The sequence below is a fragment of the Rhinolophus sinicus genome, linkage group LG12 (genome assembly GCF_036562045.2).
Source record: "Rhinolophus sinicus isolate RSC01 linkage group LG12, ASM3656204v1, whole genome shotgun sequence".
Classification (NCBI taxonomy): domain Eukaryota; kingdom Metazoa; phylum Chordata; class Mammalia; order Chiroptera; family Rhinolophidae; genus Rhinolophus; species Rhinolophus sinicus.
The window spans coordinates 24,322,037-24,394,125 of NC_133761.1; the positions used below are offsets into that span (position 1 = coordinate 24,322,037).

Consider the following 72,089-nt stretch of genomic DNA (forward strand, 5'->3'; position numbering starts at 1 on the left):
GTCCTGTTCCTGGCTTGTAGCCGGCCACCTTCTTACTATGTCCTCATTGCAGAGAGTGTGAGGGAGAGGGAGAGGGAGACTCTGTTCTCTTCTTTTAGGGATACTACTCCCCTCATGGAAGCCCCACACTCATGACCTCATTTAAACCTAATTACTTCCCACAGCCCCCCCTCACTAAATACTGTCACATTGGGGTAATGCTAGGGCTTCGACATATGAATTTTGGGAGAATACAGACTGTAATACCTTCCCAGCAGGTCTAATATACACATCCTGGAAGACTTTCAAGCACTTATCTCTAAAAACCATTAAAGTATAGATGATCGTTCTCATTTTCCCCTACCAGTGAAATCACTATATTCATTTCCCCTACATTACAATTATTGACTCAACAGACATTTATTATGATTATTTTGTACAAAAATACTCTTGCCTTTTTAGTCTTTGCTGCTGCAAGCACCATGATGGCACATACATGCAAAGCAGTTCATACAAGTTTATGGAATGAATGTTAGAAAATGGCTTCCTAGATAGTAGCAAAAAGGAGTGAAGCAGCTCGTGAAGCAGAATGTGGGTCCATCATCTGTTTATCAACCATAGTAACTCATGAGAATAGGATTGCGAGAAAAATCCCAGGAATTTTTCTTGAAGATCTGTAGCCTTAGAAATCTACCAGGAGAAAGTTCTTGGGAAATAATGTCAGAACAGTATTTGGATCCACAACACCTTAGCAATGAGAGGCCTAAGTGTATTTAGCCCGATTTTGAACAGGAATGCAGATTGCCTTTCAGTACTAGGTGCTCTTGCTAAACGATGTTTTATTTCAAATTCCAATATGGGCTAAATTAGGAGGTATTTTGATTCACTGGGTGTTCAATTTAAAATACCTCTAGAAACAGCTTGTTGAATTTGCCCAAAGCTGCTTGTTTTGTTTCTCCACCTGCAATTTGTATCACTGAAATAAATACTACCAACAGTTTGAGCTCCATTTGGTGTGGTCCTCTTTTAACAGGGCCCTGTTGGCCGGTCTATAGTTCAACACTTTTTATTGGCAGCTAAAGGAAAGAATGTAATGGTCTAAGTACCTCATGCCCACACCCAACTCTTTCACCCTTTCCAACAATCAGCCTGCTGTAACAGTTCAGTCCTGGAACAGGAAAAAATATTGCAATGTATCCAGGCCATCTGACCAAGAAGTAAGTAACATTATGTAAGATGTGAAATGGACAACATCTCAAAACCTGAGATGAGAAATATCAGGCCAAGAGGAGATCTTGGCAATGGGGAAGTTGCTCTCTTAGAACACGTTAGAATTTCCAAGAATCAAATTAAATGTGATTTAAGGAAAATGGGTGTGTTCCTCTAATCTAGACATAAAGAGAAAATTGCAACCAGGGTTAAATGCTGTGGATGGGCCTCATGGTGGGCTCCACACATGTCATCACTTTTCCCATCAAAAATTACAGGATGTCATCCCCCTGTTTTTGATTATTGTTCAGTTGGTTGTGTTTGTTTGTTTATTTGTTTTGCTTCACAGCTTGAGACTTTCAGGACATTCATTGGATTCTAGTTCCCAATGTCCAATGATTGTGCAGAAGACACGCAAAATGAATGGATTTTATCTTTTTCTAAATTTTTAAATTGTTGTCAGCAGCAGGCAGACACTGGCCCCCACTTGTGGCTTGCTGTAAATGGCCCTGAACTGGCCCTCATCCCCAACTCTGGTTGACATCATGTATTGACTAAGCTGCCTTTAAAATTTCTGCTCTCTCACAATTTGGCCCACTTGACCTATAGACTCAGTCTCACTGCAGGCAGGGGACCCCATCCTTTCTCAGTTGGAAGGATTGAAAGGAGCCTGTGTCTGGCCCATGAGGCGAGTCAGCATGAGTCAGCCCAATTGTTAGTGCTTCTCTGAGCTCATGCTCTACTTCTGATAACCGACCCCTCATCCCAGTTTTTTCTTAATAATCAGCCAAGATGGTACCTCCTCTGGGTCCAGAGCCCTATTTTTTTTTGCCTCTATATCTCATGGCTGCAGCTAGCGTCCACTGCCAATCTTCCATGACCCTGACTTCCTGGCACCTGGAACCATTCACCCTACTTTATTCAGTCAGGTCCCAAACTGTCCACTGTCGCTAGAGCCTCTTGATAACCTGTTCTGTTTGCTTACTCCTATCTACAGTCCCTGCTCTCATGCTACTGGGGTCAGTCCCCAAGCTGGCGCCTCTCCCTGATGTCTGAGACGAGGCACCTGGTTTCAGATGGTCTGGCTCATTAGTCCCTGAGGCGCCTGGTTTCAGATGGTCCCTGAGTGATCTTTATGGCGAGAAGAAGAAAAGGCCCCTGCTTTCTCACACCCTAAATGGACTCGTGGATCAGGAGTGGGGCTTTGATAGAGACTGACTTGCAAGGTGCACTGTTATGGCACAGAGAGAGGAAAAACTGCCCAAACCAGCTGGAGAAGAGGTGGTATGGAAGCACCACCAGTGCAGGTGAATGCTGCATCCCAGAATTTGAAGGGGAAAGAAGGGTTGGGTTTATGTAAATGCACAGTAGATCAAGGAGACACAGAGGCTGGCATTTATCAACAAGGGGCTACTTTGAGAGTTGATGTAACTACTGATCTAGAGAAAAAAAAACAAAGCTAAAAGTCCTTTAGTCTATATCTAACCTCACTATGATATCTCACTAGTCCCCCACCAATTTTTATTATTATTATTATTATTATTATTATTGTTAATTCTTTTAAAAAATGCATGCTTGTGGTACAAATTCAAGGAAACCAAAACTGAATAAAGTGAAAAGTAAAATTTTCCCTCCCATCCATGGCCATCCAAGAAGTGTGATTTTTTGAGTTTTTCCATGAACGATCACTATTTTTATAATTAAGTGTATATTTTGAATACAAATTGGATAAAAGTATAATATAAGCCACTTCTTTATTTCTGCAACTTCCTTTTATTTTTTAACTTCATTTATCTCAGGCATCTTTCTATATTGGTACCCATACTGTTGACCAAACACACGCTTTTTAACAACTGCATAGTATCCCATCATCTGGATAATCCAGTTTACCCACATAAGTTAGAGTCTAAATTCAGAAACCTACAGAAGAAAACAGAAACCGTAACTTATCTGGAGATGTGCTGAGCCAAAGCCTAGAGTGGCTGGTTCAACCTGCACCCTTGGCCTGAAATTTAGAAGAGCAAATGAATCCAGAAAGGGCCAACACCTTTTAATAAAGCCAAGGAAGGAGAGGAGAATTCATTTGAATTAAAGACCAGAGAGAGTGGTGTGAGAGATTCAAATGGTGGTTTGTTCTTGAAGAAAGGATCAGGTTCTTTTCCAGTGGTTTGGAGATCAGGAACCGTCTGGCCTCCCAGGGGACAGATTTCAGTTCAGAACCAAGAAAGGATGATGGCGAAGAGGTTAAGTACCATGGTATTTTCCTTCAATTCATGATCAACATGATGCCATCTTTAGAACAGGGGTGTCCAAACTGCGGCCCGCGGGCCAACTGCGGCCCACAATCCATTTTCTATTGGCCTGCAGCAAATTCCAAAAATACATTTAGTTTACTTAAATAAACCAGGTGAGGCAATACGTACTTCACCTCGAGTGAGTGGGCCGGCTGTTTGTGTATTTTACCGCATATGGCCCTTGGTGAAAAACGTTGAATAAAGTTTGAACACTCCTGCTTTAGAAGAAAAAAATCAAGACTAAGTTTTAGATGCATCAGCAAAGCAGTATCACTTCTCCAGACACCAAAACCCTGACTTTTTCTATCAGGAGTGTGGGGACAGAGCCAGGAGTGCAGTTTCCAGGCTCTCACCCTCACATGGAAAGGTGCTGGCTAAGGTAGTAAATGGCCATCAACTGTGATTGGATGGCCATCAGCTGTGGCTAGTTGGCCGTCAGCTGTAACCAGTGAGCTATTGGCCACTAATATAACTGTCGTGGCTACGTTAGCAGAAAATGGGGGCTAGCAAGAAGATGGTGGCTGAGCTGGCAAGCGTGGATTGCAGTTAGGACAGCGGGTTGCGGACAGTGTGGCTCCTGCTTCCTGTGTCTCCAACCCAGCCTCCAGCAAGAATATAGTGGTATGACTCCCCTATCTATGGCTCCGTGGGTGTTCCTTTTTGACCTCACCCTATCCTGCGTTCTTATGTGGGGAGTGGTACAGGAGACCCCGCGTGACTCCCTGCATAATAAGGAGAGATCGTTTAAGAGTTAAGCCATAGTATTTTTTGTTTGTTTGTTTAGGAACTTCAGAAAGAAAAGTATTGTATTGAAAGGAACAGAGAGTATACGGTACTTTTTGTTTTTACAGCAATCCTGTGTTAATGGGAGTGTGAGGGGTGCTGTGTGGCAGTGGACAACCCGAGCTTGGCTTTAGGCAGTGTGCTCTGGAGAGCTCCCCGTTAGCTATCAGCATAGATGTGGATGGTATGGAGGGAACAGCTGGCTCTGGCAGGGAGGCAGCCAACAACGTCATGTGTCATCACTCCTCCGTGCCTTCAAATCTGAGTTTTGTTTGCTGCTTATTGTCACGGGTGACCTTCTGGCTGGAACAGAGTGTCTAAATGTGTCTTCTAAAGTAAGAGAGAAAGGCTGCCAGGAGAGCACTTGCAGGGAAGTAGTTTCAGCTGGAAATATGAGGAAGCAGGGAAACAGTTTCAGGAGAGTTGAAGTCTGGGGTGAGCAGCTTGCCAAAAGATAGACGTTGTGGATGAAGTCAGCTTTGCTCCCATGAGTGGTGGGAGAACGGATGCCCCATCGAGAAAGGAGAAGTTGCTGATAGGGAGAGTTGCTGTCAAATGCAAGTAGTTTCCTTCATATGACCCTGTGTCTAATGGTAACAATTCTGAGGAAGAGCACGGAAATAACTTGCACCTTGCCACTGTCTGCCAGTCCTGGTTCTACGGGCAGATTGACCACTGCTAAGGCGAAACTGTGCTCAATTATGTGCAAATGCAGGGAAACCTTCAGTGAGAATCCTGAGAAACCAGCAAAAATGGTTATTTCCTCAAATAGAATTTTCCTCCACGTCAATTTCATGGTTCTAGGCTGATGGTTCGAGGCTATCATGTGACACGCGTGGGTAGCCCAGGTGTAAAGCTCCTCCAACTTGACTGATTTGGGACCAGTTGTTGAATTCTAGGTAAAAATCGCCACACAGATCTGGCTTGATTTATTTCGTAAAAGGGACGACAGCTCATGTTTTGTATCACTGCAGGGAAAAATAAATTCCTTAGTTGCTGGGAGATTCAAAATCATCCACTGCTGAGCACTATCCAGCGTTTTGGCTTGTTTCTTGGTGAGCCTGTTTAAGTAATGTGACTTTATTTAATTTGGCATAACTTTCTGTTATTACTGAACAAGAGGGAAGTCAGGTTTTTGATAAAGAAATATCATATTATAGTCTGGGAATATTAAAATGTCAGTGAACAAGAAGAAATGGAGATGGTGTTAACAGCAAAAATCTTCACATTTTACTCTTAAGAATACTGCTACCACTCACGGAGACAGTGATGCTACGGAAAATTCATGGGCTTTGGATTTATACAGAACAACATTCATACAGTACCATTACCAAGGGGTGTGTGTTTCTTAACTCTCCGAGCCAGCCTGTCTTCATCTACACAGCTGTGCTTGTCACAAACGTTTGTCACAAACAGCATAGGTGTTCGTCATTATAATACTTAACAAGAGGCCTCACAAATGGCAGGGGCTCAAACTATCTCAGTTCATTTTCTTTCCTCTTCTCCCTGCCTTCCTTGACAGGTTCTCCTGAAAAAAAAAAAAAGTTCTATGACAACCCAGAATATTTAGGTCCTCTTCTCTTTAGACCCAGAATAAGACACGGAAACCAAATAGCTCTCTTTTGTACCAACTTATCCAGTCAATTATTACGGGAAGCAGAGTGGGGTGGAACCGTTCAGTTTTTTATACAGAATAGAAGTATTAAAACTTCATACAGGGCAGCCTAAGTGTGAAAAGCACGGGTTTTGGACTTGAGAAGTCGTGAGCTCAACTTGGGGCTAAGCGACTTGTTAAAAAATCAAACACATCATCTGTGTGACCATGGATACATTACTCAGCATAACCATGATTTGGGAGAAGACCAATAGCACTGTCATCACTAAGTGTTCATTTAATTTAAAAAAAATGACTGTTGTAGGGGCAGAGGACAGACCTATGCAGAGGACAGATACGAATCCTGCCTTCACGGGGACTAACATTTGAGTGAGGGCAGACATATAGAAGCATGTACTCAAATGAATATGAAAGAGAAATTCAGATAATGCTATGTGATGGGATACAGAGTGAGTGATAGAGGGAGACAACATGATACTTTAGTTAGGATGGTCCAAAAAGGCCTTTCTAGAGAGATTACACTTGAGCTAAAAACCTAAATGATGCAACGGAGGCAGTCTTCTGAGAAAGTCTGGGGAAGAGAGTTGCAGGATGATGGAAAGCCAGATGCAAAGGCAGTTGGGAGTTGAAGGGAAAGAAAACTAGTGTTGAGAAAGGGAGGATAAACTTGGGGCAATTGGGAAAGGGGAGATTCTGGAGGACTTTGTAGGGCATGGTACAGGACTTAGATTTTACTTTAAAACATTTTATAAGCAGGTTGAATGATTAGATTTACACTTTTAAAAGATGACTCTAGATAGTGAGTGAAGGATAGACTTTAGGTTTGGTGTATAAATATTTAATTTATATTTAAATTTAGCTCTTAACAGACTCTCAATAAATGTTTGCTATTATTAATTCTTGACTTTTATTGATGGTGTATATGAATGTGGCTATTATAACTAGAATGAACATAAAATGGTTAAAAAACCATCATCTGGGGTGTCTGGATGGCTCAGTTGGTTAGAGTGCTAGCTCTTAACAACAAGATTGCTGGTTCAATTCCTGCAAAGGGTGGTGGGCTGTGCCCCCTACAACTAAAGATTGAAAATGGTGACTGGACTTGGAGCTGAGCTGGGCCCTCCACAACTAGATTGAAGGACAACTTGGAGCTTATGAGCCCTGGAGAAATGCACTGTCCCCCAATATTCCCCAATAAAAATTAAAAAAGAAAACAACAAAAAACCACTATCATCTAACACTCGTATTCATATTTTAAACCTGAAACCATCGCTGCCTGGGGAGAGATTAGGGGTATGTTTTAGAGTTCCACTAAGGAAATAACTATGAAGAAACTGATTTATAAATATTATGTAGGGGAAAATGAGGTGAGAGGAATTTTTGAAGTCAGCACCCACAATGGAATTCTTTTTTTTGGGGGGTGTTTGCAGCCTACGTGTAGAAAGGCCTATAACCCCCTCTTGTTCAAGTGCTGCATCTTGTAGCAGGCCAGTTCAGAGCAGTTGGTCAGACACAACAGGTGTAACTGGGGGATCAATGGGGCTTGAACGTGTACCTGTATAATAGCAATAAACGTAGGAATAGAAATGGGGAGTGCTGAAAAAAAGTTGATATAGATTCTATTTGTTCGAAGAGTTGTATACAAAGCAACCAAGAATTCCTTCAAGTATTCTTGCCTACGTACAACTCTCATATAAGAAAGTGCAGGATTTTTTTTATGGCACGGTATGGGTAATCATGAGAGACAGAATTACCACTGATAGATGCCAACCAGGACAAATGAAAGACACAAGAATAAAGCAATCAAGTAAATTACTTTGGAGAGGGCTAGGACTAGTTCTTAAAGCCATTGATATCCTAATAAAGGGTGATTGGAATTTGTAATGGAATTATACTGTAGTTACAACTGTTTATTATGATGTGTGTTATGTGAGCTTATGTTAACTGTTCACTTAACTGTGTACAGTTCATTCTATAGGGAGAGTTCAGTGATTCTTACCTTTCTTTCTTTTTTCTTTTTTTCTTTTTTTTCTCTTGTATGAGGTCTGGAATTAAAAGAGAGTCTTATCTATCCTTAAAATATACCTGAATCAATTGGATCCAACTGACATTTGAATCCATGTATCTGATGTCTAAAGGGGAAAAAGCATACAGGCAGCATCTCTTACAAAATGAAGCTTGATCAAGGCTTCTTATTGCTTGAATCCCTTTGAAAATGACCCAAGTCCATGGATCTTCCCAGACCACATGGTCAATAAATTTTTGTGGAATGTCTTGGGTGCCTGGGTACCAGAGGGCAGGTGCACCTTTGTTTTGTATCTGTCTTAATTCTTTTAGAAACTATTAGTGTAACTTGCTTCCCACTTTCAATAACAGGACTTCCTTCTGATCCACCAACAACACTGTCCGGAGATTCAGTCAAATTCAGTCATAAACTTTGTGTCCCAAATCTTCCAAAGATAGGCCACCGCCCACCAGCTTGGGTCAAATGCTTCATTTTAATATGTTAAGCCCTTTCTCATACTATTTCCACTTCTTAGTCCTATAAGAAGTGGGGGTGGGGAGAAGAGATAGGAAGCGAGGAAAGGAGAAAACAAGACAGGAGAGGAGAGGAAAGAAAAGGAAGGGAGGGGAAGGAGAGAATTTTCCTATGGTCAAATAAACCAGGAGCTCACTATCCCTATAGTAACTTTTTGGACATTCATAATACCCACCTCTAAGTCATCTCTGACTTGGCGTCAGAGTGTCCCTTCAGAGCTAAGTACTCCTGGCTCAGCACCCCATTTTATGACTAATAGAAAGTTAAGTGCTCCCTCCAAGCCTTTGATGACCTCACAAGTGACATTCTCATGGTCACTCTTGGCTCAGAGGTGCTTATTCTACTGAGTTGGTTCACCTTTCTGAGCACGCTGTTTTTATTCTACAGAGTATTAAACAAAGTCCATTCAGATTTCTGTGAGAAAATTATTCAAGCAAGATATTGTAAATTGTATAAATGGTCACAGTTATTTTCCTCCTTTTGTCTTCACTCCCTTGCAATGTGATTTTGCAGCCCCTCCTATCAAAAATGGGGACAATTTGCCCCCCACTTGAATTTTTGCTACACTGTGACTTGCTTTGGACAAGAGAAAGCTGGGAAATGATGCCAGTTCAAGGGTAGGATTCACAGTGTGCTGAGTGTTTCTGGTGTCGCTATCATGTTTCCCAAAAAATAAGACCTAACTGGAAAATAAGCCCTAGCATGATTTTTCAGGATGACGTCCTCTGAACATAAGCCCTAATGTGTCTTTTGGAGCAAAAATTAATATAAGACCCGGTCTTATTTTTGGGGAAACATGGTAGGAGCCTTGCCAGTACCAGGGGAATGCACAAGCCTGGCCTAGTCTGCTGGTGAATGAGCAGCCACAGGCAGTAGAGATGAGCCATCCCAGCTGAAGCTACCCTAGACCAGCCAGCACGCAGCTAACCTAGCAGCTGATTGATACATAAGTTAACTGATGAAACTGACATGCATAAGGCCTTTGTGTAGTGCAGATTGTATTCAACTTTTAGGGGAGATGAATATCGTATATCACATTAACTCAAACACCTTAAAAGGAAGTACTGAATATCCTTTTCTTGCTATGCTGCTTGTTCATCACCCCAACCCCACCAGCTCCTCACTCTCAGGAGGCAATTCCCCAACCTTCCTTTTCCTCAGAGCCCTTGCATCTTTGAATTCAGACTAATTCAGCCTCCAAGCTTTGCCACCAAATTCAAATCTGGACTTCCCTCTGCATACTTTAAGAGTCACTTCTGCACTCCAATAACTTCTGTTCTTCCGTTCTGAGTCTCACCTTTCCCTCCCTCACTACAAGCTCCTTCAAGAGGAAGAGAGAAGCATGTACCATGCATTCCATCACTGATGGGGATCAGGACACTTAGAGCATGATTACATGCTATGTACTTCAACCCTATTGTGAACTACATTTCTATTATACAGGATAGCATTTTAAAATCTCTGAGCAATCCTGTAAGGAAGATAGGTGTTTCCCTTTGTTTGCCCCAAATTTCACAATCATCTGACCAAGAAATAAACTATTTTCTGTGAGAGAGAGAGAGAGAGAGAGAGAGAGAGAGAGAGAGAGAGAGAGAGAGAAGACACTGTTGGTTATCCTGCTAAACTATCCTTTTTTAGAACACATTTTGGAAAATGTTTCCCCTGGCAACGTGAACCTCCCTTACTCCCAGCACAAACACTGCTTTGGAGAAACTACTTTTTCCTCAAAGAGGCCATGTTCGTTTCTATCACCTTTCAATCACTCCGTGTGTGGAAAGCCCCCTTTTCAAGGTCCATCATAATTCTGACACATCCCGTGCAGGGTTTCTCCACTCTTCCAACTCACACTGGCTTCTCCTTCTCTGATCCCTTGAAGTTCTTATTTTTACCTCCCACTCATTTAGCCAGAGAGCAACACATTACTCTTTCCAGGCACTACAGCTTATTTATATTATTAAAACTAAAAACGACATTATAAACCTCTTCAGCATAGAAACACTGTTTCATACTTCTTTTGTCTATCCCACAGAGCAGGCCTAACAATCTATGTACTGAAATGAGCTATTCATAAAATAATAAGCATAACTGTTTTACCGAGTGCCTTCTATGTGCATTCCTTTATGGAAGCATATTATATACATTATCACATTTCATTTCAAAACAGCCCTATGAAATATTATTACCCTTATATTACAAATGAGAAAATTAAAATGCAAAGAAATAAACTAATTTGCTATTGAATGGCCAAATTGCAAATCAGACCCAAATGTGACTCTACAGCCAGTATTCTTTAACCACTATGCCACAGTGCCCCCAATTACATCTATAACCAAGTTTTAAGGCATCCCACATAGCCACAGATGTCTGCACTTACTTTCATAGACATGATAGATGTCTGTACTATTGATTGAATTATCAAAAGTTCCAGGCTTGACATTTCGCTTACTTTCCGCCCCCAATCCCAGTCTCAGTGTTCTCTCACAGCAAACTGGCATAGAAGCAAAGTCAGTGTGAGCTAACAAGAGAAGCAAAAAAATACTAGGACAGAATTAGAGTAATCATTAAAATCACTAAAAGAAGCATTACGAGTTTGTGAGGAGCTATAGCAAGGAGATTCAGTGTCCACAAGCCTAGCGGCCTGAGTTATATTTGCTTTAATTATATGAGAGATGGTTATGGTTTGCACATTTATTGTGTTATATTTGAGATCATGTACATCATTTCAGCAAGGAAAGTAATTTTTTCTTTTTTTAGGAATGATATTACTTTCAGTCTAAATTTAATTTTTGAAAAGTAAACAATGCACAGTACATCTAAACCACAGTTCAAGTGAAAGTCTATGCTCTGTACCTAACAATGTATCTTCTTTGGAAGCTTAAAAACCCAACCTCCCCCCCAACTCCTTAAAAACTGATCTTGATTCAACTGTGGTTCTGACACTCAGCTCTTTAATTTGGTCTTTGCTGACAGCTGACTTCAATTTTTGCCTGTTTATGAAAGTAAATTAAAAGAACACACTGTCTGTGATCCAGTGGCTGTTTGTGGTGGAGTCCTATTCAGTTCCTAAATCAAAATCCAGATAGTTGTCAGGAGAACTAATCTTTATGTCAACAATTTGTAAGGTAGAGACTCAGAGTGACCAGTAGGGAGCGTGCCACTTTCCCAGGTACTTTAAGGGTCAATGTTTTTGTTGTTTCAGTTTCTACATAATGGATTTAGAACAACTCACATCAGGTTTGGAAGCTTCTGACGGTGTTTTGGGGCGGTGGCCTCTGTTTGCACACAAGTGAGCGTCTCCACTATTTAGTGATTCAAAGTGCTTTCCGAACACAGGGCACAAATACCTGAAAAGAAGCTTCCAATAGCCTTTAACTAACACGGCTTCCCTCAAATTCAAGAATGCTTCGGTAAAAGATAGCATTAAGTCTCATGAAAGAAGACTTGGTTTTAAGTATAAATAAACTGACAGTGTTGCATATGCTATTTCTAGGTTTTCTAAGTAAGTGGGGGAATAAAAAGATTGTACTGATCGTGGAAAGGCACTTATTGAAGCTGTATGACGTTAGATGTTCTTGAAATCTTTAAATCTAGAAAGCACAAGGTTATAGTGGTTTTATCCTTTTCCTTGAGACATTATCTTCTCAGAAATATTTGAAATCATCACTGCAAAATTTCCCCATGAGTGTCATGCTGTCTTTCGGGGTGTGAACTCTCTGTATAGAACAAGACAGTTCTATATGGTTTGCTATATAGTTTGCAAATGTATAATATGATTTTGTGAACTGAATAAATGGCAAGAAGGATATTTTATGATTTCTGCAAAGAATAGCACTAACTTAAGTGACAACCCTTGGGTGTTCCTCATTGATAATTCTAATCCTAATGCATACTATAACAAAATGTTTAAGCGGTGTGATATTTTACCCCAGAAGTGGTTGCATTTCAGAATGCAAGTGGACGATAATTTTGCTTTAGACTTGAAAGGTTTTTGATATTCCACTTAGCTAACTGCAGACAAATATACTCCTGAAGTGCAATATATTAACTTTTTATCCTCTTTAGAAAAGCAGCGATTGATAGATTAGCTTAATAAAAGGTTAATGTGCTATTTTAGATGTCCTATATGCTAAGTGCTATGCTAGGGAGGGGAGATAAAGTAATAAACCTGTATGTGTCAATTTTAGTTTTCAAGAATTCCAGTGTCTACTAGATGGATAAATAATAAAAAGAAAGTTGTACTTGATGTTGAATGCTGTAATAGAATCCAACACTGGACACTTTAGAAAGCATATGGAATAGGAAACCAACCCATAGGAAAAGTACATGTAAAAAGTGGTGGTAGCTAATTGGTTATCAACTTTTTGTTGAGAAAGCCTTATATGAATGCAGTTGCAAGATTGTATTGAAGAACCTCAGAATTACATCTATAGTCTATATCCATGCATTTATAGTTGAAGAAACTGGAGCTTAGAAAGTTTAAGTGTCTTGCCTAAGAATCTACCGTGTTTCCCTGAAAATAAGACCGAACTGGGATATAAGCCATAGCATGATTTTGCAGGATGACATCCTCTGAACATAAGCCCTAATGCGTCTTTTGGAGCAAAAGTTAATATAAGACCCGGTCTTATTTTCGGGGAAACACAGTACAGAGGGTTAGTCACAAAATCATTTAAACATGTGTCAAGAATGTCTTATTTGTTGTGGTAAAGAAGGAACATGGTTCTTCAGCTCACCAAGCTTTTCTAATTAAGATAGTGAGGTTGAAGGTGACTACAGTTTCTTGCTTGAGCACCTGGGTGGATGGCAGTGCCACTAACTGAAATAAGAAACACTGGCAGGAACAGGTGTTGAGGTCTCAGGAGTACACAGGAAGAACAGAATGGATTCCATTTGGAGGTGCATGTGAGATACTCAAGTGGAAATATTAGTAAGGGCAATCATTTGAATAAAAGGCCAGTATCCTGCCTACTAATGAAACCAGTGCAGTGCCATCATCTCACTTTAATTTCAAATTAGAGCCAGAGACAATTTGTTTCCAGATGAAATGGTTATTTTAAACAGGGGTCTCATAATAGAAACAATGTTTTCCTATTCTCAAATGTGCGAAGTCCTCCCAAATCCAACCGGCATGGTTTTCTATCTCCTGGATACATAGAGGGAATTTCATTTTATTTATTTATTTATTTTGCTTTAATTAAATTCATCTTATAAGTCTGAGCAGCAGACACTGTACATTATTTTCACCATTAGGGAGAAATATGCACAGCATAATTCACTGAGAAAAAAATGTTAATTATTCCTTCTTCCAGGATTGTTCTAGGTAGTGGAATTACTTAAAAAGACACACTGTGAATCCGCTCCGTGCTCCCCTCAGGTTAACTCATTCAACATTCATGAAGTGTATTCCTGGACAGTGACAGGGAGGAGAGAAAAGAGTGACATCATATTTCAGGAACTTCATCTCTCAATGTATAACCTTGATTAATTGGTTTGGCATAAGTTTGGTATAATATTAAATAAAACAGTCCAGGAATTGGAAACGTACAACCAGAATCTCTGCATTCGAATTTTAATTTTCCTAGAAGTGAGGTAAATCATAAGAAAAATTCATAGCAGAGATCTGTCAAGTGAACACACACATAAACCGATAGTGTCACTACCATCACAAGAATAATCTTACTATGTTTTGGAACTAGCATAATTCAAGTATCTCTTGATTTAAAACAAGAGAGGTTTATAAACGTTCCTTATATGCTGCAAATAAAGAGGAGTGGTTCCTTGGAGAGGGTGGAACATTGGCTGGGTCACTGTGCCTTATTCTGATTGGAGGAAACCCTTGAAGGAGGAAGGAGGAGGAGCTCTATTTACTAGAAGAAGCAACACGGATCATAAACCAACAAACCTTCCAGGTCCTTTTGGACAAGTGAGAGGATTCAGAGCAAAATTCAGAGCAAGTTTCTTCCTTATTGTAGAGCTTGGATAGAAGGGACTACTTTTGAAGTTGTTTCTTTATCTTCTGTTCGTTGAGATCTCCTGGTGGAGACATGCAGATGTCCAAAATGAGAAGAACTGTGATTGGGCAAAGTCAGAAGGAGGTGGGTTGGGGGGTGGGGTGGGGAGAGGGCTGGAAGTGACCCCACTTCATTAGCATTTGGCGTTTGGAATAAACTTATCAATCATATCTCACAAGGGGTTTAGGTCCAACACTCTGAAAAGCATCTGGTTATCATTCCCAAGGGAAATTAGCCCATGCTGTGTCATTATCCTGTCAAGAAATCAAAGGCCTCTTCCTGCATCAGAGACTGTGGTTTGCCTTTACTTGTCCATTTTTAGTTACCTTCACCTGTGATTGGCTTGCAGTTGCCTGAATGTACAGCTGTCCCTACACAGCCCTTCTCTGGAAGCTGAAGCTGACTTACTATAGCCACTTCTCATTTGTATTGGGGTAGCCTTCCTACCTGCACTTTGAATGAACTTTGGAATTTAATAACAAGCTATAACATTGTTTATAGGGGAGAATATGTTCCAATTTCCAAGCAATCAACTTGAAATGTCATTTCTACCACTTAGTCTATTTGTGTGGATTGGCATCCCTTGTACCTATTTCGCTTAACTTCCTGTATTTTCTTTATGGACTGAATAATACTCCTATAAGAGAAGTAGTGTAGCTATTAAACAAAATGATGTGAATTAACACAGAGATTTCTTCCATTGAGTTTTAGGATTGGAAGTTCTCTTTAAGTCACGTAGTCAAATTCTTTTGTGTTATATTTGATCAAACTTTGGCCAAGGAAATCATAACTGGAGTGATCATCTAATTGATTGTTCGATATGAATACCCTTGGAGTGCTGGAGCTACAGGTGTAAAATGAGGCAATATGGGGCACACTGACACATATACCCTACTCATTATCAAACTTGACCAATATGCCATGTAGATGACACAGATAATACCTCAAGCCTGGGAAGTCTGAAACTTTGTCCTTACATCACACTGGATGAAAAGCAATTTGGTTCATGCAATTTAGAGAGATTTACATCATTTAGTTTCTCTCTCATTCGGCATTAACACAAGATAAAACATACTTTCCATGTTAATTTAACTTTATTCCAAAGTTAATTTCCAAAACATCCTTGTTAATGTTTTGCTAAGGATAAAATTCATGTTGATGATTATAACATTTATTAAATTTTGTTTAAATTAAAATATAGACATTAAATTCCCTGCCATATTTTGAGTGGTTGTGAGAATCAACTGGACCTGAAAGTTTTTGATAAAGTGCACACCTATACAAAAAACAAATATCAATAAACTTTTATAGAATATAAAACAAAAATCAGTAAAATAAAAGGAAAACTATCCTAGAGAAACATCTAGTAAGTCACAGCCAAAGATCTTTCAAAATATATTCATTATAGGAGAAAATATGTTACAAAGTGGCGAAGAAAAAAGCCGTGAAGCAAATGTATTTTAGAGAAAAACTCTATTAATAGATTCTAGTATAAAAATGGACAACATTCTAAACTATCATATGATTGCCATCACATAAATTCTAAGGTATCACATAATTGCAATAGGTCACCTTTAAAGCAAATAAACTGGAGGAGACCTAAGTGGTAGAAACTAGAAGACTGAGAATACCATCTTGGGATCCCATTTCTTAGACTCAAACCACTGACTCTTATCAATCATTACTCAGCATTAGTTTCCCTTCTTTTTAACTACCTGGCAGATGGTGGCCAGCCAAAAAATAAATATTCCCATTTCCTTATTAAAAAGACAATGTCTTACATTAATGCTCCCTACAAGGAAGAAATCAAACTCACTGCAATGTGAGGTGCCAACTGGGGCAAGCAAGTGAATTATAAAAGAGATTGTGGGATTTATCTTACAACAACATCCAAAAAGAAAGCTAGTCCCTGGGAGATCAAAGCACCTTAGATCCCTAGTAACACAATTAAATTCTCTTTCCACAGTAATAAGGTTGCTAACCAGATCCAGGGTGTTTGCTGGGCAGGAAGCATACCTCTCACATATTTACCACCATTATTTAAATACCAACTTAAAAAAAAAGTCTCTGTATTTCGGGGTGGGGTGGAGGTGGTGGTGACTGCTCCACCAAGTGAAAAGACCAAAGCTTAATGTAAGTATCCCTTAACACTGAAATATTCATTAGAATTATCTGAGGTGTATGCCAATTTTCTAGACCCAACTCTAGAGGTCCTTATTCTGTAGGGCGGGAATGGAGACCAGGAATCAGCATTTTTGAGAAGAATTGCCCAAGTACCCTCCTGCAAGGTGATTCTGATGAAAGTGGTTCGTAGACAACAGTTTGGTTAGAAGCAGGAAAATGCTTAAACTGGAAAATTTATCTGTATGTTCCCCAAAATATTTGCCAACAGGGGTTTTGAGTTTTTATATAACAAATTCTTTGTATAGTTTATGAATTCAAGGTAAAAATCTTTTAATATTTTATTTCATTAAATATTATTATTATGGGAAAGTATTATATTTGACTATTTTTTTCATAGCATGGGGGGAGAGAGAGAGAGAGAGAGTTGTGCTGGGAGACTGAGAAATCTAGATTCAAAAATTAATCTGTTTTATTCTTTAAAAAAGCAAATTTCTGATAAAATTGGTTTGTATGTAAAAAATGTAGTTTTGATAAACTACTGTGCCATGAGCTTGAAAACATGTTCTCTCCTTAAATAATTACAAATTTCATCTGGTTTCTCTTTTAGCTATCTGAATATCTCCTTAAATGAGGATAGCATTTTAAAGGATCATGAAAAGCTATGGAATATAATCTCAAATAACTTTGACTTTTTAGAAAGAAATCAAAATTGGTATAGATAAGCATGAAAACAATTAATGAAAGCCTTGAGGGAAAGTTTTAGGAGCTGGGATTGTTTAGTTTAGAAAACAGATGATTAGGGAATATTTTTTTGTAATGACAATGTGAAGACATTAGGTTATACTGAGAAGAGAGCTGACATTTCTTCATCTCAACTGGACAAAGAAAGCATGCTTCTTGGTGATTTTGTTTACATCTTTTCAATAGACACATCTTTTCTCTCATCTCCTTTCTTCTTCCTATTTCTTCCTCCCTCCCTTCCTTCTTTGTGCAAATTGAGCATCTGTTTTATGACAGGCACAGAGGAAATGGCATTGGTTTAAGTTAGTTAGGTACATTTGATTAGGGAAGATTTCATAGAGAATGTTGCTTGGCTATTTCAACATTTTATAAGATATCTGTATATAAAATGACATATGGTATGGATCACACAGGAGGTTTTTCACAAAGAGCACTTACTTTGGGAAATTTCAGTCTCACTTTTACTTTGTTAATCTCCAACAAGAAAGTCTAGTAACATGATTCAATTTCAGGGCGTTGAGTATTATAGAAATTATTAAGTCCAGAACAGTGGAAAGGCTAGCAGAAAACTTTTTTCCTATTACTGGTTTCACTGATAGCACTTGGAAAAGATTATTAAGTCTACTTGGCAGGCTTTTCCCCCAAATTGCTACTCTGTTCTTTCATTGAATGATCAAAGAAAGATAATATTGGCCAAATGAAGTGCCAAATCAGGTGTCAGGAGTATCTGGTTCTATTTTTAGCAATTACTGATAAGAAACTTTGAATAAGCTGCTTAACTGGTCTGAGTTTCATCTCCTTTTTTCACTCCATCAGCCTTCCTATAACATATATGTGACCTTTTTTTTAATAAACATTCCTCTTGCATCTTGGGGCTCATTTTGGTTCAGGCTAGCACCTGGAATAAGCATACTGATAGGCACACTGTTGAGAAATGTACTCATTAGGCCCCCAAGAGTCAAAAAGAAAAGAGTCAAAAAGGTAAAAAAGAGTGACCACATCCAAGTAAATATGCAAGGATGAAGTGAAGGATGCTGAAACAAGGTCAGGAAGAATGATGGAGAATGTGACAGAAGATAATTGAATCAGGACTCTGGCAAACTGGTGGTTAGCTCTGAGAAATATTGTTAAGCAGTGAGTCCCTGGGAGAGAAACTGGCAGAGACAGGTTATTAGAAGTGGGGCTCTGGAACAGGCCTTGCAGTCAACTAAGTCTTAGCCTGAGGATTTCTAGACAAGAATTTAAATGAATCGGTAAGTGTTTTTAATTAGAAGTAATGTACACACCTTAAGAATGACTGTAGTACCATTACAGGTTTTCATTAGCTCAAAGTCAGACTTCACTCCGCAGCCTCCATTTCATGTCATATTTCGCCATCTAGTGGCCAATTATGGTATAAGGCAAAACCCACTCAAACCCAAACTGAAGAGTATTTCTGTATGTTTTGTTGAAAAACTTGAGGACTTTAACTTTGCAAAACGCTGGGGAGTCTATTTGTTTTATTTACATGCTGTCTTGCGCCAAAGAGAATACATGGTGGGGATGCTTTGGGGTTGAAATTCCAGGTCATGAAAGGGCTGAGCAAGTTTGAGAACATAAAATCAAACAAAATTATAAATAAATTTTCACTTACTATTTTTCTTAGCATTAAAAAGAAACACTTTTCTGGCTATTTTTCTCCCATTCAAAGTTTATATAAATTGAAATCCAATAGGCTTCTCCAACTGAGTTATTTTGGTTGGTTCATTTTATTATTGTATGCTAAAATCAATCTAACTCTCATTTAATTATGCCCAATGGCATAGATCATTTTCCTCATAATTTGTCCAGCTTTTATTTCTCTTTGTGTCCCGTGTTTGTGAAGGAGATATCACTTGACATCTTTGCATTATTAAAAACAATCTACAGTTCAACTTTTTGTTGCCTCAGGCAAGACGTGACGCTAATTATTATTAAATTAGCTTATAATGTAAACACAGTATTCTAAAAACTTGAATTCTTTGTTCTATCCAGCATGAAGTCCCCTTAGGACTGCTTAATGCAATGTTTGTTTGGCAGGGAATGTGTGAAGAGCATTCGCATTCGGCCGATGGTCAAACAAATGAAAGAAAGCCCTTGTGACAAACGGTTTATGTGGTGGTCTGAGAAGAGCACACAGCATACTTCAAAACCACGTTTGGAGGAAATGTTGAAGGCACAGGAATTTGGTTTACTGGTTAAGAGCATGCTTTGGAAGGAACTGTTCCAGTTTTGATACTAGCTGTGGTGCATGAACCTCTTTGAGTTTCAGTTCCTTTATCTGTCAAAACAGAAAACTACAAAGATTAAATAAAATATTTCACAGATAGCTCATGAGTAGTCTTCGCACTGTGTTTGGTACATAGTATGTCTTCAATAAGTAGAAGTTGTTATGATGATAAAGTTGATAACGGCTGGCAGATAATCCATGTTTTGCCATCAATTTCTAATTCTGCCTAAATAACCATTTATATTGTACACTTTTGGCTTACTCTTCTGTACCTGCAAGATCCTCTTCGGGACAGCCTCCACTGGAAGCGTTGTCGCCTGAGGAATGATTTGCATATGGTGGTCAAAGATATTTTACTTCAAACAAGAGAGGAAGAGTCCAAAGGCATAGGCCTCATTCATTCCAGCGCCACAGGCCCTGGTTATGCCAAAGGGAAGGCTCTGTCGCCAGAGTTGTGCAGGAGGAAGGGAGGAAATCCATGTCTAAATCCTTAAAAATGTGTTTTCAGTACTTGTGGAACTTTGAGCAGGAATAGGGACTCCAAAGTAATAAGGGCCACCTCGCCAATAAGAATAAAGACGCTCCCTTCCACACGGTGCAGGAGATGAGACCCGCACTGGTCGCGTTTGAGACCATGTGAACCACCAAAGGGCAGATCAGAGTGCTTGTGCTACCATGTCCCAGCTCACTGAACTTGGACCAAATCACGGGACTCTGTAGGGTCCACATCTGTAGGGAGTAATGTAGCCTTCGGAGGCAAATCATTGTACACAGTGGCTGTGCCTTGGACATGTACAAGGAATAATGCAACTAGGAATGCTCACAGAATGACACTGTCCTGCAACTGTGGAAACTCCATGACCACAGGCATCAAACTGTGTTGCCTCTCACTGCGTTCTCTGGGCATTGCATAATGCTCAACCTGTCCTAGGTGTTCACATCGTACACGATGTTGGACAATTAAGTTTGGGAACTCATACCTCACTGCTGAATATCACTACGGTCACCTTCCAAGTACTCCCCTTGGAAAGCTGTGCACTGATGCCAGCGCCTAGTCCACCCTTCAAAGCAATGTTAGAACTCATTTCCTGGAATGGCCATCAGAGCTGTCGTCATATTACACTTGATGCCCTGAATGTCATCAAAATGTCTTCCTTTCAATATTTCCTTTATCTTCAGGTAAAGAAAGAAGTCATCGGGGGCCAGATCAGGTGAGTAGGGGTGGTGTTCAATACAGTGATCTGTTTACTGGCTAAGAACTCCCTCACAGACAGTGCCGTGTGAGCTGTGCATTGTCGTGAGGCAAGAGCCATGAATTGTTGGCAAAAAGTTCAGGTCATCTAACTTTTTCAAGCAGTCTTTTCAGCACTTCCAAATAGCAAATGTGGTTAACTGTCCAGTTGGTACAAATTCATAATTAATAATCCCTTTGATATCAAAAAAGGTCAGCAACATCATTGCAACAAGTTCACAAACTTAATTGTCCGACCTCATATGCTGAAAGAGGGAGTCAATGTACTCACTGCATTTATCCAGGGACCGGATATGACCCAGCAGAGATGAGGGCTGTGGGCAATCTTCATGAAGAATGTTGTGAGTTATGGTGATGTTTCCCCAAAGGTGTTGCTGGGCCCAGGCAGCAAACTGGGATAAGGAGCTGGAGTGAGGGCCCGTCTTCATTTCTGAAAGGAAGCCAGCTTGGCTTTGGGGCGTTGATCGTAGGTAGCTTAAGTTAAACTAGCTGCACTTGGGGTAGAAAGATGTGACCAAGGAGGGCTGGATAGAGAAGAGTGAGGGATCTGATGGGGAAAGCCAGAAAAAGAGAGGATCAAGGTGGTTTCCCATTTTGGATTAGAGTGTGTGTGTGTGGATGGAGATGATAGATGCCATTTACAAAGCAGGGAAATAGAGAAGGACTTTTAGGTAAAATCTCATTAATCGAACATATTTATTGGTATGCATTTCTATGAAATTCCAGTTGGTTTTCAATGTAGCTAGTATTTATATCTAAGAATTGAGTCTGAGTATGTATATGTCTCTGTGTGAGTCTGATTGTCTGTGTGTCTGCGGGTGGGTCTGTGTGTGTAGGGCTGGGGGGGTCTGCAATGAAGAAAGGGGGAGGAAGGGCTTATACTGCAGATTCAATGAGAAGGGAACACTAGCCAAAGAAGCCTACTCCATTCCTCAGCGGGCAGTTAATATTCTCCTTTGGACAGTAATATGTTTAAGAAATCAGGATAAGAAGTAGATTATATGGGTGATACAGTAATAAAGTATTCCACTTCCTTAGATTATGTTTTAGTTGTTTGAGATTTTACTACATTGAGATTAATGCTCAGGGCCAACACCAGTGAAGTTTTTCAATTTTTCCAAGAATGGTTGTGGCTTTGGCTTCTTTTGTGACCACTTCATTTATGTTACATGATTTTCATAAGCTGAAAATAAAGCCTCCTCAACTGCATCTACATTATTACTAGAAAAGCTACCTTATAACTGATACAATTATTAATATAACGTTAGCTGAAAGTCACTGAATGCCCACCATGTGCCAGACATTAACCTAGGTTTTGATTCATTATTCATTTAATCCAAGTTGACTCCTTGAGATCAGTAGGTACCATTATTAGTTTCATTTTACAGAAGGGAGAACTGAGGGTCAAAGTAAGTAATTTATTGAAGCTCACATAGCTAGCAAGTAATAAGTCTAGGATTTGAACTGAAGTTATTTGACTGCAATCAATCCCATCTACATGTGTGGTAGGAAGCCTCTAAGAAGCCCCCAGTAATCCCCTCCTCCTGGTATTCACACCTTTGTATAATTCCTTCCCTTTGCTTGTGGGCTGGGCCTACAGACCCACTTCTAATGAATAGCATACAGCAAAAATAATATAATGGGATGTTAATTCCCAGGTTAGGTAATGCTATGGTCTGAGGTTTTGTGTTCCCCTAAATTTATACGTTGAAATCTTAACCGCCAAAGAGCATAGTACGACTAGGTGGGTCTTCTGGGAGGTGCTTAAGTCATGAGAGTGGAGACCCCATGAAGGGGATCAGTATTTTATAAAACAAGGCTCCAGAGAGGTCCTTTGCCTCTTTCACCACATGAGGATACAATGTGAAGTCTCCAACCCAGAGAGGGCTATCACCCGATGATGCTGACACCTTGATCTCTCAGACTTCCAGCCTCTAGAACTGTGAGCAACAAATTTCTGTTTATAAGCTCCTTAGTCTCTGGTATTTTGGTATAGCAGCCTGAATAGATTAACACAGGTTACAAAAAAGACTGCTCTCTATCTCTCCATCTCTTGCTCACTTGACAGAAGCCAGATGCCTGGTTGTGAGCTGAACGATGGACAGGCTTACAAGGCATGACGAGCAACTGAGGCCCTCAGCCCAACAATCCATGAGGAACTGAATCTGGCCAGCAAGCATGAGAGTGAACTTGGAAGCAGAAGCTTCCACCATAGTCGCAAGATGGCTGCATCCTCATGAGAGACACTGAGCAAAAAGCACCAGCTACACTATACCCAGATTTCGGACCCACAGAAGATGGGAGATCTCAATATTTGTTGTTTTAAACCACTAAATCATTTGTTACATAGGAATAGATAATGAATAAAATGTCAATAAACTAAGATTCTGGTCCTTTCCTTTCTTCTTGGCTTAAAGCATGCTCTATACTTTATTTTGGAGAAAGAAGAACGACAAAAAACAAAAGCTCTACAGCCAGTTTATCTTACCATCATCACCAGCATCTACCTGTTAATACATTACTTTCCTAAGCACCTAATTCCTTCTTTTATTAAATAACGATTATCTTCCTATGAGTCATCTTCTCAAATATTGACTTTTTTTCTGCTTCTGACAAAAGAAGTTTTAGAAGCATGGGTTCTGAATTCAGACAGACTGGGCTCCAGATGTCTCCTTTACCAGTCACACTCCATTGTCATCCAGGGAAGTTACTAAATATTTCTGAGCCTTAATTTCTTCATTTGCTAAGTAGAATAACAGTACTAATATTAACTTTTTAAAACTGAAGTGTGTATGAAGGTCTGACAAGTTTGCAAACTCATCCTAGAAAACGTACTACATCCCTCATTGCTGAATATCACTACGGTCACCTTCCAAGTACTCCCCTTTGGAAGCTATTCACTGATGCCAGTGCCTAGTCCACTCTTCAAAACAATGTTAGAACTCTTTTTCTGGAATGGTCATTAGAGATGTAGTCGTACTACCCTTGATATCCTGAAAGTCATCAAAATGTCTTCCTTTCAATAATTCTTATCTTCAGGTAAAGAAAGAAGTCATTGGGGGTCAGATCAGGTGAGTAGGGAGGGTGTTCCAGTACAGGTATTTGTTTACTGGCTAAAAACTGCCTCATAGACAGTGCCATGTGAGCTGGTACATTGTTGTAATGCAAGAGTTATGAATTTTTGGCGAAAAGTCTAGGTCGTCTAACATTTTCACTTCCTTTCCAGTGCTTCCAAATAGTAAACTTGGTTAACTGTTTGTCCAGTTGGTACAAATTCATAATGAATAATCCCTCTGATGTCAAAAAAGGTTAGCAACATCACTGCAACAAATTCGCGACTTAATTGTCAGACCTCATATGTATGAGAATGTGAAGGGGGAAGTGAGCGACAGAGGAAGGGAGGAAGACTGAGAGACACAGAAAGAGAGAGATCTCTATCTGTTTTGGGAAACATGCCATGTTTCCCCCAAAATAAGACCTAGCTGGACCATCAGCTCTAATGTGTCTTTTGGAGCAAAAATTAATATAAGACCCGGTCTTATTTTAATATAATACAAGACCGGGTCTTAAATATAATAATATAATATAATATAATATAATATAATATAATATAATATAATATAATATAATATAATATAATATAAAATACTGGGTATAATATAATATAATATAATACTGGGTATAATACAATACAATACAATACAATACAATACAATACAATACAATACAATACAATACAATACAATACAATACAATACAATACCAGGTCTTATATTAATTTTTGCTCCAAAAGATGCATTAGAGCTGATTGTCCAGCTAAGTCTTATTTTGGGGGAAACATGGTAATAGGGCCCATTGTGTTACATGTCCTTAGGGAGCCCACACTAGAAGCTTCTAAAAATCAACCTCTTTTTCCTGGAAGCCTCAGCGTGTTTAGAGTTGACTCTAACTGTCTCTGAAAGGAGAGGGGGAGCAGAGAGCAGGGGAAGCTCCAGACAGGGAAAGGTATGGGAATTGAGTGTGCACACCTGGAAGAAGCCCTCTGGGGACGTGCTGTGTGGTACTTGGAAGGCTAATGGACCCAGATACACACAGACTGCCTGCCAACTGTGTGTGCCTAGGGTGGCTCTGAAGCTGCAGAATCGGCTGACTTTTAGGAAACGGCATCTCAGCTGTAACCAGTATGTCCCTCTCTGGACTCTGCTTTGCAAAATAAACTCAGGACTTTTGCATCACTTGAAGGCAGGTAAACTAGTGAGAGAATAAATAAAGATGGTGTATTAATTCCCTGCCATTCAGGCTGCATGGAATCTAAGAGCTGGATGTCTGAATATGATTTAAAGGTGATGGAGTAATGAGATATTCCTTATAGTCCCAAGTGGTGGTCACATGCCTGTAGGAATTACAGAATGTTTTCCCTGTTTGCACCAAAGGCCTTGGATGGATCTTCACAGAGGTCTGTATTGATGGAGTATTATTGCTTAGGATGCATGTTTTCATGGATGAACTACTCTTACCTCCATGTGAAAGCCTGATTACTTTCTCCCTACAGCTTGAGAATTTTCCAGGCTTTATTCATCCCTACACTGATAGTTGAGCAAGATATCCTTGTGCAGATAAGACAAATGTGACCTTGTTCCAGGACTCCAATATGGAACATTACTCTTGCGTTACCATCTTTTAGGGTGAAGATTTTCCAAAGGGCCACGTTCTAATTTTTGTCTAATGACGACTCTCCAGAGGGTGATCACTAATTCTAAATAGAGACGTTTATTCTGCACGGGGAGCTGTTTCCAAAGCAGCTTTAATTAGGTGCTGAGCTCTGTATCAGCCCTTGCCAACCCAAATTTAGACATCGCATCCCCCTGAGAGCTCCTCAGTACTGAGCTCTCAGCCTCTGCCCTCTTCCTCAACCCCAAAGTCAGTAGGAGATTGTCCTGTCTGAGGATCAACAGGGCTGCTATCAAACTTGCCTTTTAGTTCTCTCAGTGTTTCGAAGTCATGTTGCAATCTGCAGGCTGAACTTCTGTTAATGACCAGATTTTTATAATATTTAACAGGCTTTAAGGGAGTTTAGCTGTTTGGAGTTGAATCTGGAAGCACTTCAACTCAGCTATTTTTCAAAGATGTTTATTTTCTGTATTTCTGGCAGTGTTTTGCTAAGAAATGCTGCTGACATGCTCTCTCAGTAGTGGCATTCCACACCCCTGCGGGAACCCCTAAGATGAGAGAAATAAAGGCCGCATCAGACAGAGGTCAGACTTAAACAGAATGCTGGGAATTTAAATCAATGTGAGCACATCAGAGTATAACAAAATGAGTCTCCTGTCTTTGCAGTGCCGGAAAATGCTTTGTAATTCTAGGAATAAATTATCAATGTTTCACTGTGAAAAATAGCCATGCCTTTCTTAAAGGGAAGACAGAAGGAATTCTTACAATGACATGTTCTAGTTGGGTCACAGAATTAGTCTTAAGAAAAGGTTTGGGGACTGATACCCAAAAAATTATCGAAGGAAATGGAATGATCTTAAAATAATGTTTTTAACCCTGAAGTGCAAATTAAAAAAAAAAAAAAAATGCAGGTGTTAAAGTCAGCTCTCAATATTATGCACCAAATGCTTCCTAGCTTGGGAATTATTTTCTTAGTTTCTGCCTATTCTTTTGCAAGGAGATGGACGAGGAAGTGTTTTCTTTGCTGGTATCTGCATGAATACTATATGTCTTGAGTGAAAGCTTTTTATTTTCTGTCGTATTAGGCTGAAATGAATAGCCCAGTGTCCATTCAAATTTCAGCACTCATCTTGTTTCTTCCTAGCTGTTTGAAGTTGACACGTTACTAAAATAAATGCATGTACTTGCTTTGATGAGCTAAGTTAAATCAAAGATTTCTATTAATTGCATTTGAACTGTTTTCTCTCAAAATGTTTACATTCAAGTGTGTTACTATGATCTCTATCTGCACAAAAAGAGGGGTTAGAGACCAAGACTGTTAAATATTCTTTATTTCATCATTGGTTATTTACGTGGGTCATATAACATATCATACGTATATTTTGGGGAAACGATAATTATCTAAAATAATGCTTGATGGTTTAAAATAGTTATAATTATTTTATATTTTCTCATAATTTCACATGCACAAAAACTAAACACAGAATTAGCTGGCTCTCCTAAGGCCCCTCAAAAAAATTTCATGGCAAAGTCAAGACACGAGCCAAGTATCTGGCTCCTCGATCTTTATTCTACTTCTGAACTCTGCCATTGTCCCTGTAACCCAAGCAGAAACCTGGAAGGAATGCTGATGCTAACTTTTCTGTTATCCTCCCTGTACAAGACACAGTGTCTTTGCTTGGACCCTTCCTTCCAGCTCTACCACCTCCTGACTCAATTTCTTCAGATGAAGGCACTCGTCTCCTCTAGTTTTTCTGACTAGAGGCACTCTCCATCATACCACAGCTAGAGAAACCTTTCAAAATTACAAATCCAATCAAGTTATTTTGCATCTTGATTTCCTTTAATAATCCTGAATTACCTAAATCCTGAACATCATTGCATAACAGAATGGTAAAGGAAAAGACTCACGCCCAAAATGGCATCCCTTGTGCTCTAAAGCCCATGATACCAAACCTAGACCTAATACCTGATTTAATTGCAGTTTCACCCTCTCCCAGAAATACAATCTTAATCAATCAGTCTGGAATTTCCTGTTCAACGACAATGTGGTAATCTGTTATGTGGGCCTTCTCAATACCCCTCTTCACCCCCCACCGCATAGGAAGAAGAGGCAGTCTACATGATAAAACCTTTGCTGGCCCCTTCCCCTCAAAATAGATGTCCTGTCAGAAAAATAATGCTCTCTTTTCTTTTGTTAATAGCTCCCTGGCCCTGCCTTTCTTATAAAATCCTTCCATTTGGGTACCACCCTTTGGAGCACCATTCTATTTACTAGACAGGATGCTGCCTGATTCATCAATCACTTAATAAAGCCAATTACAACCTCAAATTTACTCAGTTGAATTTTGTTGTTTAACAGGAGGAAGATTTAGGGCCGGCCCGGTGGCTCAGGCGGTTAGAGCTCCATGCTCCTAACTCCGAAGGCTGCCGGTTCGATTCCCACATGGGCCAGTGGGCTCTCAACCACAAGGTTGCCAGTTCAATTCCTCGAGTCCCGCAAGGGATGGTGGGCTCTGCCCCCTGCAACTAAGATTGAACACGGCACCTTGAGCTGAGCTGCCGCTGAGCTCCCGGATGGCTCAGTTGGTTGGAGTGCGTCCTCTCAACCACAAGGTTGCCGGTTCGACTCCCGCAAGGGATGGTGGGCTGTGCCCCCTGCAACTAGCAACGGCAACTGGACCTGGAGCTGAGCTGCGCCCTCCACAACTAAGACTGAAAGAACAACAACTTGAAGCTGAACAGAACCCTCCATAACTAAGATTAAAAGGACAACAATTTGACCATTGTTCCCCAATAAAGTCCTGTTCCCCTTCCCCAATAAAATCTTTAAAAAAAAAAAAAAAACAGGAGGAAGATTTAGATGTTAACTGATTTTTTTTTTCATTTTCTTTTCTTTTATTATGATTTTTAAAAATATTCAAGTAAATATTCAGGTAAATATGACTTTCTGAGGACGAATCTTTAAATATTTAATACTGCTTCTAATTTCTTACAGCACTTACTTTCCAAAAATGTTCATCACAGCCGGGTTGAACAAATATTTGGTCAATGTGGCAATGTTGTTAATATAAGTATACATATACCACATTATAAGTACTGGAGATCCAAAGGGATTTGCCTTTATGGAATTTCAAACAAAAGAACAAAGAGCAAAAACAATTGAGGTAGCTCCAGAACTTTTGGAAGAAAGATTTTTTTAACCTTACTAGATTATAGTTTCCAAAGAGTCATATTCCTCTCTGTTTTTGTTTGTTTGTTTGTTTTTGGCAGCACAGGGAGTGTCCTTTATTTTTACTATTTGTAGAAAACATAATAAAATTACCAGCAGTAGTTTTAAACACTTCAACAATGCTTACAAACTCCTCTTTGCTGACACAACTAAGGCTACTATTCCATGTTCCAAAAGCAGGACTTGTCCCAAGTGGACATACGATGCATCTGTAGATACTCAGGACACACAGCTCAGGACCCATTTGTGACTACATCATCTTCCATCTCGATGGGGACTGATGATCTGCATTCTCCACCAGTACCTGACTGGACTGGTGCAAGCTCTTCAGCCTCTCCCCTTTCACCAGAATTGATGCATTTGCTGTGGCACTCTTGATTGTTTCTACATTCCCTCGGAATGGCCCACCTTTTTTTTTTTTTTTTTTTTTTTGTCATTTGGCAAACCAGAACCTGGATTGAGAGTTTGGCTTCCCCTGGCAATATCCTTTGTGAGCTGTGCACCCTATTTGCCCTTGAACAGTTTCCCTGCTTCCTGATGCTCTTTTAGTTTCTCCTTCTGGAAATCCAGTACTCTGACTTGTGGAACTTTATAAATTACGTACAGTCTGTAATGATTCATATTTGTTGTAGGATTTTTTAGAATACTTAGGTAAGTCAATGATTTGGGGGATGCCTAAGGGTCCAGATAACATAGTTTCCCAACACTATGACTGGTGAGAATGAGTTCTGTCAGACAGGGCAGAGCCTGATCAAGTCCCTCACTTATAACGGCATATTCTATTGTTGTTCACTAACAATATTTTCAGGCTTCTTAACAAAGGAAAAACATCCAGTATCCTGACTTCATTGTCAGAAAAATCAATAGCATCAAACTGGTCTAAGGTAGCTCTTAGATGTTCGATGATAGGAATTTTACACTTCCGGAGGGAGGTCTAGCTCAGTGCCCTGTCCCACCTGTCCCATCAGCTTCACCATATTGCCACCTCCTCCTCCTGTGTGGCCTACCCGCCTTATTCACCTCTTGAAAGTTTCTTTTATCTTAATGTAAGGAATACTTTATAATATGAAAGTGTTCCAAAAATCAAACATACAGAAAATAGGAGTAAGATAGTGGAAAGAATAGTACGATGAACCCTCGAGGGCGATCACAGAGCTTCAACGATTATTCATGTATGGTATGGCGAATCTTGTTTCATCTATACTTCCCCACTCCTCCCATCCCAGTACCCGCTCTTGGATTAATTTAAAGCAAATCTCAGAAGATCTTTTTGTTTTGTTTTGTTTTTCTTTATCAGTGATTTTCTTCATTTCCTTGATTTCAGGGATGAATTGAGGTAGCATCTACTCACTGCCTCAGGAAACAGAACATTCAGAGACCAAGAGAGATTATTAGGTTTTAAACTTCAAAGGTAGGCTTTCTCGACTACCAACTCACCAGAGACAAGATTTTTCAGTTTCAAAAGACAAAGTTTATGTAAAGGAATAGATCTGGGAAGAATAGGTCACAATGGAAAAGTCCATTTTCCCATTCCGGGTTTCAGAAGAGAGAGGCAGAGAGGAGACAAGTGAGTATAGATGTCCATGAAATTCCAAGAATGGTGACTGGCCCTGGGTGAGTCCTAGAGTGGAGTGATGTTAGAAAATTCCACATTTGTGGGTGTGGGTAGTGAAGAAGAAAGGATACCTTTGATATTACGTCCATCTAAACCCCAGGAGGCATGCTGATACCACGGTGTGTAAATAAAGGTTGTTTGGTGGGTCAGGTCAGAAATATACAGTTTTTCTGGAGGATTTAGGGGTTGTCAAAAGACAGCTACACAATCCGGAGGGACCACATGGTGGAGACAAGGAGGATAGAGAGAGATCTGAGTAGAGAGTGAGGAGGGACCCAGTGGAGTCATGGATTTCTCAGAGGGCACCAGCCAGAGGGCAGCTGATGGAATCCTCACACTTTATGCTGTGGCCCTTTGACTCAAACTGAAGAGGACAGGCCATGTGTTGATTGACATACTGACTGACATACTGTCTCATATTCACTGTTTTGTCACCAAGTGCAATGAGAGATTAAGACAGAAATTACATTTATTTCTGGGAAGTAGAATATACTTTGCCTCTCCCTGAGTTTGTACCCCCTCCACAGAGAACAAGTCACAAGCACTCAGACTTCCTCTCACCCTCTCTTTTCCTTTACAGTCAGGCTCCACCTATGGCCCCCGTTTCCCTCCTGGTTGTCCTTGTTGTCTGGCAGGCTCTGTGCAGGCTGTGTAAGAAGCCTCAGGCATATATGTGAGGACTGGCCACTCAAGGGAAAAGAAAGAGCCTTTTTGTTAACAGCTCTCTCAGAGCCCTGGGACTGATTCTCATGTTTTGCATCATGTCCCTGAACCAATCACTGTGGCCACTGAGAAGGGATATGCTTATTTGACTGGCTTGAGTTACGTGACGACACAGAAGTTGGGGGTGGGGTCAGCTGCTCTCCATCTCCTAAGGGAAAATGAGGGTAATGTTTCCAGGAAGGCAAACAGATACTGAATCGCCTGAAGTAGGAGAGAGATCCACCCTGTAAGTATTTAATAAATATTAGCTTAAATGAGCAAAAAACCAAGGCCTTCAAAAAGGGCTCTTGCAACGACATTACATTGCCTCTATCTTTATTCCATAGTTTATATATTAGCATCCTTTACTGAACAGGATGTTGGAACTTGGCCACCCTAAGATAGTGTTAGCTCTGCATTATGATAAGGAAGCTGTCTATGACATATTTTGTACAAGACTTATGAATTTTTAATGGTACCTCTATGGTACCTAGCTTTCAAGATTTAAAATCTTTTAAACATTTAATAGTGACTTCGTAAGTAGCAAAGGAGGAGGCGAAGTGAGATGAGAGTCTGCATTTCAAAGTAAGCAATCTGACCAGTGCTAAGTGACATGTGAATTTGAGGGGGATTCGTATATCCTGAGAAACTTAGTTTTATTTACTCGTAAAGTTTCTGAGTTCTCCTCAGATTTACTACTCATAGTCAGGTGTCCACTGGGTCTGTGAGGCAGTGAATCACCTCTGGTTATGCCCCAAGATAGGCCATAAGCTCCATGGTTGCAGGGTCTGTTTTCGCCCTGTACCCCCTGTCGAGCTCAGGCCAGTCACGTGGCAGAAACTCAGTAAGGACTTATTTACTTACTTAATGAATGAATGAAATATAAGAAGTAGTTTAGATGAATAAAAGTCATTCAGACACACTCAATTTTGACTATAGAATGTCATATAGAATGTTATTTTTAATTTGGAATTTTTCATATTTTATGTGAGTTGATATTAAAATTATATTGTATCCCGTATTGCTCCTCTCATGGCAGTTACCATACTTTTAGCCAACATATATTGAATAATATACAATAATAGCCAACATGTATTGAATCTGACCATGTAGCAGGCACTCTTGTAAGTGCAGTTCCCTAAATCCCTTGGTAGCAACTCTAAGAGACACTGTTAAGACTCACACTTTTATTACAAAGCTTGTTGCTTATAGAGTGCCAGGATTTGATCCTGGCAGACGGATTTCTAAGTACATATTCTAGCTGCTAGACTTACAGGGCCTTTTGTAAATACTTGTGCGAAATCTGTTTCTTCCTTAGAAAGTAAGCTCTATGAAACTGTCTTATGTATCATACCTACCACAAGGCTTTGCTCATATTAATATGTGTCAAATGAAAGAAGGAATTAATTAGCTAATTTCCTTATCACACAGTGATTACTAGAAAAGGAGAGTTAAAAACTGTCTTAGGTAGATATCTGGAAGTTTACAAATTTGTCAGAGGATGTTCGAGCATACATTACAACAAATAAGAATAGCTGAGATTTTAATGGAGGTAGGTAGGTAGGTGGGTAGGTGGATGGATGGATGGATAGATGGATACATAGGTAGGTAGGCAGATGATAGATTATTGATTGATAGATAGATAGATAGATAGATAGATAGATAGAGAGCTATCCAGCATTTATAGTCTGCTTTTAGTTAGACTCACTTCTTTTCAGCCCGAGATATGAATAATAAAATCATCATATTTTAAGTCTGGGTTGGTAAACATGTCACAATTAATAAAAACTTTGACACTTTTCTACAGAAGAAAACTATTTTTATTTCAGTAGCTTTTCTGAATTATTTCTTGTAAGTTCACTTGTAGGCACAATGGAGTGGAAGAAATATTTTTAGACCTGAAATACTTAGGTCTATTATAATTGACATTTTATTTTGAATCCCCAGCACTCTACACATTAAAAGAATGATCTCATAAGTTTTGAGGCATATTGGTATCAAATGCTTTTAAATATTCATGTTTGTAAGCCACTGAGTGCAACAGTCTTCAGAATTTCCTTAATTATGCCAAGTATAAGTAAGATATAAATCATAGCAAGGTTTATACTAATCGTTTATCTCATAATTGCCTTACGGTTTCAGTTGATTTTTAGAGTTGCAGTCTGTCAAACAGGTGTTTTTAGCTCTCATGTGTTCCTCTAGCTACACATCTGTTTTATTTAATATTTTTTTGTCAGTACTAACAGTGAATTACTTTTGGAGGTTCAAAACATGCTCTCCATTTAATTTGGATAAATCGTCCAAACTGATGTTAGCTAGTCATAAAATTAGGTGCGTAGTTAGCAGGATAAAAAAAGAAAGGAGTCTGCAATTTCAAGGAGCCCCCTCTGAGACGGCAGAGGTTAGAACTGAAGTATTATTATGTGATTTAATTACAAGGTAGCAATCTCCCTTAACTTAATCCCAGTTGGATTCCACAACTTTTCATTCCCTTCGTCTCAGGTGAGATCTGTAGATCCAGAACTTCAGGGGTGTACATGCAAGTCTGGTCTGCCCTTTTTTCTTCCCCTCGATATTCTCCTTGTCTTTCTATGTGTTTCCTCCTGTGGTGCAATGCTGTCATTATTCACAATGCGAGGGCTTCTTGGAACTTGTTTGCACTGAAACAATATTGATCTGCACTGGGGAGGAGTCAGAAGATAAATTCTATTTCCTTGGGTGACTGCTTGGGGAAAGATGGAGACCTTCTTCATTTGTTGGTCAAAAAAATCAAACTAAGGGCTGCCTGTAATTGTGAAAGCATTGTGATCAAATATATTTTTGTGGGGTCCCTGCTGAACAAACAATCTGATTAAAAATGTACTATAAAAGTCATGGGCCTATATGAAGTGTAGCGATTTATCAATGGCGATTAGAATAATGGATAGAGAAGAGGTATTTACGTATTTGTTTGTTGTCCAATCAATGCAAGATTCTTCAGCGTGTCCATGCCCCATCTCTTTCTGTTGAGGTCCAGAAACCATCTCTGTGTTCTTCATTGTCAGATGTGCTGTTTCTAGTAATTTTGTATCTCCCGCTGTGAGATGAAGGTAGCAATGCTGTTATAATTCACATCGCCAGTGGCTCCTTGACTCTTGTTTGCATTGAAACAGTATTGATCTGCTTGCCTTTGCAATTCCCTAATACCATTTACTTAATGTTGGTGATACCATTTTTCATGAGGCTGCATTATCCTGTGGACAGTAGCTTCCAAAGAATCTTCCAAAGGTTTTTACTTTGTTGATGACCACATAATGCAAGTTTTAGCCAGAGTATGCAGGAAAATGGGAACAATGATTTGTTGTCTAGCTTTGTCACATTCAAAATTTTACAGTGTAAACGTAGAACAATTCATCTTTCTTCAATGTCTTGTCTCGCACTCAGCACCACAATCATTGCGCTGTTAGGATGTGACAGTTTCATTGTGGAAGTCATTCAGATACTGGCTTACTCGCGCGGGTACATTTGTCAATTCTCTGGAGAGTCCGACAGGCCCTACAGAATTTCATGGTACAGAAAGTCCGGCTGAGGCTTTCTCCTGGGGCCCCCTTACACTCCTGTTGTCAGGATCCTTCACCAAGCAAATAGTCCTCTATGGGCCAATTAGAATTCTTAGAGCTCAGGCCCAATTCCCAGTCTCTGCTTCTTGACCCACGGGGATTTTTTCTTGACCCATAAGGGAAAGCCAAACAGTGGGAACTGGGTGACCCCTGACACACTCTTTTGCTTGGCTCTGACATCTCTCTGTACAGCAACATCAGGCCTGTTCAAAGCTCAGACAATTTCAGAGAAGAGAAGACCACCAGTTTCTCTAACTTAGCGGAAGGACGATAGCTCCCATTCCTATAGGAAAAGGAAAACGGACTGGGGAGGGGAAATGGAGGAGAGCGGATGATTGCTTCCCCCAAAATGGTTTCTCCAAAACAGAACTTCTTACCCACCATGCCACCCAACCTCCACCACCCCATGTCCCTGTAATAGACATGGGATACAGGGTACATGGCCCAGGTCCAGCACTCTCTGCTCCAGCCGTCAGCTCAGCTCCTTCAGGGACTGCCTCAGCAACAGACAGCTGCCCGTTCCAGGATCACCCCTTCTCAGGACAACTTGTGTCTGCTCTGGTAACTAAGGGAAGGACGGATAAAGTCTGGTCCTTTCTGCCTCATGTGAGGCATTCTGCTGAGCTCTGCTCGCTCCAGGGTGCTCTGTCAGGTTGCTTGTGGCTCTGTTCATCCCGCATCACAGTTCAGCTTCTTGCTCTGCTTGATCCTGCTTCCTCCCCCATCCTTTCCCAGGTGCTTTTTTTCCTACGAAACATCTTGCTCCCCAAATTCATCTGAGTATCTGCTTCCAAAGAATCCAGCTGATGATACCCTTCAATCCACTTTTATATAGACTGGGAGGCAGTGGAAAGGAGTGGGGGTTCCAGGGACAGTTCCCTCTGGGTAAGTATCAGTCTCCATGTTTCCATAGGGGGTAGTATGGGGTTTTATTTCCTTCTCTCTCCTCTCCTCTCCTCTCCTCTCCTCTCCTCTCCTCTCTTTCTTTTTCTCTCTCTCTCTCCCACTCCCCTTCTCCCCCTCTCTCCCCAGAGTTGTGGCTGTGGTTGCAGATTCCTGGAGAAGAAGAAAGATGGTCTCACCATCACATATCACCCTAATTACACAAGCATTAGTTAGTTTGTACCCCAACAAGACTATACACATTTGGGGGGCAGGACCTTGTCTTTTTTTTTTTTTTTTTTTTTTTGTATCTTTCCCAGAACCTAATATAGTTTGGGCACCTAATTAGTGCTGATACATGTTTTCTTTCCCTCCCCCTCCTCCTTCCCCTCCCCCCCACCTCCTCCTCTACTTCTTCCTCAAGAACTTATTCGACTTATCTAGCTCTCATATTGCTCTGAAGTTACACATACCCTTCTCTCTCCATGTTCACTAATACTGCCCTAGAATAGCCACCGCCCTCTCTTGGAAGGACCACTGCTCCATAGTTGTAAGAAAACATCTTACTCCCTCTCTTGTGCCTCCAAACACTGACCTCCAGAGAACAACCTGGAGGGAGGGTCTCTCTCTAAAGGGTAAGTCAAATCATACAATTCCAGTGGCTTCCCACTAAGTCTACAGTGACACTCAGACTCCTTACTTTGGTCTGGAAAGCCCTACCTGATTTGGCCAACTGCTTCCTGTCCAATGTCATCTCCCTTCACCCTCCCTCTTGTTCACGTGCTCTGGACACACCAGCTTTCTTGTCCCTAAAACATGAGAATCCTGTTCCAGGCTTAGGGGCTTTGTCCTTGCTCTTTCTTCTGCTCGGAAGGCTCTTCCTCCAGGTAGCTGTCTGTGTGACTCTCCCTATTATTCACATCTCAATTCAAATGTCACCTCCTCAGAAAAGCTTTCACTGCCCATCCTAACTAGAGCAGCCATGGGATCCCCTCCTCACATTAGTCTATTTTATCATCTATGTGCACTTACCACTGGCTATAATTAGCTGACTATATTTTGGTTTGTCTGACTCCTCTCTCTTGAATGTAGGATCCACAAGTGCAGGGCTCAGTGATATTTTCTGCTCTATCCCTAGTGCATAAAATAGGTCTTGGCATAAAGAAGACTCTCAAAAAGCATTTGTTGATGACTGAATTGTGATTCCTAAATGTCTCATTCATATCTCTAATTATGTCTCCTTTCTTGTTCCTAATGGTCTTTTTAGAAAGATTTTTATTAAAATATAGCTAACATACAATATTATATTAGGTTCAGGGATACACCATAGCTATTCAACATTTCTATACCTAAAGAAGTGATCACCAAGATAAGTCCAGCAACCATCTGACACTGGACCATGCTGTCACAATATTATTGACTGTATTCCCTATGCAGCGTATTATGTCCCCTGACTTATTTGTTTTATACCTGGAAATTTGGACCTCTTATTCCCCTTCACCTTTCTCCCCCCTTTTAAATATTTTAATTACAGTTGAAATTCAGTATTGTTTTATATTAATTTCAGGTGTACAGCATAATGGTTAGACATTTATATAATTTAAGAAGTGATCCCCCTGACGACCCACCTGGCACTATACATAGTTATTACCACATTATTGACTATATTTCCTATGCTTTATTTTACATTCCCATGACTATTTTGTAACTGCCAATTTGTACTTCTTCATCCCTTCACCTTTTTCACCTTATCCCCCAACATCCTCCCATCTATCACCACAACAAGTCTAGTACCCATCTGACATCATACATAGTTATTATAATATTATTGACTATATTCCTTATGCTATACCCTACATCCTGTAACTACATTTTAACAACCAATCTATACTTCTTAATCCCTTCCCTTTTGTCACCCATACCCCCAAACCCCTTCAAACTGGCAACCATCAAAATGTTTTCTATATCTATGAGTTTGTTTCTGTTTTACTTGTTTGTCCTTTAGATTCCATGTAAGGGAAATTACATTGCATCTGTCTTTCTCTTTCTGACACTGCACTCAGCACAGTACCTTCCAGGTCCATCCATAGCACTGCAGATGGCAAGGACCCATTCCCTTCCATGGCCAAGCAATATTCCATTGTATATATGTACCACCTCCTCTTTATCCATTCTTCCATTGACAGACATGACACTGAATCTGCGTCCACATCTTGGCTATTGTAAACAATGCTGCAATGAACATATGGATACACAGTTCCCCTCAAAATAGTGTTTTGGGTTTCTTCAGATAAATACCCAGAAGCGGGACTACTGGGTCCTTCTTTTCCTCTGGCTGTATCCTTTGTTTTAAAGTCTAGTTTGTCTAGTATAAGTATTGCTACCCCAATGTTTTTGTTTTTTTTTACATTTTCATGAAATAACTTTTTCCACCCCTTTACTTTCAGTCTCTGTGTGTCTGTAAATCTGAAGCAAGTCTCTGGTAGGCAGCATATGTTAAGGATTTTGTTTTCTTATCCATTCAGCCCTCCTATGTTCTTTGACTGGAGTATTTAATCCATTTACATTCAAAGTAATTGTTAGATATGTAGCTATTGCCACTTTATTATTCATAATTTTGATCTTTTATTCCCCACTGTCTTAAAGAAGTCCTTCTAAAATCCCCTGTTAATACTGGTTTGGTGGTGAAGAACTTCAGATTTTTCTTGTCTAGGATGCTCTTAATCTGTCCTTTGATTTTAAATGATAGCCTTGATGGGTACAGTACCCTTGGTTGCAGGTCCTTGATTTTCATCATGTTTAATATTTTATGTCAATCCCTCCTGGCCTACAAAATCTCTGTTGAGATACCTGCTAACAATCTTACAGGGGCTCCCTTATAAGTTACTAGTTGCCTTTCTCTTGCTGCTTTTAGGATTCTCTCTCTGTCTTTAGCCTTTGCAATTTTAATTATAACGTGTCTTAGTGTGGGCCTGTTTGGGTTCATCTTGTTTGGGACTCTCTGAGCTTCCTGCACTTGTGTGTCTATTTCCTTTGCCAGGTCAGGAAAGTATTCAGTTATTATTTCTTCACATACGTTCTCAATCGCTTGCTTTCTCTCTTCTCCTTCTGGTACCCCTATGATGTGAATGTTGTTATGCTTGATGTTAGACCAGAGGTCTCTTAAACTATCATCTTTTTTAAAAAATTATTTTTTATTTTTTCTGTTCCAATTAGGTGTTTTCTGCTACCTTATCTTCCAAATCACTGATTCGACTCTCTGTTTCATCTAGGCTACTGGTGATTTCTTCTAGTGCATTCTTCATTTCAGTTATTGCATTCTTCACTTCTGACTAGTTCTTTTTTATGATTTCTATGTCCTTTTTTATGCTGGTTATCTCTCTGTCAAAGTTCTCACTGAGTTCCTTGAGCATACTTATAACCATTATTTTGAACTCTGTATCTGGTAGGTTGTTTGCCTCCATTTCATTTAGTTCTTTTTTCTGGAGTTTTCTCTTGTTTTATTTGGGACATACTGCCTTGTTTCCTCATTTTGGCTTCCTCTCTATGTTTGTTTCTATGTAACAGGTAGATCTCGTATGTCTCCCAGTCTTGGCTGGATGGCCTTATATAGTAGGTGCCCTGTGGGTCCCTGGCACATACAGATGGCCAACAGACATATGAAAAGATGCTCAGTATCGCTAATCATCAGGGAAATGCAAATAAAAACCACAATGAGATTTCATCTCACATCTGTCAGAATGGCCATCATCAAAAAATTAACAAATAAAAAGTGCTGGCAAGAATGTGGATAAAAGGGAACCCTTGTACACTGTTGGTGGGATTGTAAATTGGTATAGCCACTATGGAAATCATATGGAAGTTCCTGAAAAACAGAGCTGCCATATGATCCAGCAATTCCACTTCTGGGTATTTATTGAAAAAAAAAACAAAACAAAAACCAAAAACATTAATTTGAAAAAAAAAAATGCACCCCTATGTTCATTAGGGCATTACATACAATAGCCAAGATATGGAAGCAACTTAGGTGTCTATCAATTAATGAATGACTATAGAAGATGTGACATATATACATATATATATACACATATATATGTATACATATATATGTACATGTATATGTATATATGTGCTCATATATATGGATATTTTTAGCAATGAAAAAATGAACTTTTTCCATCTGAGACAACATGTATGGACCCAGAGGGTATTATGCTAAGTGAAATAACTTAGAGAAAAACAAATACTGCATGATTACACTTACAAGTGGAATATAAAACAAAACAAAACAAATGAATAAACAAAGCAAAGCAGAAACAAACCCATAGATATAGAGAACAAGCTGATGGTTGCCAAAGGCAAGGGTTGTGGAAGGATGGGGAAAAAAAGAAAAAGATATTGCTTGCAAAATAATAGTGACGGTGGTGACAGCACTTACCAGGTGCCAGATGGGCTAAGTGCTTTGTGTATATTGAAAAAAAAAATAAAAAAATATATATATATACATATATGTACATATATTTATATGTAACTTATTTATATATATGCTAATATATACATAAATATATCTTATATTGATATCTAACTTATTTACATATACGCTAATATTTATATACATATACATAATATATATCTCAAATGTATACAGCCAAGTTATGTGAAGTATAACCAAGTCATTAGAGCAATAATGTTGTCATTTAAAGCACAATGCTTTGAATGATTTTCTTTTTCAGAAAATTGGGAATCAATCCTTGGAGTTGAATTTTATCATGTAACTTCTATGTAATTTTAGCCTACAGTTTATTTCATAGAGAAAAGGAATAATTCTAAAGTGTTATTCTCAACCATGAGCTTATCTCATGGGAAGTGAAGAAATATTTGACCATGAACTTCCCAAAGCCATGGTAATTTATTCATATTGAATTTGGCCTGGTCACAGCCCTTGATGCTCTTCAGCCACTTTGTCATGGAATGACATTTTCTCTACTGTCTCCATCCATGCAGACCCCTTTAGTTTGATTGGTTTGTCACTGAATTCGTCAAAGTGAGGTGCTTGTAATGCAGGCAATTCATATAAAAAGGTTTGGGAGTATGTGATATCCCAATGCATACATAAACTGAGAAGACCCTTTCTCTTCTGCCCCATGCAGTTTCTGAGATACTCACATTTCTTGTAAATCTCGGCTTGGGGAGAGAAGAACACGTGGCTGTGCAGGGGCGGGAGGAAACGTTGTTTCACCCTGACAGGGGAGTGGAAAGCCAGGAGAGAAGAAATGGGGAGGATTGGGATTAAGCCTGGACAAACAACATGTAGTCAGCTCACGAAGCAAATTGAATTCTAGGTTAAGGATTTGAGACTTTACCACGTTAAATACAGTTGATCCTCATTATTCATGAACTCAGTATTTGCAAACTGCATCCTACCTAAAATTTATTTGTAACCCCAAAATCGATAGTCGGAGTGCTTCCGCTGTTCTCATGGGACATGTAAGAGGGGCGAAACATTTGAGTCACCTGACGTGCATGTTCCCAGACCAGACTGAAGAAGGCATCGCTCTGCCTTTGGTTTCAGCTCTCACCTTGCAAACGAAGAGCCTTTTCACAGTATATTGAATGCCACATTTTTCATCCTTTTGTGCTTTTTGCTGGTGATTTCACTATTTAGAATGGCCTCAAGGGTAGCGTTGAAGTGCTGTGTAGTGTTATAGGCAAAAAAGTTGTGGTGGGCCTTACGGAGAAAATACATGTGAGACAATACATGTTAGGTAATCTTTGTACTGTCATGAGGTACAGTGTTGTTGACTGTTGAGTTCAGTGTTAATGAAGCAACTATACATATGTAAGTATAATAATAATATATATGTGTGTGTATATTAAATAAGATGTTTTTAGACAAAATCAAAGACATAACAGGCTATGTACAGGCTATGTATTGATCGGTTGATGAAAACATGACCGGAGGCTCGTAGGAACCTAACCCTGCGTATTGCCCAGCAGGAATGGCTCTATACTCACTAACTCATTGTTGCCAGTGACTCTGTAGAACATAACTACCCTGACTAATCAGAACCGCCTATACTTTTGTTCCCCGTAAATGCAATGGGAAATCACTGAAAGGTTTTAAAGCAGAAGACAGGTATAGCATGCATGTACATATCTGTGACTGCTTTGATGACATGAAGCGAGAGATATCTGCCTGCATGTTTTGAACAGCATTTAGATTAGGAGCTGCTCCTTCAAGTTCTGTTATGTAGAGTATCGCAATCTTTAGACCGCCTATTACTCTTTTTAACGGTAGTGTGTTTGTGCACGGGTGCATGCACACACAAACACACCCCCACACGAAGTACAGCCTACTCTGACACCTGGGCAAAATAGAGACCCAACCATGGGCCCCATGCTAAGCAATCCCCACTCTGACCCTACTCCAGCTGTTCCCCTCTTTATAGGCTTACCAGTCTTTGGGGCAAAGGAAATGTACCCACCTGCAGCCCATGAGTTACCCCATCTACCTCTGCCAGCAGCACCTACATTTCCCAAATGGGCCCAAGCCTGCTACCCTTCTTTTGGTCTACCCACCTAGAGGTTGGCAGTGCTAACCCCAGGCCTAAGGGGTATCATGGGAGGTATAAACAGAGGTTCCATATGAGATCTGGATGTATGCTCAAGGTCTCCTGCAGTGAGAGACAGAGCTGGGCTTGGGAAGCAAAGGGAGTGGTCACAGATGGGACCAGAAACCAGAGAATGGCTCTTCTCAGCCTTCCATGTTCTGGAGAGGAAATTGGAGGAGTCTTAAAATTCCAAATCTATATCTGTATCTCTAAGTAATTACAGAGATTTACTTTTCATGGTAGGATAAAAATGTTTTATCAGCCATTTATTAGCTTGGTTTATAACAAGTATTTATAAATAAGCTGAGAGGGCCTTCATTTGTACTCTTATCCTGGCCTCAAAAATATCATGGGATTGCTTGTGTGCTCGTGTGCACACACATACACACATGCACACACACATACACCTGCCCTCATTCAACTAGATATAGCAGCTGCTATAGCTGCTTCATTAACTCATTCAAAAATATTTTTCAGCACCTTTTGTGTGCCAGGCACGGTTTTAAGCACTGAAGATTGACTAGCAGACATAAAGAATATCCTCCCACCTATGGAGTTTATAATCTAGTGCAGTACTTCCTAATTCCTGGATGCACATAGAATTTTCTGAGAAGCACATTAAAAATCCTGATGCTGGGCTATATCCAGAAGCCATTTATCTGGGGATGAGACCAAGACATCAAGTATTTTTTAAAGTTCCTATTAAAAAATACATATATTAGTGATTTTAATGTGTGGCCAAGATTGAGAACTGCTGTTCCAGTGGAATAACAACCACTTAAATGGTGCTGATTTCGTGTCAGGCATCGTTTTAAGCACTTTGCTTGTAGTGTTTCTTTCAATTCCCGCAATAAACTTCTGAACTAGGTACTATCTGTACCTGACAGGTAAAGAAACTGATACACACAGAAGTGGAATAGAATGTCCAAGGTCATAGAGCTAATAAGTATCACAATCACCGCCGAGCAGTCAGGATTCAGAGTTCCTGCTCGAAACCGTTACCCCATGTTCCTCTGGAGGCTTCAGCTGGTTGATCCAAGTGTGGGCCAGACTCAAGCCAATTAATAATCTTCCCCAAGAATTTTAAATGGCAAGAGTGGTGAGGATGGGAAGCTAGCTAGCAAACTGTCAGAGGATGTAATGCCTCCTTTTGAAGGAGGATTTTCTGCGTTAGAGACAAAGCTGTTGTGAATTGAGAAGCCCAGCTGAAGGACACTAGAAGTACCCCAACCCTTATTTTATCTATTTCTAAGACCCAGCCAGATCCCTGCTCTTCCTGTGACTTGGTTCTATGAACTTCAGTTGAATTCTGTGAACCATCAAGTTCCCATATGTCTAAGCTAGTTCAAGTTGAGCGTCATTGTGAATAAAAGTGTTGACTAATCCATGGTCAACTGGCTACATTCTCTAAAAACCACCATTAGTTCACTCAAGTAGCAACATGAAATGAGTCTATCATGAACTCTACATCCACGACTCCAACATGATCTCAGAAGTCTCTCAATTTGAGATGTTGAGTCAGTTGCCTGAACTTGTAACACAAGCAGCAGTTTCTTCAGTAGTAGCTAATTCCTCTTGTAGAATTGAAATCTCTCAAGAGCGACTGCTGGTGCTATCAGCAGTTGGCTTTCCATAATACCGCCCTGTCAGTAAATAATTTAGTCCTTGCTGAATCCAGGACCGTGAGAAGTCTTTCTAGAGGCTAAGTTTTGACGCCATAAATGGTCAAGAACATATGCAACATGTTTCTATGTGGAATCCTTTGCTTCTTTGTTTTGATTTGAATGAAAACCTCCTAGTCTATTAATTCCAGACCGTACACTGGTTGACATCAAGCCAATCCTTGAGCATTAAGGCTACTGTGTGTACATGGAGTTTGCTTAATTTTCAGACTGTAGAATTTGTTCCTTGGTGGTATTTAAGAGTGGTTTTACACTGCCTACTTTTGTCCAGCACTAAAAAAGAAAAGAAAAAAGATTACATCAACTATGGATAGCGCTTGTGACACATGGCACAGCAAGCAGGGTATGGTGCCGGCCAAAGCTCCCCGGAGGGCGGTGGAGCAGTTTGTGCCTATGAACACGCATTCTCAGGAAGACCAGGAGGAGCAGCTGCCAGAGAGCTGGACCCCTGTGGAGGGGTGGGAAGACATGGACGGTTTTCTGACCAGCATAGGCCGGAGAAAGCAATGGTCACTGCGGCCCTGTGGGCTGGGAAGTGCTTGCTGAGGCCCTCACCCCCAGGTTGGGGAGGACTTGGAGCCTTCGCCCTGTGGAGACGGCACACATTGTGATGCACCGCCCTAGCAAATGACGGTGGACTATGGGGAATTGGCTTCCATCACTAATTTAATGGACCACTTGACTGTTTGCTTGGGAACATACCACCATGTAGTGGAACCGGTGGATGTTTGCTTCCTGTGTCTTGACTGGCCGCCATTGAGAATATGTAAGCACCTTGACTGTGAGCCACTGTTGTTCCATCATGGTACCCTGAGAGGCCCAGAGAGAGTGGCAGTGCCCTGAGAGGCCTTGGCTGTGCCCGAGGAGGTTGGTGGTACCCTAAGAAGCCCAGGAAGTCTGGCTGTGCCCAGAAGGACTAGTGGTGCCCTGAGAAACCCTGGCTGTGCCCAGAGAGCCTGGCTGTGTCCAGGATATTGCATTCACCTCCAGGCTCCTCACACAGGCCCCTCGCAGAAGACGCTTGTCATGTAGATTGTGAGGCGAGAGCCTGTAGGGGTGGAGTATGGGAACAGAGCCAGGAGTGCAGTTTCCAGGCTCTCGGCCTCACGTGGAAAGGTGCTGGCTCAGGTAGTAAATGGCCATCAGCTGTGGCTAGTTGGCCGTCAGCTGTAACCAGTGAGCTATTGGCCACTAACATAACTGCCATGGCTACGCTAGCAGCAAATCGGGGCCTAGCAAGATGATGGTGGCTGAGCCTGCAAGCGGCGCAGTGAGGGTTGCGAACAGTGTGGCTCCTGCATCCTGTGTCTCCAACCCAGCCGCCAGCGAGAATATAGTGGTATGAACCCCCTATCTATGGCTCCGTGGGTGTTCCTTTTTGGCCTCACAATATCCTGCGTTCTTGTGTGGGGAGCGGGAGGTGAGACCCTGCAGGCCGCCCCGCATGGTAGGTAGTAAATGGCCATCAACTGTGATTGGATGGCCATAAGCTGTGGCTAGTTGGCCGTCAGCTGTAACCAGTGAGCCATTGGCCACTAATATAACTGCCGTGGCTACACTAGCAGCAAATGGGGGCTAGCAAGAAGATGGTGGCTAAGCTAGCAAGGTGTGGCATGGTGGTATGGCATCCTGGCGTGGCATGGCGGAGTGTAGATTGCAGATTGCTGAGAGGCAGATTGCAGCTAGCAAGTGAGGTTGGTTGGCAGAGACAAGTGGACGGCGGGTTGCGGATCATGTGGCTACTGCCTCCTGTGTCTCCAACACAGCTGCCAGCGAGAATATAGTGGTATGACTCTCCTACCTGTGGCTCCGTGGGTGTTCCTTGTTGGCCTCACCATGTCCTGCGTTCTTATGTGGGGCGTGGGACCAGAGACCCCGCATGACACCCTGCATGACAGTGCTGTTTTAGAGAAATAGTAAAATGGGCAAGAGGTGAACAAGCCTTCAGAGGAATATGTATTTAACAGCTCAAATATCCCCGGGATTACCTTTTATCTTCTGTAACCGTCTGAATAACTACAGGAGCCCAGAAGACCCTATTACAAATATTAAGAACTGCATCCACAGCGTTAACGATATTTATGTTAGCAGCACCCTAGCTCCAACCTGCTGACCTCAGGTATTGTATAGTACCTACTTCCTTATCACTTTTCTCTTTCTATAGACCTCTCCCCAGTACACTACATTTCGATTTGTATTTCAAGTATTGTCAGAATTCTACTGTTAACCTTTTATGATTCCCTGACGGGCCTTACCTTCAAACTTGACAGATTTGTACAGGCTGCAATGAATTAAAGCGCATGTTTTCTCCCTCAGTGGCTCAGCACACGAAGAATCCCTGTGCACCAGCAGGTGGCAGCAGAAATAAATAAATAGGTTAAAAAAATGAAATACAAAGATCCAGAGAAATTCTGCCCTTTATCTAAATAAATCTTCTAGTTTCCCAGACTCAAATCTTTTTCATTCTCCCTGACTTTTCAAATATGGCAGACTAATTTGATGAGTTTTAATTAGATTGCTGTGGAAAAATCAGAATGAATGGAAACCAAGTTTTATTTATTCTCTGCACTGTTTTTTGTTTTTGTTTTTGTTGTTTTTTCCTGCCTTGGTGCTTGTCTGCCTCCAGGGAGGTCCTTTGGCAAGGCTTCCAGCAGAAGTTGTTTGGCAATCCTTTATCCTGGCTGTAATGAAAGGCTACACTCATTAAGGAGATCACGGTGGGTGACCCAGAAAGGGTAGGAGAAAGGTGATTAGAAGGTGTAGAAAGTGCTGATTCCCCAGGACTCAGGGGGAGGAGTGGGGTCCTGCAGTCTCCTCCCCAAAGTGTGCCTTGGCGAAGGCCGAACCTGTGGACTTGGGGGTTGGATAGGTGTCAGGGCAATCAGGGAGGATGGATAACTTGAGGTGCCATTCCCAATAGTTTGTTCTGCGCAAAATTGCTGGGATCTTCTTCATCTGAACCTAGAGTAGAGGAAGCCCCAGGATAATAAGGACTAAAGCTGGATGTCTTGATAACTCAATATGATGTGAGCTCAGTCTCAAGATTTATTTAGAGTCTGAGAAAATAAAGTGAAATGACATTATTTTAAACCCTTAGGTTTATAGGGCAAACTTTATCCTTTGTACAACCTTGGGTTTTTTTTTCTGCAGAAAGACCTTGCCCCACAATGGGTAGGATTGCATCTGTCCTGGCAACTTCCTCTCTTGATGAAAACTAGAAATATCTTTCATCCCTCCTTCCCATGACAGGTGCTCACTTCCTTGGGGTGGCCATTGAAGGAATAGGTACCCACTACTAGCCATCACATGCCCTTGGGGCATCGGCCCTTATACTTTAATTTGTGTGACAAGTGAACAGGGTCAATAAATTAGCCTGACTTGCAAGACATTATACCTAAACTGTACCCCTCCACAATCTCAGTTCACAGGCTGAGAAACTCAGAATACCAGGATTACAGTTTTCCACTTAAAATATTTAAAAATTAAACTTATATTAACCATGTAAACTTAACTCCCACAGCTGCTCCCCAAATATTTAAGACTTGTCATCTCACTGATATTCCTTGAAACCTTAAAAAAAGCAACTTCATCAGTTTCCAATACAAAATTTCCATAAGTCTGTATTTGGTTGCTACCACTAAGTGCAGAAAAATGAAGGTATAAAATGAATAATGACATGCAAAGCATTAGTTACAAAACTCAACTCTACAGCTCCCATGATAGCCGCTGCATTCAGCAAACCACATCTTTCACTAAACTATAAGAAGAGAAGTCCCTCTCACTGAAAATGCAGTACACTAAGTTCCTTGTTTGTGGTCACTCCTGAGTGCAATGCTTTTATTACCATTATCAAAAACTCTTTAGAGAAAGTGACTAGTACAAATGAAAAATCAAGATATATATCAGCAAGGATTAAAGATAAATGAAATAAATCACTTTTGCATTGTATAGAGACATAGAAAATAAAAATCACACAAGTCTTCTATAAAATCCGAACACCTATAAAAATCTCATAGCAAGTGTTTTTGGTAAAATCTTAAGATCAAGTACTATGCCCTGATCGGCACTCTGTAATTTAGCCAGTAGGGGGCAGTCAAAGAGTGAGTAATATAGAATTCAACTTGTCCAGGCTTTTCACATACTAGTTCTTGAAAAATTCCTTCAAGTAAACTTCCGTAACTCAATAATATCTTGTGCATTTATTATATCATTTCTGGGTTCTGAATTAATGTTACAGTTATAACAATTTTCTCCTTATAAAGTGCTTATTTCCTTTAAGTTATTCAGGATCTGGAATTTATGAATTATTGTTAACCAGACCATCTTTAATTTAATGTAGCCTAAATTGCTTTTTAAAAAGACTCACTGCAAAACAGAGAATAAAATTTGTATCTGTGAAAAGTCTGAATATAATTTAGAAATGTTGAATGAGGAATTTAGCTAGTGTATGAGGGAGCGAACTAGAAGGGGCTGCCAGATAAGGAAAGATAAGCAAACTTTCTAATGCTTACAGCCCTATCAGAAAAGTCAAACTCTTGGTTTTAATTTCCCATTACTCAAACTGCCAAATTCCCCTGAGAAACAGTGGGATGAAAACGCCTTTTGGGGGAGAATTCTGGTACTTTCCGAAGAAAACTGTGCAGAAATAGGCCTGTTTGCAGTGCTGTAGCCTCATCACTCCTAATTCATATCCCCTCTCCCCTGGTGAAGTAGTAAATAAGTATCAAAATCAAGAACTTCAAATGAAGATGAAATGAAGTATAGTTTTAAAAATGGGTGAAAGTTCAAGACTGACATTTTAAATTAAAAAACAATGTTTTCACATGCTGAAACAGAAATCAAGCAACATTCATATTTGATTCAATCCAGCAAACAACTTATTGCTTCTGTGCCCATCACTGATGGCCAAAGGGAACAGAATATGACCAGGATAAGCAATAGCCATTGTAGAAGCTGTTGTAGGGAACCCTTCTTGCCCATCTCGGTGGAATGGGATGCTGCTGACCACTTTCCGTGCCAGTGGTTCTCAAAATGTGGTGTGATCTCCTTCTCCCAAACCAGCAGTATATCATAAATTGATAACCCAGATTCACCTGGGCATTCATCAAATGCAAATCAATAATGCTGTTTGTGGCACCGAGCAACTGTTTTAACAAGCCCTCCATGTGATTCTGTTGGGAGCACATGTTTGACACCGAAGTCACTGTCCCTGGGCAAGTAGATTAATTTACCTGCTATACTGAAAGAAAAAACTGGGAAGGAAAGAACTCCACAGCTGCTGCCTTCATCCTATTGAAATTCCCGCCCCACTTCTCTTTGCTAATCTCAGTAATACCCATCCCTCACTGCCTGGTATGAATTTCTTTTCCTGGCTTGTCTGAGTCACCAGGGACCCCCTTCTTCTTCTGGTGCCCATAGAATTAATGGCCAAGAGTTTTTACCTAACACTCCCCTGTTCTCCTTCATTATTCATATCCTATTTTCTCAAATTCATTGTGACTAGATAGCATGTTAGTTTCCTTCATAGTCTCAGCATTGCAGTAGGTGTTAGCATATATGTGTTGATCATAACTTACTGCTCATGCATCTTTAACACTTTTATTTCTGAGTATTCAAGAAATGAATCAAATTTTGGTTATGTAATTTTAATACATTCGTTGATTTAACTTTTGAATCCATCATTTTTTAAAAGTCTCATGGAGACAAAGCAAATTGGTGATTGCCTAGGATTGGGGAGTTGGGGAAACATAGAGACTGACTACTCATGTATATTAGAGTTTCTTTGGGGGGGGTGATGAAAAGATTCTAAAATTGATTGTGGTAGTGGTGGTTGCACAATTATGTGACTATATTAAAAACTATTATTTTAAATGAGTGAATTGTAGTGCATGTGAAATATATCTTAACAAAGCAGTTATTAAAAACAATCTTACATGATAAAGAGTAGTGATACAGATGCAAGAAATTTCAACTACAGGTAAAGCCTGTGCTTTTTTTCACAATGCAAAAATTCCAAAAGAAGTCACCCAAAATATTCTGAGTCATCAATTTATGATATATTTAAATAAGCATTAAATGGTCCCACTCTCTAAGTTTTCTTAAACTAGTCCAGGAAATGGATTTGTTTAAGTAAAAGAAGATGTGTGAACAGCTTGTTTTTTCTCATAAAATGTCTAACTTTTCTATAAGGATCAAGTTACTATTTCTGAGATCAAGAAAAGTAAATATGGAAAAAATACAGAAAGAAACATAAAGACAACTTCTTATATTGCAAAGAGACAGACAGGTTCTTTAGAAACGGTAATTGTGTTAAGACTGTGAGATTTACACTGTTTTAAACTTCTATGTAGCTCCATCTTCTCTGCTAGATCCTGAACTTCACTGCGATCTTCAAGAGGGACTGCTAAACACATTCCTTCTTCCCTGTCTGGATTCTGGATTAACCGAAAAGCAAGGCAGGGAATAGAGTTGATAAAAAAAAAAAAAAAAAAAAATAGTATTTTCACTTAGATACTGGTAGATTTGTCTCTATGACTTAGAGAACATAAAGGGAAGTTTGAAGTCATGAAACTCTTTTTGAAAAACTCATCCTTTTCCTCCTTGATTTCCTTTTTTCATAGGTGTATATGAAGTATGCTAAATGCTGCACTATTTCTGGGGAGATTTTATTTCTAAATTCCAAACCACTTTCGTATCCAGGAAAGGGATTTTTCAAAAACTGATGGAAGTCTTGGTGACATGTTTTAAAGAAATGGAGATAGCTGCTAGGTGGTCCTGCAGCTCTGTCTCTTGCTTCAAGAATGAATAATAATGAATGTCAACTGTAATTTTATATATATATATATATATATATATATATATATATATATATATATGGTCACAGGATGTGGAGTACAGCATAAGGAATAGAGTCAGTGGAAATGTAACAGCTATGTACGATGTTAGGGGGATGGGGCGTTATCACTTTTTGACAGGTATAAATGTCTATTACATTGTTTTATATACCTGAAACTAATTAAAAAGAAAAGAATGACTGAACATAACAGACCCATGGATCCCCCTTCTTTCAGCCTCCCACCATCCTCTGATGTCCTTTCCGGTCACAAACTCCGGAATCATCTCAGCCATTCTCTGCCTCAGAGACCAGCCAACACCGTATTTTGAGTTTGGCTCCTTATTGTAGACCAACTACGAGTTCACAGATTCATCAGAATTATTCCACCCAGGTGGAGGTCGCCATCAATAGCCTGGTCAATCTACATCCACGGGCCTCTTACTCCTACGTCTCTCTGGCTGTCTTTTTCCGCAGCACCAAGGTGACTCTGCAGAGCGCGGGCCATTTTTCCCCTGAGTTGGCAGAGGAGAAGCACGACAACACCCAGCGTCTCTTGAAGATGCAAAGTCAGTGTGGCTTCCATGCCCTCTTGCAGACCTGCAGAAGCCAACCAGCGATGAGTGAGGTAAAGCCTGGATGCCACGGAAGCCACCATAGTCCCAGACAAGAACTTGAACCAGGTCGTTTGGGATCTGCATGCCCTGGGTTCAGCCCATACAGGCCTGCATCTGTGTGACTTCCGGGAGAGCCACTTCCTAGATGAGGTGAAACTCATGGAGAAGATAGCAACCACATGACTAACCTCTGAAGGCTGGTAGGCCCCAAAGGAGCACTGGGCGAGCCTTCGAAAGGCTCACCCTCAAGCAGAACTGGGAGCGTCTGGAGCCCAGCAGCATTGAGGGGCCCCTCTGCATCCCCTTGGTGTTAGGGCTTCTGCCTGAAGCTCTCCCTGCAGCTAGAAGGCAGTTTTTAACCACCCTAGAACCCTCTCCCAAGTCATGTATCAAATGGAAACAATATAGCTTTTTGCAGAAAAAAAACATGGAGAAATCACAGTGTATTTATTACTAGCAACCACAATGGTCTACTCTTTTATTAACAAGGGTTAACGTTTTTATTATCGTTGTTTTACAGGCAACTGAGGCATGGAGACATAAAGCCTAAGGTCACTCGGTGAGTGACGAAGCCAGTTCTGAACAGTCTGTCTTCAGAGCCTGAGTGCTTAACCATCACATTTTGCTGCCTCCAGTGAGTAAATCTTTATATGAATGAGCCTTCCCCATTGCCAAGGCACGTTCCCTGTGCTGATGGGAAAATAACACAGCAGTGATGTGTTGCTAAAACGGGACAAATAAAAAAAACAAGATTATGGCAAAACCCTGGATTAGAGTAGGTGCCCATTCTAGCTACTTAATATGAGCATTGTTCCTAACTTGTAAACCTAGAGGCAAATTAGGTTTACAAATTAGATCCACTACAAGATCTAATGAGGATTAATAATGATAATTCGTGTGAAAGTGTGTATTACCCTGTGGAGACCCAGTAAATGTGTCTTTGTAAGTGAATGAATACAAAGTGCACATTTTGCCCATCATACAGTTCCTCTTATTTACATCTAATACTTTATGGCAGAAATTCAAAGTGCTTTATAAATGTTTTCTTATTACTCATAACCCAGCTGTTATGAAGTTGGGCCAAATATCTGCAAAATTTGTAAAGCTTGTGGAAACAGTATTGAGTAAGTACAAAGAAATTCTTATTTAATGTTTTCATGGGGATAGATAGTATTACTAGTTTACTGCTATAATTTCATTACTTAATTAATTCAGCAATACTTACTATTCCTTTCCTAAATTTCTGGTATTATTTAGGCATTAGAGATAGAACCGGCATGAATGAGATAGACTAGGGCCACCATGGAGTTTACCTTTTAGGAGAAGAGAAGAGAAAGAGAAAAAACAAGTAAAATAAACTAATTAACTAGAGAGCCTGTGATGATGAGGGCTAATGGGTTCACTGAAAGGATTTGGTTTAGGATGGGATTAAAACCAGCCCTCAGAATTCTTTTTGCTGATCCTAAAAGACAACTCCAACACTTGCAAACTGTTGATCTTGCTACGAAAATGTCTGTTGTAGTAGAGAATCTTGAATTAAGGAAGTTTTTGTTTGTTTGTTTGTTTTTTGTGACAGTTTCACAGGAGTTTGAAAAAGAGAAATGTAATAACAGATATAACATGCCTCAGTCTACATAGGTTGAACTCATAAGAACCTCACCATAGCAAACAGATACTAATTGATATTGCAAAAGACAATTTAATATTCAGTAAAATATTCAACATCATGTGTTACAGCAATTTAATGTTAACTTAGATTTTATTGGAATTGTGTATTTATAGTCACTTTTTTTTCTGGTTTTATTGAGAAATAATTGACATACATCACTGCATAAGTGATGGTTTGATCTACAGATGGCGGTTTGATTTACATATTGTGGCATGATTACCACAATAGGTTCCGCCAACATCCATCTTCTCATATAGATACGATAAAAATAAAAGAAAGAAAAAAGGAAAAAACAATTTCACCTTGTGATGAGAACTCCTCACAATTTTCCTATCTATCAGACAGCAGTGTTAACGATAGTTATCATGTTGTACATTACATCCCTAACATTTATTTATCTTATAACTAGAAGTTTGTACCTTTTGACTGCATTCCTCCAGTTTTCCCTCTTCCCATCCCCCTACCTCTGGCCACAAATCTGATCTCTTTCTATTAATTTGGTGGCTTTTTGTTTGTTTGTTTTAGATTCCATTTATAAGTGAGTTCATACAGTATTTGTCTTTCTCTATCTGACTTATTTCACTTAGCATAATGCCTTCAAGGTCCATCCATGTTGTCAAAAATGGAAGGATTTCCTCATATTTTTTATGGCTGAATAATATTCCATGTATACATATATCATAATTTCTTTGTCGATTCACCCACTGAAAGACACTTAGGTTGTTTTCCTGTCTTGGCTCTTGTAAATAATGCTGCTATGAACATGGGGCTGCAGATATCTTTTCAAGTTAGTGTTTTCATTTCCTTTGGATATATTCCCAGAAGTGGAATTGTTGAATCACATGGTAGTTCTACTTTTAATTTGTTGAGGATACTCCACCTTGTTTTCCAAATGGTCGCTCCAATTTACAATCCCACCAACAGTGCACAAGCATTTTTCCTCATCCACTGCAACATTTGTTCTTGTCTTCTTGATACGTAATGGCCATTCTAACAGGTGTGAGGTGGTATCTCATTGTGGTTTAAATTTGCATTTGCCTTATGACTAGTGATGTTGAACTCTTTTCATGTACCTGTTGGCCTTTTGTATATCTTCTTCGGAGAAATGTCTATTCAGCTCCTTTGCACACTTTTTAATTGGGTCATTTGTTGTTTTAAATATTGTGTTATAGAAGTTCTTTATATATTTTGGATATTAACCCCTCAGATATATTGTTTGCAAATGTTTTTTTCCCCATTTCCTAAGTTCTCTTTTCACTTTGTTGATGGTTTCATTTGCTGTGCAGAAGTTTTCAGTTTGATGTAGTCCCACTTGTTTATTTTTTATTTTGTTGTTTGTGCTGTGGGTGTCATATCCACAAATTCATTACCAAGATCCATGGCAAAAAGCTTTATTCCTATGTTTTGTTCTATGGTTTGATTTACATATATTGTGACAAGTGGTATATGGGTCCAGTTTTATTCTTTTACATATAGATATACAATTTCCCAACACCATTTATTGAAGAGACTGTCCTTTCTCCATTGGGTATTCTTGGCTCCTTGTCAAATATTGTTGACCATATATGCTTGGGTTTATTTCTGGGCTCTCAATTCTATTCCATTGGCCCATTTGTCTCTTTATGGCAGTGTCATACTGTTTTGATGACTATAGCTTTACAATATACCTTGAAATCAGGAAGTGATACCTTCTGCTTTGTTCTTCTTTCTCAGGATTTATTTGGTTGTTTGGGGTGTTTTATGATTCCATATATATTTCAGAAATATTTTTTTCTACTTCTGTAAACAAAATACCATTGGAATCTTGATAGAGATTGTACTTAATCTAAAGATGGCTCTTGATACTATTGATATTTTAACAATATTAGTTCTTTCAATCCATGAATACAGGGTACCTTTCCATTTATTTGTGTCTTATCTGATTTCTTTATCTAATACCTTGTAGTTTTCAGAGTAGAGCTCTTTCACTTCATTAAATTTATTCCTAAGTATTTTATCATTTTGGATGCTATTATAAGTGGTATCAATTTCTTTATTTTGTTTTCCAGAAAATTGGTTGTTAGTGTGAAGAAATGCTGCTGATTTTTGTATGTTAATATTGTGTCCTGCAACTTCACTAAATTCATTGATTAGATCTAAGGGTTTTGGTTGTGTCTTTAGGATTTTCTATATATGTAAAATTATATTATCTGCAAATAGAGACAATTTCACTTCTTCCTTTCCAATTCTGATATCTTTTATTTCTTTTTGTTGCCTGATTACTCTAGCTAGGACTTCCAGTAATATGTTTAATATGTGTGGTAAGAGTGGGCACTCTTGTCTTGTTCCTGATCTTAGAGGAAAATCTTACCTTTCACCATTCAGTATGATGTTAGCTGTGGGCTTGTCATATATGGCCTTTATTATGTTGAAATGTATTCCTTCTGTGCCTAATTTGTTAAGAGGTTATATCATGAATTGATGTTGAATTTCATCAATTTTTTTGCGTCTATTGAGATGATCATATGATTCTTTTCTTTCATCCTATTAATGTGATGTATCACACTGATTGATTTCCCTATGTTGAACCATCTTTTGCATCCCAGGGATAAATCCCATTTGACCATGGTAAATAATTCTTTCAATGTGCTCTGCTGAATTTAGTTTGCTAGTATTTTACTGAGAAATTTTTCATCTAAATTCATCAGGGATATTGGCCGGTATCTGAGAAAGAAGATGCTTTCTTGAATGTATCACTTGGGTTTATTTTTATTTTAAAAGAAAGTATGTTTCCTTATGTTTTATGTGTTCTTTTTCATCTTCCTGTCTCTTGCTTGAGAAAATGCTACCAGGTACTGAGTGTAATAGGGGTTGTGACAATTAAGGTAAACTCAGTATGACAGATTCAAGATAATATTTGCTTAGGTAATATAAGCAGTGTTGTTGGTAAGTTGGGACCAGAATTTCATGATAGCACTTTGGTAGTCTCTAAAAGAAGGCTATACCTCTGAGCAGAGGACCCTGGCTAGTGTATCCCAGTCTCACCCAGGACAGTCCTTTGAGCATAATAGGTGGTCAGTACTTATTGAGTTTAACTAAATATTAGAGATAATTTGTACAGTAAACAAAAGACAAGTCAGCACTCAATAAAAGAGGCTGATTAGCACGCAATATACTGAAAGAGTAAAGTGACCATAGGCAAAAAAAAAATTAGTATTGCTTGACATATAACAGTTTTCTCTAGAAAATTGGATAAAACTATTCAATCTGAGTTTTATCAGGTTATTGCATCCTAAAGTGTAGATTGACATCTTAGGTTGTCTGAAGATTTCTAGAATAACTAATTACTATTGAAACCTCATCAAAGGCCTGCAGAGTGCAAAGCTGTGAACAAAGTTGGTATTTAATAATTCTTAGTGTTTTCACAGTACACTAAGCAAGCACTTCTAAATTTGGTTACAGTTGCTTTTTAGTTCTGCCTATTGTTGGCATAACACATGTGAACTTAATCTTTCTTGGCAATTGTCTTTGCAGTTAAGTAGTCCTGGCTTTCACTCATTCTCCCTTTTCTCTTAACACAGTTTTAACTATGTACTGAAATGTACTAAAATGATATGTAAGCACTGTCTTTAATTAATTATGCTTACAGCTAGCATCTGGAAAATATAATAGAACATCTGCTTTGCATAGAGCCACCTAAGAATTATTGAAACTTGGTATCTTAAGCCTTTTTATATTGTTAACTATCATGTGTTAGCCGCACTCAAATACAAATGATTTGAAAGGAAATTAAGCAAAATGGCTGTAGTTCAGTACTTTAAAAAGAAACAACCTAGGACGTAAGATTTTTATTTTTTATTTTTTGTCAATTAAGGACATTTATTCTTTTCTTAGTTTGCCTCGGATGGGGTGGGAAGCATGTAAACGTTGGGTGAGGGGAAATGGAGAGTGTTAAATGGATGTGGATAATCGGCAGAGTAAATATTATATAATATATGTATTGTACCTACACATTTTATAGGTACAAAATGAAGATGAAGGGAGGCTTATCATCTAGTTGAAAACAATTTCTAACCCTTGAATTACATTTGAGATCTTCTTTGACCCCAGAGTGTGCGATTGTTAAACATGCTGTGTGACAACATCTGTCTCACAAGCGAGGATTTCTGCCTTACGTTATCTTCTCCTTCTTATTTGACACATGCCTTTAAAAAGTGCAGTTCCAATTTTACCATATGCCATTTGTTAATTTTATTTTGGACTCATAGCTCTTAGTGATACAAAGGATGACTTTGTATCTCTTCCCAAGTCATAGTATTCACTAGAAACTTTTAGAAAATTTTAGTTTACTACGTGGTATACACACATTACACACACACACACACATACACACACACACACACACTTACCCTATCTTTATTATGAAAAAAATCACAAGGAATTAAAGTATTCCCTGTATGGCCTTTTAGAATCATGAAATGTTAATAGAGTAGTCATTATATTTTATTCATATAAAAGGCCCACATGGATTTGGTGTGAATTTCAAATAACTGAAATTGAAGAGCCAATTAAGGAGTTTACTCTGCACCATCAGTGCAATCTATTTTATGGATGTAAGCTCATTCTCGACTCTGTTCAACCACTTTACAAAATATAGATTGCTCATATTAACTCCTTTTCTACTAAATAGCTAGAGCAAATGGTATACAGGTATCAGTCAAGGAATATCATCAGCCTATAGGAAGGAGGTCAATTTTTAGAGAACAGAAACTGTATATGACAGTGGAAAATACCAATCATAATAATAATTTTACTAACAGCTGATATTTAGCTCCTATAATCTGCCAGGTACTCTGCTAAGTGTTTCATGTCACAATCCTGAGTCAAGTACAGTTACAATCCCCACTGTATTGGTGGAAGAAGTAAGGTTTAGTGAGGTTAAGTGAATTGCTTAAGGTCATATAGCTCATAGGTTGCAGGGCATAGACTACTCCAAAATTATAATAAAGAGACATGATTGGGAGTTATTTTATTGAATTTTTCAAAATCCATGCTCTTTTAAATAGCAGGTAAAATGCTCAAAAATTAGAACTGTCAGCATTCAATTGAGTTTTATTTCTACTAAAATGCTTAATGTACATAGGGCCTAGGGCAGAAGTTAGAATAGAATTCAAAACATATGTAACGACAATCCTATGTGATCTAGGCCATTGAATGTGAATTCTAACCTCTGGGCATTTGCAAAGTATCTTGTTCAACATTTTTTTTCCTGGCTTAAAATTTGTTCTGACATTAGCCAACTTAATTCACCAAGTCATGAGTGTATTAAAATAAGAAAGAATGACAGGAAGGAAGGAAGGAAGGAAGGAAGGAAGGAAGGAAGGAAGGAAGGAAGGAAGGAAGGAATACAGATGTAGATATGCCTTTCGATCTCATTCTTTTCAAAATAAGAACTTGATGTGGTATATGTTTTGGCATATTTTAGTTTTGTCAGTTTTTGAAGATAAATGTTTCAGTGAATTTAAAATTACTTCCAACAGTCATCCTACCCAGTTAAAGATGTAAACCGATTTCTGATTTCCAGGAAATACTTTTTCAGCTTCCATCTTCTTTGAAAGAAGGAAATCCTGGGAATGGAAGAGAGAATGAGCTAGTCACACAGGAACCCTGCTATCATGGGCTCCATCAGTTTTAATGAGCATTTGCATTCAGTGGCACGTAATAGGGACCTCAAATAACAGTTGCTTAATGCAAGATAGAAGCTCAGTTTTCTCTCACCTCATGGTATGAACGTAAGTTATAGAGGACTGGCATGGCTGCTCAGCTTCAGAACTGGACCCAGGCTCCTTCTGCCTTATTGCTCTACCATCTGTAGCACACAAGCTGTTGTTCTCATCTTCATGGCCCAAGATGGCACCCCATCACATCTACAATTCAGGAAGCAGAATGGAAAAAGCTGGAGAGAGGTCACACTCCTTTCCTTTAAAGACATATCCTAGAAGTTGCACATATTACTTTCCCTCACATTCTCTTGACATGAACTTAATCACATGGATACACTTAGATAAGAGGAAAACAGGGAAATGATTGCTACTTTGGGTAGACATATGGCTAGCTAAATTTGGGAAGTTCTATTGTAGTAGAAAATGGGAAAACAGGTATTTGGGAACAACTAGCAGTTGCTGTCACATCTTTGTAAAACATTATTTCCCCCCTTTTATTTTTTGATAACTTGGGAAGTGTAAAATCAGGTGTCATTGTATATTTGACTTAAATTCATTCTGGATCAGTTTAATCAACCCTCCTTAAAGCTATCCCCAGGATACATCTAGAAATGAATTCCTGATTATTTGTGGATTTATAAGTGATTGTATACTGAACTCTTTTCTAAAAATGAGCTCAGGTTTGCTACATTCTGAAGCTTTCTTCTCTCTTTCTTTTCAATGTTGATTAACCTTTTCCTCTGAATTATTTTATCTGCTAGATGCTAGAGATAAAATGATGACTAAGGTAAGGTCTTCTCCCTGTAAACAGGATATAGATCGAGAAACAATGGGATTGAAACCCAGGGGTGTCTGATCCAAAACCTAAGCTGTTTTATTCCACCTGCTTCCAGAGGGAAGTGTATCTCACAATCGCTTAGAGTGTTCACTTCCCCACGGACATAAGCAGGGATGACTTATAGGGATGTTGCCAGAGCGAAGTGAGGAGCATTCATAACAGAATGATTGACATGTAACATATGTTTTCATTACCTCCCACTCCAGCTTTCTACTTGATGTTAATTTTTTAAACATGGGAGTTGAGTTTAGAGAATGCCATTGTTGGAATATTTTCTCAAAAATGACGCTGAGTAATTATTTTGAGGTCTAGAACAGAGTCTTGATGAGTTGGTAATGAGTCTGAAAGAAGATATGGTTAAGAGGTGGCTTTAAATGGTGACTCTTGCCTTGTTATTACTAAACAAATAATCAGTGTCATGACCACTTGTAAATTTCAAATTACAAAATAAATTAAAATGTTTTACCCTTGAACTCATTGCCTTGACTTCTTGTAATGGAGGGTGTCTCCAAACAGAGAAGGTAAATAATACTACAGCTGGGTACATGGTTAGTAATGAAACTTATCAATTGAAATGATGTAACATTTATTGAGCATATATTATATTTCAGGCATGTGCTAGGTGATTTAATGTTTTTTATGTATAGTATATTAGCTCATCAAGTTCACTGATGTCACCATATAGAGTCTATGTTGATTATCTTTCAAAAAGTTACAATAAATAAAATGTACTTGATATCAAGACTAGAATAGACATGTTTTTATTTGCCTCTCCTCATACTTCATTTTGCCGTTAGTAACATTATAAGTTTACTGTTTTATCAATTAGCAGAGAAATGTAAATGCTAGCATGTTGAACCGTCTGGTTTTATTTTTTCTGGTTTTCATGTTTCTCTCAGCTTCTAGTTCTCTTAAAAGAGTTTCCTAAAAATGCAAATCTCCACTTGAAACTTTGTGCTAGTTTTCCATTCCTAAAGAATAAAACTGTTAGTATGATTTATAATTTCCTCTGCAATCTGGTTTCTACTTCCCTGTCCAACCTCACCTTTCTCCCTGTGAGCTTCTCCTCCCCACAGCTCACCGTACACCTCTGCCAAATCTGAGTTCTGTGTGGTTCTGAGAACAAGCCATGCTGTTTGACACCTTTATTTTTACCTGCACTGATCCCTCTGCCTGACATCTTTACCTAACTGCAAAGACAGAATTGAAAACATGCAATCTCAGGGCATAACATTTGGTTCAAGGTGACTTTTTGGTGGAAATGCATTTGAAACTGATAGTTTTTGCCACCAGTTTTTCATGTATTAGAAATTTTAGTACCTTGCAAAGCAATTTTGCAATCTATTCTGCTTTGAAGCATTTTTTATTGTTCTTTTTAATTTTTTTTCAGGTTTTTTCTTTGCTTATAAAATTTGAATTCATTTTCTGAGTGAAATATAACATATAAAAATTCATCTTGGCTCTTGAAATGCAGATTGGGGAAAAATGCTCAACCATGAACCTCTAATTTTTTTTTAATACCAAGACTTTGGGACATGTTATTTATCCTGTTGAATCATTACCCCGTCCCTCTCCCTCACTGTCTTCTCCCTATCTTCAGTTGTCCTTCCAGTCTGAGCTGCAAAATCCATGTTTTTGAGAGGCTTCCCTTGACATCCATCCTCAAGTTAAACTTGGTTTGGTGTATACATTTTTTTTTTTGTAGATGGTACTTTTCTTTACATCATTGATCTTGATTTACAATATTATGTCTGAAAGTGTGTGCGTATAGTAGTAGTAAAGAAAGCACGCTCTGGAGCCAGACTGCATGGGTTCAAATCCCAGCTCCACCAAGTACAAACTATATGACCTTAGGTTATTACTTCACTTCTTTGTGCCTCAGGTTCTTCATGAGTAAAACGGAGCTAAAAGTAGTAATGACCTCATGGGTATCACAAGGATTCAATGAGTGAATACATTTAAGCATTTTGCATATTGGTTTGGCACATCAAAATTTTATCTGTATTTGTGTTTAATTGTGGACTCTTTATCTTTCTTATTATACTACAAGCTCTGTGTGGGTAATGATTATACCTGTTTGTGTACCACTGTTCCCAGCAGGTACTAGGCGTGCCAAAATCATTTGCTGAATGAATGAATAAAGGAATGAACTAATAGTATGGTAATCTGAGTTTAATATATTTGACTACATAAAATTTTTATTATTTTAATTAGGCCTCAAATTTCGTGTTTTTTGTTGTCTAATTTCATGGTAAAGGAACTTTATGAAACTATGAAAATAAATTTACTTGGAAATTGCACATTAAAAATGGGAAAAAATGGGAATAGCTTTCTAATGCAATCAGAAAAATAGCTATTTGTGTTGCATTTTAGTCTATATTTTCTCTATACTTTTGAGTTTAAAGGTTTAGGACCAAAAATATTTTACTCATTCAGTTGTCCCTTTGTAATGTATCTCTTAAAATAATCCTATAGAACATTTGGAATTTTATTTTCTGGTTTTGGCAAAAGGTACTTTGACAAGAATCTTAATTCATTGAAATGGTGGCTATGACATGGATTTGATGTTTAAAACTCCAATATTGAATTTGTCACAAAAAGGAGTATATAGTTTAACAACGTTAAGTTAATTGAGATTATTTTGACATAGTCACTCTTGTGGCAGCTGTGTCAGGCTCTTTTTTTTATTATTATTTCATTACAAAAACTGCAATGGGAATTTTATACTTACTTAAGAGAGTAAAACCTGCCTATTTCTAAAGTGAAAAAAATTTTTTTTTTAAATTCTCACATCAAAGAAAAGTGAAAATAGCATTGTACTGAGCCTTCTCTCTCTCTCTCTCTCTCTCTCTCTCTCTCTCTCTCTCTCTCTCTCTCTCTCGTTCAATCCAAATGGAAACAATGAAGTCCTGGATTATTATGCATAACTGTATGCCAGTTCTTAATGAATGCTCAACTTACATTCTCATTCTATTGTTCTTCTAAGTAGTTATTTTCACATTAAGTTAAGCTTTATTTTTCTGTATGATATATATCACTTTTAAAATAAACCACATGAAATTTGAAACAGTATCACTTTGACAATTTACATTACATCACAGACTGAATTTTATGCCAAATCTGATCTATACAAGCTGCAACTATGTTCAGCCAGTATTTGGTCTAGTTTGAATTTAATACCCAACTGGCCTAAATCTGACAGACTTAATTTTATTAATTCAAGAAAGTTTGCTATGTTCTGCATAGGTGCCAGAAATGACTATGGTTCATTGAGAAGACTGAAGGGAAGATTGCTGAATAAACCTTTATTAAGTATTGAAATGAAGGGCCACAGTGAAAGGAACTGATATATTAATGTTGTAGATTTTGTACTGTTTCATCTAGTGAAAACATTTTTACACTCTTTGCATGTTATTATTGTTTAAACAGCAGGACATAATTATAAGAAAGTGCCCTGTGCTCATTTGTATTTAACAGTGGGGAAAAGAATCCATAGATTGGTTTGAATTAGCTGAATATCTTACATATGGCAATGCCCAAATTAATTACATAATGGCTGGACTATCCAATTGGTTTTCATTTTGTGGATCTTTCCCTGCCTTGCCTTTTTGGATAGGTGTTCTCTTTATTCAGCTTGGGCTGCCATAACAAAATAACATAGACTGAGTGGCGTAAATGACAGACCTTTATTTTCTCATAGTTCTGGAGGCTGGAAGTCCAAAATCAAGGTGCTGGTGGGATTGATTTCCTTTGAGGCCTGTCTTCTTGGCTTACAGGTGGCTGCCCTCTTCCTATCACTTCACATGATTGTCCCTCTGTGAATGCATGGTATCTCTGTGTGCCCACATTTCTTCTTATAAGAACACCAGTCAGATTGGATTAGGGCCCAACTTAATGGCCTCATTTTAACATAATCACTGCTTTGGATGCCTTATCTTCAGACAGGCACATTGTGAGATACTAGGGGTTAGGGCTTCAAACTGTGAATGTTGGGGAAACACAATTCAACCCATAACACTAGAGATGTTTATTTATCAATACTGAAATTTTCAATATCTAGTGATAAAAGCTGCAATATAAAATAGCTTTTAGAAATATAATCACCAATATATTCCTAGCATCATAAGCAATAAGAGCACTTTTACCTTCCAATAGCTGCTTTTTCTGCATTGTGTGTTTGAAGTTAAAGATGCTGTAAGTAGGCATAATTTTTTGCCAAGGTAATAAATGGAACTAAGTTAAATAAGGTCAAGTATCTCCTTGAAATCTTCTAATGATTCCTTTTACTTTCACTCCAGTTGGCCTGTAAAGGTTCAAGGGGTAGAGTCCATGTTTGTCTGTATTTCCAGTACCTAGCGCAGTGCCAGACACAGCATAGGTAATTAATAAATATTTATTTATCAAATGAATAAAGTAATGATTTGTATAGTAATATGTGATTATAAATCTTAAAACAAGGATAAAATCACCTTTAAAGTGACCAATAGGCTATTACAAATATGGACTATTGGAGAAAGTTTTGTTTTTTAAGCTTATCCGTATAGTCATGTTTAAATGATACCATCTGATATAAAGTTTGAAGCTCTAGAAATTAAAATGAATAATTTTAGGTAGATTTAGTTCAGGGCCTTACAGTATGCTTCTAAAATTGTTCTCACCAATGAGTTGAAGAACTATGTGCCTTTTCTGAGTGGAAAGTCAGTGCTCCAGCTCATTACAGAAATACAGATATAAATATGGGTGATGGCATGGGCCATTTTATGGAATGTGTTAAGATAAGGTTGCCTTTTGACAAGGGAGTTATGAAATAGCAATGGGATTGATCAGGTGTAGGAATAATACATGCTCAGAGTAAACAGGAGTCTCAGCCATTTTATGACCCCTCAAATCCAGTAAAAGGATTTTGGGTGCAGTCTTCAGGAAGAAATATAGGACGTAAGTGTGACTAAGAAAGCTAATTTTCAGTTGATGTTCCCTGTAGAAATTATAGATAGACAGAATAGAATAAGAAAATAAAACCCAAAGAACAAGATGTTGACATGTATTTCCAGTATGTTCCAGGGAAAAGAGTTGGTCTGCCTGGCAACCATTATCCATATCATAGAGGTGGCACACAATGACAAAATAATGTCTGTATTAGTTTGCTAGGGCTGCCATAACAAAATACCACAAGCTGAATGGTTTATAAACAAGTTTATTTCTCACAGTTTTTGGAGGCTGGAAGTCCAAGATTAAGGTGTCACCAAATTTGATTTCTCCTAAGGCCTTTCTCTTTGGCTTGCAGATGGCTGCCTTCTTGCTGTGTCTTCACATGGTCTTTCCTCTGTGCATGTGTATTGGTGGTGTCTCTTTTTGCACTAAAGGTTCCTCTTCTTTATAAAGGCACAAGTCAGGTTGGGTTAGGGTCCACCCTAACAGCCTCGTTTTAACTTAGTCACCTCTTTAGAGGCCCTATCTCTAAATATATTCTGAGGTTCTAGAGGTTAGGACTTCAACATATAAATTTTGGGTGGACACAATTCAGCCCATAATAATGTATAGAGCTGTTTGATTTCCTGCTTACAAATGATTTCCTCTTTATAAACTGACTTCCCACATCCATTTTCTTATTGGGATAAACTGGGGTGGTCAAAATTCCTTAAAGCCACATTCCTGAAAATCCATTTTCTCACTGACAGTAGGATATTCCACAGATGCTTGCAACTCAACATGTCCTCACGTTGAATCATGAACGGCTCCCCAAAACTGGTACCTCCTGTGTTTTCTGTCTTTGTTACCGATGGCACCATCCATCTATTCACTCAAGCCTGGAGTGTATCATATTGATTCTTTTGTCTTCATTACCTCGTTTCCTATCATAAATTTGGTTGACTGCCTCTATAATCTTTCATATATCTTCTCATGCCCATTATCATCTCATTGCTTTGGTTAGGATTCTCATTTTATCTTGCCTCCATTGCTACAATAACCTCCCTATTATTTCCAACCCATCCATCCACTATACACGGTTTTCAGAAATTTTCCCCTAAAATGCAAGTCTGGCTATTTTCTTCTGTCTCCATTGCCAAAGTTTACCCTTAAGACGGCTCACAGGGCCTCTGTCTTCCCTCTCTATTCTCACCCTAAGCATATTTACTCCAGCCAGGTTATGTTCCCTGAATATGTTGCTCGCATTTCCTTTATAGCGCTGACCATTCTTTTGTCTTAGACTGACCTTCTCTTCCCTCGTTCTTCCTTTCCAAATTATGATGAATTGGTGACTTCTATCCATCTGACTTTGTTCAGATGTTACCTTCCCAGGCTGCATATGCGTTTTCCTGTGGCCCCCTCACCTCCACCCCCACCTTTATCCTACCAGTTACAAGGCTGCTGCATCATTTGCTTTTTTGTCTGTCTTCCTCACTTCCCTGAGAACCCCTCAAGGAAGAAACAGTTTCTTGGTAATCTGTTAATCTTCATAGTTCTAGTAAATATAGTGGGATTAGGAATGTTGTCCCTGGAGTCTGACTGCCTGGTTTCCATTGTAGCGCCACATTTCATATTGAGGTGTCAGTGCACCTCTTTAAACTTTCCACAATGTAAACAATAAATACTAGTTACCTCATTATTTGTACTAATTTTTTTATTGACCAAAGAATGAATGAATATATTTTTAAGAGAAAGAAATGTGTTATACTTTTTTTTCTGAATGGTGTAAATATGTCATCACCAAAAGGCACCTATCTATTAGTATTTTATAATTTACTCTTGGAACTATTTCCAAATATCATTATGGCATCATCATAAACATACCAAGTAAGAGCATATATAAACTTTCCTATCAGATTTTTTTGGCATCAGACATTTCTATATTTATTTTAAAGAAAATGTTCAGTATATTTCATCCATCCTTTTTTTTTTTCTTCTTCAAAAATGCAGTTTAGAGTCTTTGGATCTCTATTAATTTATTTATGTTGGAAATACTACTCTGGTTTTCATAAGCAAAATAGGAAGTTAATAATTAAAATATCTTTTAAAATATCATGGAAATGTGACATATCTGTCATTTGAAATATATTTGTCAGAAGATATCACATATTACTTACCTTTTAAATAGTAATGTCACAATCCATAAATCACACAAATAAGAACAGTTTTAGATTGTTTTTGATGAAGAGGAATTTCAAATCACCAAAGGAAATCAATTGAATTCTTATATCAGTAGTTGAATTTAAATCTCAGAAATTTGTTCATTTCTGTTCTTTGGGTTCATGTTACAGATCATAATCAAATTTTCTTTATCCTTTAAGTGTCAAACAATTCTGTGAAAATAAGCCAAATACTTCCCTCTTTTGCATAATGGGATGTGACTTCAGATAAACATTGAAGAACATAAATAGGAAAGAATGTTTCATTAAAGGAAATACAAAAGCAGTTGAACGTGTAATATTTTCATAAATTTACTTATGCTCAGAAAGCAGAAAACAGATAATGAGCAAGACAAAAAACTGCTCATGAATAATAACAAACACATTGCTCAAAAACAAAACAAAACAAATACACCAAGGCTCGCCTTTTTCCTACCATAATAAAAATGCAGTATTAAAAATAGCACAACAAAAATAATCACTCATAAACATGAATGTGATTTTTTTTTTAAATGGACTCTGTTTATATATGTAGTTCTCAGGCAATCTTATATAAAAAGAGCCACCATTGATTGACATGTGGATGATAAAATAACTTCATATCTGTATTAATTTTATTTTAAAATTATGTATCTTACATGACTTATCTATGCCCATGAATTTGGGTTAAAATCTAGGGTTTAACATTATATTAAATTAAATACCTAAACATGCCTTCAGATAATCTGTATATTGACACACACATGCTTAATTATGCTCTCAGATTTGGCATTTTTATATAGTTGGATTAACATATTTTGGAAGAAGATAATAACTTCAGACCATTATCAAATTCTATTACATGCTTCACTAAGAAAGTGAGATGTTAAAAATACTTATGCTTTTAATTTTATCTCATTAAAATAACACACCATTAAGAAAGATACAAATAAACCAAGGAAACCTTGGGATTCTATTTTCACTCCAATCTAAGAATAGAAAGGAGACAGGCCAGGGATGGAATATACTATGTAGTGAAACATAACTCTTGCCAATATTTCCCAACCAAAGATCTTTGAGGGGGTAAGTATGCATTTGGACTAGAGAAATCAGTGTACTTAATTTAGTTAGACTTTTATAAGGCTTTTGACAAGGCTCCACACCAAAGATTGATAAAAACAAAACCAAATCAGGTTGCCATCATAATTAAGGACATATCTGCTTTAAATGTGGAACTGGCTAAAGGACACAAATAAAAGTTAGAGATAATGGGAATGCTCATTGTAAATGTGTGTCTCAAATGTCTCTTATGGGATATAATAACTGATATGTAACATTCTGGAAAATAACTTAGTAAATCAGAGTAGAATGGAATTCAAAGCAAATGGAGGTAAATTAAAGGGAACTCACTGAAAACAGAAAACAAACAAAAACACGTCAAATATACCTGTGAAAGGGAGCATTAGGAAAATACCTACACTTTAAGTTTGACCCATATTGAACATATTTGTAGCTTACAAATTGCCATAATGGAAGTCCCTTTTCACCAATCTCTCATACTGTCACCAGCTACGGAGTTCTGTTCTTTTCTTTTTTGTCCCTATAACAACTCAGAAACAGTTAGGACATGTTACTCAAAACTCTGTTTTCATTTGTTTCCCACAAGAAGGTGAGGTCTTGGAGGAAAGGGATAGTGTGTGATTGATTTTACCTTCCCAGCACTTTGAACAGTAGTCACAATATAATAAGAGCACACATATACAACAAATTCATGAAATGAAACAAAAGAGGAGTAAATCTATTCTAAAGCTTGCCTCATATTGTACAATATAGAAAGCAATATTTCCTTATGGTGAAAAGTGGGTTTTTCTTAATGGCTCAATTTATAAAACAAACTGCTATTTCTATTTTTTTTTTTTTTTTTTTTTGTAATTTTATGTTTCAGGAGTAACATTTTTTTCTGTTAATTTTAAAAGTTTTTGAAGGTCTAGTCTTTGATAAAGTCCTTTGTGATGAGTTTTGAAGGCGACAGAGAGCCCTCTCTTACTGGTTTTCCTCTTCTGGCTGGCCGTAAGTGGGAGGGGAAGGCAAATCTGAAGGCAGAAGGAGGGAGCCCTGGGGCCTTACCTTCTCTTCTCCATGGACCACTGCAAAGGGAGAGAGGAAGGAAGGAAACTGGAAAGGTGTCATGCAATCTATGAGCACTCAATTTGATTTTTTTTCAGCTACTCACACACTTAACACGAATAATAACCTAAAGTTATATTAGAAACTGAGCAGGCAACTATCACTTAAGGAACACAACATGACATGATTACCTTTGTGTATTTTAAAACCTTTGCTGAGTATAAACTCGGAGGGCACAAATTTGGTCTTACTTGGCTTTTTATCCCTGGGTTCAAGCATTGGGCTCAGCACATTAGCTGGTACTCACTATATGCTCTCTGAATGACTGAATAAATAAATGCAACTTCTTAGAACTTGAACAAAAACATATTAGACAGGCAATTCCTAATATGTGAACAAACTGAGCTGACTAAAATTTTTTGAAGAACGATTAGGGAATAGCCTAAAGAAGAATCAGTAAATAAAATTAGTCTTTTCCCCCCAAGTATTTATTTGCAAAACAGTTGTTTGGAACTCAGAATTTCCCATAGTTTCATGTTATACACAGTGATCCATTGGCAAGAACCCAAATCCTATCTTGGCAATAATGTAACAGGTCAGAATTCATTGATCATGTCTAACAACATTTCTTTAAGACAATACAAGTTAAGTGTCAATTTGAAAGGCCCTGGGCATGATTTAAATTCCTCTTAAAGGGGCATTTTTAGGAATTTGTGTATATAAATACAATAATGCATGAAAAGATGTTTAGCATTATTAGCCATTAGAGAAATGCAAATTGAAACTATATTGTATATCAGCACACACTTATCAGAATGGCTACAATGAAAAAAAAAGTGATAACATCAAATGCAGGTGAGGATGTGGAGAAACTAGGTTGTCCATGCATTGCTATGGAAATATAAAATGGTATAGCCATTCTGGAAAAGAGTGTGGCAGTTTCTTATGTAGGTATAATCAGTTTCTGTTAGCCACTGATCATGAGATGGAAGGAAAACAAAACACAAAACTCAGTGGTATCCTATGGAACCATCAAGAAAACTCAAGAGATTTGCAGCAATTTACCTTAACAATCAAACTTTTAGGAAGAATAAATATTAGAAACCCTTAATAATAAACTCAAACTAGCAGTAAATGGTGATTGTATAAAATTACTCATCCACCTGAGAGAATTAAGTATGTGAAAGTTATATCTGAACTTTTCTCCATAAGGTATTTGTAGCAGTTTTAAAAGCAAATGAGGAATTCATTTAATAGAGTTAGGTCCTAAGCAGCTGTAATTGCTACCTCATATAGCTTATGATACAAGAGGAACACTACATGAGTATTTTATATTCCTTTGCTCACTGTAACATCTGTAAGGTGCTGACATGATACAATAATCTGGACTTAGACTGATTATTGAACACAAATCATTGTGTATTTATTTTATGGTGAGATAGTGTTCTGGTTGAAAAAGAAACAACACTTAGGTGCAGCAGAGTAGAATATTCAGAGACGTGAACTTGTTATTTTAGCATTTGGACTTTGCAATATATTGTTGAGCTTGACTTATTTAAATAGTGATTCTGAGAATTTTGAAGTGCAGTTACTAAGCTGATTCCATGTGGAAAAGTTTTGATGCTATTTGGCCAAACATAACACTTCAGTAGTGGTCCATATCCAGACACTGAACAGGTCCTTGGAGGTCAGAAAGTAACAACAGAGGCTGCTCCAATCATTTAGTCAGAGTAGCAAGTGATATGTGTGTGGAATTTGCATAAAATGCTCAACCCTTGGGCAGGTTTACTTAACATTTCTGTATCTCAGTTTCCTCATGGGTGAAGTGGGGATCAGTATACCCACGTCTATGATTGTTAAAAGGCTTAAATGAAGTAATTCCATAATGCACTTCAAGTAGTGCCTAGGGCATGTTAAATGTTCTGTAAACATTATTATTATTATGACACAAACTTGTAGCATATAGCAGTGTAGTGCCTTTCTATGTAACGGATGTGTGGTCCATGGACCGGCAGCATCAGCATCAGCTGCAAGCTTGTTAGAGATGCAAAACCTCTGGTCCCACTCCAGACCTACTAGATCATAACCTACATTTTCACAAGATCCCTGGGTATCTGTATACACAGAAAAGTTGAGATGTGCTGGCTGGGGTAGTCGGCTCATATTGCGGTCTTTCTCAAGCCCCTGTAGAATGCTGCTTGCCTTATCCTCACAGCCTTCTGGAACCCGGCCTAGCTCCCTGGTCCTAGCCGAGTGGCCTAGATGTGAATAACTGCCTTCCCTGGATGTATCAAAAACCTTGTCTTTTTCAAGGATTCCAACTGAGCAAGACACAGAGACTGGAAAGTAGATACTGAATCATGTTCAGCCAGAGCCTGAGAGAGAGCTGCAAAGTGCAGCAGTTGAAATAACAAGAGTTGCCTCAGTTCCTCATCCTCTGTTTTCCTGCAGAACTTGCTGGTTTGTACATTAGCATGGGTGGCAGAAGACGTGCTCTCACATAGTTGGTTCCTGTTCCAAAATCACCTTAGTGCTCCCGGGTCCTACCTATCCCCAGGGTGTTGGGGAAATATCCCCAAATGGCCCTGAAATATCAAAATGGAACTACTAATGTTACATGTGCATCACTAAGAGGGGCCCATACAAGGTTTTGGAAGAGTCAGTTCCAAAGCCTCTCTCCTCTCTCCCCAACAAATTTCCAACTTGCTGAAAATAAGTTACTCAGATTTTTTTTTTTAAATTGGGGAATATTGGGGAACCGTGTGTTTCTCCAGGGCCCATCAGCTCCAAGTTGTTTTCCTTCAAAATAGTTGTGGAGGGCGCAGCTCAGCTTCAAGTCCAGTCTCTGTTTTCAATCTTTAGTTGCAGGAGGCACAGCCCACCATCCCATGCGGGAATTGAACCGGCAACCCTGTTGTTCAGAGCTCGCACTCTAACCAACTACGCCATCTGGCAGCCCCAAGTTACTCAGATGATTGAGGATTCCAAGTCATAGGTCTCTCATTTTCATTGGAAGAAAGTAAATAAAGACAATGAATGGACCAAATACTGGAGAACCGAGCAAAGAAATCACTGGTGCCAATTACCTGCTCTGAGTCTTCAGGCATACATATTGGAAAATCTGTTATTTTGCAATAGACAGGGGAGAATAGTTTTGCTCAAGAGTTGGTTTACTCTACTTAGACAGGGGTAGCCCATCAGATGAAATCCAGAAAAGAACCATTTTCAAGTTAAGGTAGCTTACTAACTGAAGTTTCTCTCCGGTGCAGAAACTGCATAATGATAGCATCACAGGCATGTCAACCTGGCACTCTGGAGAAACAATGTGTTTAATAAGATCACAGTTGCTCTGGCTGGGGGATTTCTGAGCCCAGGGAAAGATGGTGCTAGAAAACACCTAGGGCAGATA

The 72,089-nt window shown here is 38.8% G+C and overlaps 2 pseudogenes; one reads left to right on the forward strand and one right to left on the reverse strand.

Moving 5' to 3' along the window:
- Positions 1-28,931: 28,931 nt before the first annotated feature.
- On the reverse strand, positions 28,932-34,053 carry LOC109457588 (U2 small nuclear ribonucleoprotein A'; annotated as a pseudogene).
- An 11,375-nt stretch (positions 34,054-45,428) lies between these two features.
- LOC141567913 (ferritin light chain pseudogene) lies at positions 45,429-51,552 on the forward strand (annotated as a pseudogene).
- Positions 51,553-72,089: the final 20,537 nt, after the last annotated feature.